At 35.0% G+C, this 72,089-nt stretch overlaps 2 protein-coding genes across 52 annotated transcripts; one reads left to right on the top strand and one right to left on the bottom strand.

Annotated features, from left to right (window-relative positions):
• Positions 1–29,536: 29,536 nt before the first annotated feature.
• Positions 29,537–43,161, top strand: LOC147406176 (LEAF RUST 10 DISEASE-RESISTANCE LOCUS RECEPTOR-LIKE PROTEIN KINASE-like 2.5). Of its 2 annotated transcripts, none has more exons than XM_086434142.1 (3): positions 29,537–30,352; positions 32,633–32,665; positions 41,916–43,161. In XM_086434142.1, the coding sequence occupies exons 1-3, from the start codon at positions 30,037–30,039 to the stop codon at positions 43,022–43,024; spliced, it is 1,458 nt and encodes a 485-aa protein (XP_086290268.1). In that variant the 5' UTR covers positions 29,537–30,036; the 3' UTR covers positions 43,025–43,161. The 2 variants fall into 2 exon arrangements, with proteins under 2 accessions (XP_086290268.1, XP_086290267.1); XM_086434141.1 differs by lacking the exon at positions 29,537–30,352 and adding an exon at positions 31,361–32,365.
• Positions 43,162–43,990: 829 nt separating this feature from the next.
• LOC147406175 (transportin MOS14-like) lies at positions 43,991–65,084 on the bottom strand. 50 transcript variants are annotated; one of them, XM_086434125.1, is made up of 22 exons: positions 62,876–63,396; positions 62,016–62,177; positions 54,833–54,876; positions 54,222–54,720; positions 53,911–54,028; positions 53,686–53,810; positions 53,252–53,325; positions 52,703–53,102; positions 52,247–52,465; positions 51,121–51,243; positions 49,974–50,008; positions 49,504–49,819; positions 49,145–49,283; positions 48,697–49,004; positions 48,346–48,486; positions 47,674–47,775; positions 46,704–46,823; positions 45,544–45,663; positions 45,377–45,469; positions 45,125–45,270; positions 44,490–44,679; positions 43,991–44,321 (listed from the first exon to the last, which is right to left on the bottom strand). In XM_086434125.1, exons 5-8 carry the CDS (start codon positions 53,947–53,949, stop codon positions 52,987–52,989), a joined length of 354 nt encoding a protein of 117 aa, XP_086290251.1. In that variant the 5' UTR covers positions 53,950–54,028; positions 54,222–54,720; positions 54,833–54,876; positions 62,016–62,177; positions 62,876–63,396; the 3' UTR covers positions 43,991–44,321; positions 44,490–44,679; positions 45,125–45,270; positions 45,377–45,469; positions 45,544–45,663; positions 46,704–46,823; positions 47,674–47,775; positions 48,346–48,486; positions 48,697–49,004; positions 49,145–49,283; positions 49,504–49,819; positions 49,974–50,008; positions 51,121–51,243; positions 52,247–52,465; positions 52,703–52,986. The 50 variants fall into 50 exon arrangements, with proteins under 50 accessions (XP_086290251.1, XP_086290253.1, XP_086290248.1 ...); XM_086434127.1 differs by having other exon boundaries at positions 54,610–54,720; positions 62,876–63,395; XM_086434122.1 differs by having other exon boundaries at positions 46,704–46,829; positions 53,911–54,720.
• Positions 65,085–72,089: the final 7,005 nt, after the last annotated feature.

Raw genomic sequence — 72,089 nt, 5'->3', positions numbered from 1 at the left:
TGAAGAATATCAAAGACCCTGACGATCTCGCCCTTGGATTAGGGGCAATGACATTATTTCCTACAGTCCGTCTGCCAGAAAAGTTCACAATGCCAGATATGGATAAATTTGATGGGACTGGATGCCCTAGGACTCACTTAAAAATATATGTCGGTATCATGCAGTCTCAGGGTCTGAGTGAAGAACAGATGGCTCAACTTTTTCAGAGAACCCTTACAGGTCCTGCCTTACGCTGGTTAATGTCACTGGACTCGTCTCGGGTAAGAACGTGGCATGAATTGATGAAGGAGATTATTGGTCGATAGTCATTCAACAAGGATATTGAACTCACAAGAAGAAATCTAGAAACTACTAAACAGAAATCTGGGGAAACTTTCACTGAGTTCATTGCTCGATGGAGAGCTAAAGTAGCTCAATTGTGGGACCGACCTCAAGAGAAGGAACAAGTCAAGATTATCCTTAGGAATCTAACTCTAAATTATGCCAAGTATTTGATGCCTCAGTACCTTCCTACTTTTCAATCCCTCCTTGAGGCTGGAAATCAAGTTGAGGATGCCTATTCTTCGGGACTTTTTGGTAACTCGTCTGAGTCAAAATCCAAACATTTCAAACCTAATGTCAATTCCTTACAAGTGGCCAACACCTCCTTCGCACTATCTCCTCAAGTTACTCTGCCTTCACAAGCCAAGCCTAGGAGACAATTTGCCAATCTTGGAATGTCCCTTAGTATTGCTTATCAAAAATTGATGAAAAAGGGATTGCTAACACCTTTACGACCTAAGCCTTTGCCTAATCCTCTTCCCCCAAACATGGATAATGGGCAATTCTGTGAATTCCATCAGATGCCTGGTCATGTTCTTGACAGGTGTATTACTCTCCGACATGCTATCCAAGACCTTATTGAGCAAGGAAAAGTCACCATACCCACTCCTGCTACTCCCAATGTGAAGACTAACCCTTTGCCTACCTTTCAAAATCAACCCCCTCCTACTCTGAACTTAATATCCATATCCAAACTTGAATCAGTTGACTCAGTTTCCTTTATTCACCCAATTGATTTTAACAGTGCGTTCACTCCAGGCCAGGCATAACTAAAGAACATAAAGATTATTGAAGCAACGGGTTGTCCAGCATATAACATACTTGAATCGAAATATGAAGAGATAGTAAAAGCAGGCAAGTTCAACTCATCCATCGAAGATAACCGAAGTGGCATAGACCCTAGAATTATGTCCCTCCATTCAGAATGATGTCGTTTTTTTTAGTCTTCTTAGTTTTTTAGCTTCAGTTGCGTCAGTTCTTGAGTTTAGTTAGTCATTGTTAATTTTAGACTTTAGTCAGGTATGTCAGTCTATGTTCCTATTTATTCTAATAAATAAAAGAAACTTTTGATTATCTTGTGTGCAATAATGACGTGAATATAAAATCTAACATGAGAAATGACTTAAAGCTCACTAATCAAATTTGATAAATATTGGAATTAAAGAGTACACTCAAGAAGTGCAAATTGGTGATACGTTATCCTCAGGAGAACACGAGAGAATAGTAAACTTACTTGAGAAATTCAACAATGTTTTTGCATGGTCTCATAAGGATATATGGATAGATTACACAAAAATATAGATCAAGATATAAAGCCAAGAGTGATTTCAAAGTCAAGGATTATTAGTCAAAAATGATATATAGCTGAAAGCATCGACAAAGACGCTAAGACTTACAAGTGGATCTACCATGTTTCTCACTCAAAAGAGGAAAGTTTTCATTCATAAGAGAATAAAAGATTTTCTCGAAGTTTTAGAAGAGTTGAATAGTCAGAAATTTCAATCATACTCGATTTCACAATAGAAGACTGAAGAATATTCATTCCCAAAAAAAAAAAAAAAACTTACTCGACAGAGTAATCCAGATATCGAATTACTAAAACTTTGACCAAGTCGAGCAGCATTCATCAAGGGAGGCCTTCTTTGGTCGAATCATTTTCCTGTCTTACTAAGAAAAAGAAAACCTTCTTTAGCCCCTTGCAGCCTCTAAAAACAATCAAATAGCCAGATTTTTTCTAAACCACACCCACCAACCTTGGGAGGGAATATTAGTATGAACTACGTTTTGACCTGATCCCAAAAGAAAAAGAAATATTTTGGGTACGTAGGCAACCTGAGAAGTTACTTCAGGCCCGGTCATACAAAAAAACTATTCTCTTAAGAAAAATGTTATCCAAAAGGAAAATCCCATATTGAAAGGTTTAAAAGAAAAGAATGCCAAACTAGGGGCACTAGAAAAAAAAATCAAAAGAATTGATAAAAAAAAAGAATGCCAAACTAGGGGCATTAGAAAAAAAAGAGTCAAAAGAATTTACAGAAAATAATGACAAAACAAAAGAGAATATTAGACTAGGGGCATTTTGGGAAGTTGAGCCTTTTACCTTTTCTTTCTAAACCATGTCCTAAGCCTACCTATTAAGTCCTCCTGAATGCTTATTGACTCGGTTAAGGTGCAGGGAACCAAGAAGTTGTCGAGTTAGTTATTCAAGATCATCAAGAAAAAAAAGAAACGCCCGCTAAGTCGAAAACCCGAAAAGGCGATTTAGGCAAAATTTAGGGCATAACTATAAAAAAGAAAGCCTGCTAAGTTGAAAACCTGAAAAGGCGACCTAGGCAAAAATCAAGGCATCATCAGAAAAAGAAAAACGACGTCCGCTAGATTGAAAACCTGAAGAGGCGATCTAGGCAAAAATTAGGGCATCATCAAATGGGAGGAAAGGTCCCATCAAGAAGAAAAATTCAGAAGGAAGCTTGTGCAGAAATTAGAAAATGCAGAACCATTCAAGCCACAATATTCATTTTTCAGCCAAGAGCTCACATCCAATGAAGACAATGTTGAAGTCAAAAAAAATAGAAGTCATCTTGAACATTGTAGGATCTTCAAAAGTATGTTTACTTGTTCAAGTGTTCGCTAATGGAAGATGTAGAATCATCGACCACTTTGAAGAGAAAGATATTCTATTCTAATATTTATCAAGATTTTTTAAGTCCAGCTCAAGCATTTCTAAAAAATAATGATCAATTCTTTATTGTACATATGATAATCTTAAGAGTCTTAAATTTAAGAGAATGTCAGTTCTTTTATCTGTCATACATCAGAGTCCGTATTTTTCAAGCGTAATCCATTCCATCAGTCTCGTAGTCAAGTCCAAGTTAAAGTCAACCTTGAAACTAGGGGCATTTTTGAAGGTCATTTTAATTCCAAAGTTTTTATTCTTAATCACATGATAAAAAGAAAATCTTACAAAAGCTTAAAAGTCTAGCGAAGCCCAATGATAATTATGAATCCAGATGCATGATACGCCAATAAAGGCCTGATCTTTTAAACTTTGAGCTCGATTTTGAATCATAGAATATATTAATAGGATTGTTTCAATTCCTATAAATCTAAGCCCGAGAAACGTGACTTAGTAAGTTCGAGCCCGAGAAACGTGACTTAATAAGTTCGAGTCCGAGAAACGAGACTCCAACTTTTTGAATCATAGAATGAATAGGCTTTTTGAAGTGCCTACAAACCTAAGTTCGAGTCCAAGAAACGAGACTCCAACTTTTTGAATCATAGAATGAATAGGCTTTTTGAAGTGCCTATAAACCAAAGTTCGAGTCCGAGAAACGAGACTCCAACTTTTTGAATCATAGAATGAGTGGGCTTTTTGAAATGCCTACAAATCTAAGTTCGAGTCTGAGAAATGAGACTCCAACTTTTTGAATCATAGAATGAATAGGCTTTTTGAAGTGCCTATAAACCTATGTTCGAGTCCGAGAAATGAGACTCCAACTTCTTGAATCATAGAATGAATAGGCTTTTTGAAGTGCCTACAAACTTAAGTTCGAGTCCGAGAAACGAGACTCCAACTTTTTGAATCATAGAAGGAGTAGGTTTTTTGAAGTGCCTACAAACCTAGGTTCGAGTCCGAGAAGGTAGACTCCAACTTTTTGAATCATAGAATGAATAGGCTTTTTGAAGTGCCTACAAACCTTAGCTCGAGTCCGAGAAACGAGACTCCATGTTTAATAGGATTGTTTAAGTTCCTGTAAACCTTAGCCAGAGTCCGAGAAACGAGACTCCAACTTTATTTGAATCATATTGAATTAACAGGGTTGTTTAAGTTCTTAGCCCGAGAAGCTTGGCTACAATAGGCTCAAGTCTGATAAACAGACTCATACTTTTTCGAACTCTAAAAAAGAATTTCAAATAGGATTTAACGAAGTTCCTACATTGTTATGACTCCAATTACTTTATTGTTCAACCTTGCTATGATTGCTTTCATTGCATAAGCACATTTCAATTTTGAATCATTATTGTCAGTGAGCGATGATCTCTGGGACCTGACACATTTTTACTCAGTTTCACATAGTACACATACTCACACTTGCACTTTTTAGTCAAGGAGAATTCTTTAAAATTCAAGGATCTGACACTGTCAGTGAAAGCTCGCGCTTGAGGACCTGACAACATTTTTGTTCGGGGAGAGTTTTACGCTCAAGGATCCGAACACCCCAACGAATTGCTAAATCAGGCTGTAAAATGAACTGTCACTAGCTTTGGCATTCGGATATCGCACTATCTACCAAAATAGATTTGCTATCTAGTTTGCTTCAACCCTCTGCCAAAGAGGGGCATCTGTAGACACCCCATTTTAGCATCCGCCTGATTAATCAACTCGTCAATCCGATCGCAATGATTCCCAATGATGGATGTGTATTCCATTACTTTATTTTGTTACCCGATATGTTTCAGAAATCCAGATGAGGTATCTTGAATTGACAAAACCTTAGAAACCACGCTACGCTAGGAAAATACGACCCCAGAAACATAGAAATCATCATCTTGCAGACCAAAAAGAAGTTTCACGATAAAAATCACTAAAAATTAACCAAATTACCAAAATACCCCTAACCTCAAAACAACCCTAGAGCCTACGTTACGCTTAGGAAAACTCTCTCGAACACATAAAATAACAAATCGGAACCAAATAAATCATTTCGCCAATTTTAACAGAATTCAACAAAATTACGAAAATGCCCCTCATAAAGTTCATGACCATTTCACACAAAAAATTTCATAAATGACACAAACTAATACTTCCATTGAATGCCTTATGAAAAATCGATTCTAAAACATCCTAGAACATTAAAAATCGACTTAAAACGTGAAAAGTCCTCTCCGGGGGTAAAACGATAATTTCACAATTTTCATAATTAAAAATTTTGAAATTAATAAATAAAATATTAAATAATTAAAGTGAAACATTAATGAAATTAATTTTAAATTTTGAATCGAAGAAATCGATCAATCGGATTTTCAAGTAAAATTATTGAGGGTTCCTGAGATATTTCTTTAAGGACCCTTCCATTTGGGGGTGCAAAGAATTAAAGATATTTTAGAGGGGGGTTCTCCCAAAATTTAAAGTCAATCAAGCAAGAATAAGGTCAAAGTATTAAAGTCAATCAAGTGAGACTAAAGTCAAAATTAAAGTCAATTAAGCAAAACTGAAGTCAAGATATTAAAAGTCAATCAATTAAGACTAAAGTCAAAACATTAAAAGTCAATCAAATAAGACCAAAAGTCATAATAGAGTTCTAATTAAATAATAACTCAATCTAATAGAGTTCTAACTTAAAAACAATTCTACCTAAAACAATTCTAATTAAAACACAATTCTACCTAAAACAAGTCTAACTAAAACACAACTCTAATTAAAAGAACTCTAATTAAACACTAACTCTATCCAAATCAACCCCTAAAAACATCTATAAATAGATGTGCTCACACCCTATTTTCGTATCAAATCATAAACCCTAAGAGAAGTAGGTCTAAATGCCCCCCTAGCCTCCCATAAACCCTAGTTTTGGAGTCCCAACTCCTTACCTAACATCCCTCCTTCGATTTTAGCATAAGAAACGCCTAAAAGCCTTCCAAAAACATCCCAAAATCCGCAACAAACTTGAAGAGTTCAGATCCAAAAATAAGGAGATACCTTGCCTCGGAGATCAAAAATCAAATCGGAGACAGAACGAAGCAAGGGAGTACAGTACAAGGAGCTATTTTTTGTCAGATCTGAGGGAACAAAATCCTTGCTATCGGAAAGGTATGAAATTTTTTTATTTTTATTTTTATCTAAGTTTTTAGCAATGTGATTTATTTGGGAAGTTAGTAGAGACCGGCTTTGGCCGGGCTAACACCTTCCAACCCCGTAATGTGATCCCCGGACGTTTTTTCTCTTTCGTAGATTAGTTTACCTTTTTTAGAGTCAGTTTGATTCCTAGACCTTAACAACTAGGTGGCGACTCCCAAACCTCAAGGGTCAAAAGTGGATCCGCGCACCCCGCGGATCGAGGGCGCTTTCAAATTAAGAGGAATTCTCTTCAAATTAGGAGGAATTCTCTACTAAGGCCTAAAATAAATACCGTTAGCCAAATCTAATTTTCCCGAGGATCATAACGAGCCCTTGTCCTCGGGGAAAAATTGTTTTGAATGTTCCTTATCTTTACTAATGAATTTGCATGATTGTTCTTCTTATTTCAGATATCCAAAAAGCATTAAAAAAAAAATAAATATTTCTCAAAAATCAAAAACATCTCAAAAAATAAAAGATAAAAAAAATCTTCCAAAATTACAAAAATTATATATTTTTTTAAAATCAAAAAAAGATTTTTCGAGGGATTTGTTTCAATCAAATGAGTACCTGAATAGAACAAAGTTTGAAAGAGACGAGTATAATTTTGATCTCGAACTCGACTTTGACCTCTTGAGGATCGAAGAGTCTGAAGACGAAATGGAGTACTTACCTAAAGAAATCAAAGACTTGTTAAAACGTCACAAGAAAGGTGTTCAATCAAACATTGAGGATACAGATTAAATTAATCTTGGTACCAAAGATGACTCATGAATCATCAAAATCGAAGCCTTACTAATATAACAACAAAAGGAATAAATGACTGAACTCTTACAGAATTATCAAGACGTATTTGCATAGTCATATAGAGACATGCCCAGGTTAAACACAAATCTTGTCGTCCACAAGCTACCAATTTCTCACAGGAGTAAGTCGATCAAGCAAAAACTAAGAAGATTGATGTTAAAATGGACTCTCAAGGTCAAGGATGAAGTCATGAAGTAATTTCAAGTAGGATTTCTTGTAGTCTCTACGTACCCCGAGTAGCTAGTTAACGTCTTCCTAATATCCAAAAAAGATTGGAAGGTACACATGTGTATTGACTACCAAGACCTGAATAAGGCCAGTCTTAAAGATGATTTCCCATTACCAAACTATAGACACCCCATTTTTGCACTTGCCTGATTAATCAACTCATCAACCCGATCGTAACGGTTTCCAATGATGGATGATTATTTCAATGTTTTATTTGTTACTAAATATGTTTTAGAAATTCAGATGAAGTATCTCAAACTAGCAAAACTGTAAAAATCGCGCTATGCTAGAAAATATAACTCCAAAAACATAAATCGTCATCTTGTAGACAAAAAGAAGCTTTACGATAAAAATCACTAAAAATGATTAAATTACTAAAATACCTCTAACATCAAACCATCCTTAGAGCCTACATTACGCTTAGGAAAATCCTTTCAAACATATAAAATAATAAATCGAAATCAAATAAATCATTTCGTCAATTTTCACAAAATTTCATAAAATTACGAAAATACCCCTCATAAATTTCACGATCATTTCGCACAAAAAATTTCACAAATGACACAAATCAATATTCTCACTGAATTCCTTTAGAAAAATTGATTCCAAAATATCCTGAAACATTGAAAAATGACTTAAAACCCAAGAAGTCCTCTTCAAGGGCAAAACGATAGTTTTATAATTTTAATAATTAAAATTTTTCAAATTAATAATGAAAACATTAATTGATGTAAAGTGAAATCCTAATTAAAATTAAAGTCAATCAAGTGAGACTCAAGTTAAAATCCTAAAGTCAAGTCAATCAAGTGAGACTAAAAGTCAAAACCCTAAAAGAATTCTAATCAAATTATAAAACTATCTAAAGTAATTCTAATTAAATACTAACTCTAATTAAAAGAATTCTAATCAAACTATAAAACTATCTAAAGTAATCCTAATTAAACACTGACTCTATTTGAAATAATTCTAATTAAACACTAGCTCTATCTATAAAATACTTTAAAAAATCTATAAATAAGGGTCCTTACAATCTATTTTCGTATCAAAAAATAAATCCTAGGAAAAGTAGGTAAATGAGCCTCCCTAGCCTCACATAAACCCTAATTTTGAAGTCTTAGCTCCTTACATAACACCCATACCTCAACTTTAGCTCAAAAAATACCTAGAAATCCTTCAAAAACACCTAGAAATTCATAAACACATCCAAAAAATTCAGATCTAAGAAGGAGGTACTTCACCTTGGAGGTCTGAAACAAATCCAATGACAGAATGAAGCGAGGAGTACTGTACAAGGAGCTATTCTATCAAATCTGAGGGAACAAAACCGTTGCATTGGAAAAAGGTGACTATTTTTATTTTATTATTATTATTTAGGTCTTTTTAGCAATGTAGTTTATTTGAAAATTAGTAGAGACCGGTGTTTGTCCGGTGGGATTGGTTCCTAACACCTTCCAACCCCGTAACGTGATCCCCGAACCCGTATTTTTCTTTCGTAGATTAGTATTATTTGTCTTTTAAAGTCAATGTTCGGTTCCTAGACCGTAATAACTAGGTGGTGACTTCCAAACCTTAAAGGTCAAAAGTCGATCCGCGCACCACGCTTATAGAGGGCACTTTCAGTGGTGACTCCACTTGGGATTATTGAGGATCAAACTTAAAAAGTCCCAAGTATGGGAATATTGCCAAATCGACCTAGTTTTTTATTTATTTATTTAGTTTGATTTATTTATTTATTTATTTATTTATTATTTTTATTTTTGTGGCTTGATTGTAGATTGTTTAGTTGGATTTTAGAGATTGTATTTTTATTTTTTATCCAATTAAAGGTCACTTTTTGATGATCCTAAACAATGAAAGATTCAAATTGACATATAAATTGATGATGGAATCATAGTGATTGGGATGAGAGTCATGAATTTTACTTTTTTTTTTTAATTTTGGATGAAAATTTTTTAACACATTACTATGCGAGGTTGGCAAGTTGTGAAAATAAATTATTTGTAAGTGATGCATTAAGAAATAAAAAAAGTGCCTTTTTTAATGTTGTTCGTGATAAGGAGAGAATTCTTAGAAAAAAAATCAGAAAAAATTTTAAACAAAAAGTTTTTTTTTTGGTGTGCCGTTAGGAAAAATCCGTTTCTGTTGTTTTTTGTCTTCTTCTCCACAAAGAAGAGGACGAAAAATAACAAATAGAGAGAGACGTTTCTCTCTCCCTCTCTCTCTCTCTCTTCTTCTTCTTCTCTTAAGGAATCCCTACGATCGAAGTTTATGCTAATATTTTTGTAGAGGTTTCATTAGTATTCGATTGAATTAAAGGAAAGAGAGTTCAATCATTTTTTTTTCCTAAATCTGAGAGGACTCCGTGGCCTGAGTTCGTCTCCAAAGATAAAATGATTCTTCCAACCAGTAGAGAAAGATGGATCGTTCAAGAAACCCACTCTTTCTTCTTTTTCTCCAACACCAAAATCTGAATCGGAATCCATAGATTTTACTTTTTTTTTTTAAATTTTGGATGAAAATTTTTTAACAAATTACTATGTAAGGTTGGCGAGTTGTGAAAATAAATTATTTGTGAGTGATGCATAAAGAAATAAAAAAAAATGCATTTTTTAATGTTGTTCGTGATGAGGAGAGAATTCCAAGAAAAAAAAATCAGAAATTGTTTTTTTTTAAAAGTTTTTTTTTTGGTGTGCCGTTAGCAAAAATCCGTTTCTACAGCTTTTTGTCTTCTTCTCCACAAAGAAGAGGACGAAAAACAACAAAAAGAGAGAGACGTTTCTCTCTCTCTCTCTCTCTCTTCTTCTTCTCTGAAGGAATCCCTACGATCGAATTTTATGCTAATATTTTCGTAGAGGTTTCATTAGTATTCGATTGAATTAAAGGAAAGAGAGTTCAATCATTTTTTTTCCCTAAATCTGAGAGGACTCAGTGGCCTGAGTTCGTCTCGAAGATAAAATGATTCTTCCAACCAATAAAGAAAGATGGATCATTCAAGAAACCCACTCTTTCTTCTTTTTCTCCAACACCAAAATCTGAATCGGAATCCATGGATTTTACTTTTTTTTTTTCATTTTGGATGAAAATTTTTTAACACATTACTATGCGAGGTTGGCGAGTTGTGAAAATAAATTATTTGTGAGTGATGCATTAAGAAAAAAAAAATTGCCTTTTTTAATGTTGTTCGTGATGAGGAGAGAATTCCAAGAAATAAGAAAAAGTTTAAAAAAAAAATTTGGTGTGCCATTAGAAAAAATCCGTTTCTGTTGTTTTTTGTCTTCTTCTCCACAAAGAAGATGACGAAAAATAGCAAACAGATAGAGACGTTTCTCTCTCTCTCTCACTCACTTTCTCTCTCTTCTTCTTCTCTAAAGGAATCCCTACAATTGAAGTTTATGCTAATATTTTCGTAGAGGTTTCATTAGTATTCGATTGAATTAAAGGAAAGAGAGTTCAATCGTTTTTTTTTTTTCCTAAATCTGATAGGACTCAGTGGCCTGAGTTCGGCTCCGAAGATAAAATGATTCTTCCAACCAGTAGAGAAAGATGGATCGTTTAAGAAATCCACTCTTTCTTCTTTTTCTCCAACACCAAAATCTGAATCGGAATCCATGGATTTTACTTTTTTTCTTTTAGTTTTGGATGAAAATTTTTTAAGACATTACTATGCGAGGTTGGCGAGTTGTGAAAATAAATTATTTGTGAGTGATGCATTAAGAAACAAAAAAGTGTCTTTTTTAATGTTGTTCGTGATGAGGAGAGAATTCCAAGAAAAAAAATCAGAAAAAATTTTAAAAAAAAAGTTTTTTTTTTGGTGTGCCGTTAGCAAAAATCCGTTTCTGTTGTTTTTTGTCTTCTTCTCCACAAAGAAGAGGACGAAAAATAGCAAACAGAGAGAGACGTTTCTCTCTCTCTCTCTCTCTCTCTCTCTCTCTCTCTCTCTCTCTCTCTCTTCTTCTTCTCTGAAGGAATCCCTACGATCGAAGTATATGCTAATATTTTCATAGAGGTTTCATTAGTATTCGATTGAATTAAAGGAAAGAGAGTTCAATCGTTTTTTTTTTTCCTAAATCTGAGAGGACTCAGTGGCTTGAATTCGTTTCCGAAGATAAAATGATTCTTCCAACCAGTAGAAAAAGATGGATCATTCAAGAAACCCACTCTTTCTTTTTTTTTCTCCAACACCAAAATCTGAATCGAAATCCATGGATTTTACTTTTTTTTTTTTAATTTTAGATGAAAATTTTTTAACACATTACTATGCGAGGTTGGCGAGTTGTGAAAATAAATTATTTGTGAGTGATGCATTAAGAAACAAAAAAGTACCTTTTTTAATGTTGTTCGTGATGAGGAGAGAATTCCAAGAAAAAAAATCAGAAATTTTTTTTTAAAAAAAGTTTTTTTTTGGGGTGTCGTTAGCAAGAATCCGTTTCTCTTGTTTTTTGTCTTCTTCTCCACAAAGAAGAGGACGAAAAATAGCAACAGGAGAGACGTTTCTCTCTCTCTCTCTCTCTCTCTCTCTCGTCTCTCTCTCTCTCTCTCTCTCTCTCTCTCTCTCTCTCTCTCTCTCTCTCTTCTTCTTCTCGAAGAATCCCTACGATCGAAGTATATGCTAATATTTTCATAGAGGTTTCATTAGTATTCGATTGAATTAAAGGAAAGAGAGTTCAATCGTTTTTTTTTTCCTAAATCTGAGAGGACTCAGTGGCTTGAATTCGTTCCGAAGATAAAATGATTCTTCCAACCAGTAGAAAAAGATGGATCATTCAAGAAACCCACTCTTTCTTTTTTTTTCTCCAACACCAAAATCTGAATCGAATCCATGGATTTTACTTTTTTTTTTTTAATTTTAGATGAAAATTTTTTAACACATTACTATGCGAGGTGGCGAGTTGTGAAAATAAATTATTTGTGAGTGATGCATTAAGAAACAAAAAAGTACCTTTTTTAATGTTTTCGTGATGAGGAGAGAATTCCAAGAAAAAAAATCAGAAATTTTTTTTTAAAAAAAGTTTTTTTTTTGGGGTGTCGTTAGCAAGAATCCGTTTCTCTTTTGTTTTTTGTCTTCTTCTCCACAAAGAAGAGGACGAAAAACAGCAAACAGAGAGAGACGTTTCTCTCTCTCGCTCTCTCTCTGTCTCTCTCTCTTTCTCTCTTTCTCTCTCTTCTTCTTCTCTGAAGGAATCCCTACGATCGAAGTTTATGCTAATATTTTCGTAGAGGTTTCATTAGTATTCGATTGAATTAAAGAAAAAAGAGTTCAATCTTTTTTTTTTTTTCCTAAATCTAAGAGGACTCAGTGGCTTGAGTTTGTCTCCGAAGATAAAATGATTCTTGCAACCAATAGAGAAAGATGGATCGTTCAAGAAACCCATTCTTTCTTCTTTTTCTCCAACACCAAAATCTGAATTGGAATCGTAGCACGTTAAAAAAAACAAAAGAAAAAGAAAATCTGTGTGAGAGAGATCGGTCTATTCGTTTCCGTAATTCGCAAAAGCATTTAGAAGAAAAAAAAACAATGATGCGGAGGTTAGTAAGATTGGTTACACGGGTTCTTCCTCGAAGAAGACTTGAACCTTACAGGGAAGATAAATCTCCGCTTCTCCCAATTCGTCTATTTGGTTCTTCTTTTCCTTTTTCTTCCTCTTCTTCTTTAACAACAAAAACATCAGCATCAGCAGGAACAAGAACCCTCTTTTCTCTGCAAAATCAAAGCATCTCTAATTCAACGATATGGAGTGGTTTGGGAGGACAAAGGAGGAACATGTTTATCCAAGCCCAGTCAACACCCAACAACCTTGTTGATTTATGCAGTCACGTGAAAGGGGGAGTGGAGTTGAAGAGTCCTTTTATTGTGAATTTGAGGTAAGTGAGTTTGTCGAGATCGGATTCTTAAATTCAATGACCCAAACCCATTATCTCAGTAAGTTCTTGCTGGACTTTTTCAATTTCTTTTCTCTGCCATGACCCATTATATGGTTAAAGTAGCTGTTTCGATTCCACTAAACATCACGTCCTAAAACAATGGGGATAAAAAATATATTCCATCAGGTTGGAATTACCTCCTTCACTTATGAGATTAATTATTAATATTTCCTTTATATTTAAATATATTAGAAAAAGGAAGTCTTTTTGTTTTGTTTGGTAAAACGTAATTCAATGTTTTTTATATAAAAAAAAAAACTAAAAGAGTTGAATGTTGGTTGGCAGCAACACAATTAATTTTTTTTTAAATCACTCAATTTCTGTGTTGGCAACAATATAATTTTATTTTTTTAAAGAAACATATATGATTAGGCTAGTCTTACTTGCTCAATAAGATTTCTTTCTTACTAAGAGTCATTGACCTTGCCACGTGGCATCCAAGAGTGATCCAATACCACGTGCATGTGGCAGATGAAATTCTGAGAACCTTTCTATAAAAAAATTTTAAACTAATTTTCATTTTGATTTTTGATTTCGTACTCCTCATTTTCAAAATATTGGATCAAAAAAAAATGTAAATTTTACTTTTGGATCCAAATCTTTCCTTGAAATCTAGAAAGCCGTGGCATTGGATTATCAATCACATTAGCCTAATGACTCTTTGTAAAATTTGGAATCTTAATGTGGTAGTCAAGATAACCTAAGTGCTTATGGAGATGCTTGTTGAGTAATAAATTAAAAAAATTCCAAAAAAAAAAAAAAATTTCATCACTCCTTATCTCAACATCTATCATTATATCCTCAATTTAATATTTTTTGAGAATCTCAATATGTTTAGGGCCACCCAAAGTGATCTTTGATTGAAGTTCAAAAATAAATTTTTTTTTATTTATTATTTTTTGAAAAAATTCTTGCCATCTGATTAATTATTCTTGTGCTATGATTTATGCCCATTTAACATGATATAATCTCTCTAGATATGTTTTGATGTACTTTCTTTGATTTTGATCTCGAAGAACTTTATACACTTCGATTAGTATAAATATGAGATTAATTGTGATGGTTTGATCTGGCCCATGGGCTGATTTTTTTGGAAAAGGCCCTAGGCACACCCCATCATTTTTTGCACACATCACTAGCACGTTTATAGCCAACGTGGTACTAATGCGTAGCCCGATCTTTTCGGAGATGCGATGTCATTCATGAAAACCACAACTCCGGTCACGTACCTTAGGGTATATCAAACTGGGGTATCAATACCGTCTGATCAGGTGACTCTGAAAGGTATATCGATGCACCCAAGCTGGAACAACTTGAGCCTTTGACCTATTGTAAGCCATACAGTCATATGTCCCGTTTACCAACGTAGTACTAGTACGTGGTCGATCCCCCTTGTGGGATGTCAAACCATTTATGAAAACTACAACTCATGACTCGTACCCATAGGTATATCAAAGATGATATAAGTACATCAATTGCACTTCTTAGTCAAAATCAGTGCCTAAGCAAGATTCTGCTCCGATATACTATGGTACTAAGAGGATAGACTACGTCTATTCTAGAAAAGAGGTGATTTAAGAGTGTCTTTGCTCAAGCATTACACGCCACCTCTGATCTGGGGATTAAACTGGCTACTTTTGACTTTAGAGAAGTGAGTTGAAATTTTAGATTATCACAAACACGGTATATCAAACCAAGTCACCACATACCGTCTGATTGAGTACGCTGGAAAGGTATATAGGTGTACTTGGGCAAGGGTGGCCAGATAAAAATGCATTGCACGTAATAAACTTAGAGTCTAGAAACCTCCCCTATAAGTCACGACTCGAACTTATCGTGGGTGTTCTCGGATTATTTATTGAATAGGACCTTGTGAATGATGATATCAGAATGTATGTGAATGATGAGATCAGAATGTATGGTTGTTCTCAAGGATTAAAGTTTTTTGTTTTACCTGATTAAAATGGGTGCACCGACCCAATCTATCTCGATTCAACAATCACAATCATGATAGACCGAACCATTTAAATCAAAATAGAATTTAAATTCTTTGCTAATTCAGGTTTCAATCCATTTTAAAAGAAGAAAAATATTTTTCAGAAGAAGAATATTTTCTAGAAAAAATATTTTCCAAAAAAAAGAAAAGGAAGAAAAATATTTTTCAAAAAAAAATGATTTACAAAAGATCTATTTTTGCATTGAAATATGTTTGTTGGAAGTTGTTATTCAATGAAAACATTATTTGTCAATATTTTTCAAGAGTGCAATAAAATTATTTTCCTTCTGAATAATCATTACATTAATGAATTGTTTAATGGATTGGTGCATAGAATTCAATAAAATCTCAAGGTTCATTTAAAATGTTATTAAGGGGGTAACACTAAAGTTGATTAAATCCATATTCGATTAGGTTTCATGGTTATCATTGCACCTAAGCTCAATCTTCCACCGCCTAGTTAGGGTTAGAAGTCCGATCAGTTAGAATAAACATACCGAGTCAATACTTAGAATGGCTTTAAAATTTCTCAACGTCGCCCAGTTGTCCCCTAAAGATCATAGTGCCTCAGTCTTACCCGTTGTAAGCAATATCTTGAGTTGTAGTCCGTAATCAAGCCCGTTGTGGGTACTTGTCTTGTGGTAATCAAATATTGTGCTTGTGGATCTTTATTGTGCTTGTGGTAATCAAATATTTCAAACCTTCATACAAGGGGCATTTTCTTTCTTCTCTAATATATAGCTTTCCCCTTATACTAGGGGTATTTTTTTTAATTTTTACATGATGTGTTCAATTATCTCCAATGTCATGTTTCCTGTCAAACTAGGGGCATTTTATTTTTAAGGTTGAGCAATGTTAATCCTAAAAGATAAAAGGAATTCCAAGCTTAAGGTTACCCCAAACTTAAGGTTACCCTCTTGATAATAAATTTTGAAAAACCCTTGAGGTTTAAAGAAATTAAAATTTTGATTTTTTAAATTTATAAAATTCTTGAAATAAATATTGAGGTTCAAAGAAAAGCGTTTCTGATCTCATATTTTGGTCAGAGAATAACTCATTTACCTAGAGTAGGAAATAGGCCATTCCCTCTTTCCCAGATTAATTAATGTCTTTCCCATACTTATTCATTCTTTTTCAGAGTTATTTATTCTTCTTCAGATTCATTCTTTCTTTCCCAGATTTATTCATTCTTTTTCATATTCATTGATTCACTCCCAGATTCAATCACTCTTTTCCAGATTCATTTTCAATTATTATTTCTCAAATTTATTCATTCCTTCCCAGTTTTGCTCAGTTGCCACCAAGGGTTTATTTGGATTTTGCTCAGATGTCGCCGAGGGTTATCTTGGATTTTGCTCAGTTGCCGCCAAGGGTTAACTTGAAATTTTCTCAGTTGCCGCCAAGGTTATCTTGGATTTTGCTCATATGCCGCCAAGGGTTAACTTGGATTTTGCTCAATTCATCAAAGGTAATCTTGGATTTTTCTCAGATGCCGCCAAGGGTTATCTTGGATTTTGCTCAATTGTCGTCAAATGTTAACTTGGATTTTGCTCAGATGTCGCCGAGGACTTTCTTGGAATTATGCCCAGATACCGTGAGGGTTTTCTCGGAATTATGCTCAGTTTTATATTCAGTTTATGCCATGATTATGTTCAATTTTTACTTAGTTTCACATAGTACACACACTCACACTTGCACATTTTAGTCAGGGAGAACTCTCTAAAATTCAAGGATCTGACGCCGTCAGTGAGAGCTTGCGCTTGAGGACCAGATAATTTTTAATTCGGGGAGATTTTTATTTTCAAGGATCCGAACATCCTGACGAATTGTTAAATCAGGCTGCAAAATGAACTGTCACTAGCTTTGGCATTCGGATATCGTACTATCTACCAAAATAAATTTGCTATCTAGTTTGCTTCAACCCTCTGTCAAAGAGGGGCATCTGTAGACACCTCATTTTTGCACTCGCCTGATTAATCAACTCATCAACCCGATCGCAACAGTTTCCAATGATGGATAATTATTTCAATACTTTATTTGTTACTAGATATGTTTCAGAAATTCAGATGAAGTATCTCAAACTACTAAAACTGTAGAAACCACGCTACGCTAGAAAAATATAATCCCAAAAACATAAAAATCCTCATTTTGCAGACAAAAAGAAGTTTTACGATAAAACTCACTAAAAAATAATCAAATTATCAAAATACCCCTAACAACAAAACATCCCTAAAGCCTACATTACGCTTAGGAAAATCCTTTCAAATACATAAAACAATAAATCGAAACCAAATAAACCATTTCGTCAATTTTCACAAAATTTGATAAAATTATGAAAATACCCCTCATAAAGTTCACGATCATTTCGCACAAAATTTCACAAATGGCACAAACCAATATTCTTATTGAATTCCTTAAGAAAAATCAATTCCAAAACATCATGGAATATTGAAAAAAGATTTAAAACGCAAAAAGTCATCTCCAAGGGCAAAACGATAATTTTACAATTTTAATAATTAAAAATTCTCAAATTTATAATTAAAACATTAATTGATTTAAAGTGAAATCCTAATTAAAATTAAAGTCAATCAAGTGAGACTCAAGTAAAAATTCTAAAGGCAAGTCAATCGAGTGAAACTAAAAGTCAAAACCCTAAAAGAATTCTAATCAAACTATAAAACTATCTAAAGTAATTCTAATTAAACACTAACTCTATTTAAAAGAATTTTAATCAAACTATAAAACTATCTAAAATAATTCTAATTAAACACTAACTCTATAATTCTAATTAAAAACTAACTCTATCTAAAAAGTACTTTAAAAAAATCTATAAATAAGGGCCCCTACAACCTATTTTCGTATCAAAAAATAAATCCTAGGAAAAGTAGGTCAAGGAACCTCCGGAGCCTCCCATAAACCCTAATTTTGAAGCCCTGACACCCATACTTCAACTTTAACTCAAAAAATACCTAGAAACCCTTCAAAAACACCCACAAATCCATAAACAAATTCAAAAAATTCATAACTAAGAAGGAGGTACTTCGCCTTAAAGGTCTTAAGTGAATCCAGTGACAGAATGAAGTAAGGAATACTGTACAAGGAGCTGTTCTATCAGATCTGAAAGAACAAAATCGTTGCATTCGAAAAAGGTGACTATTTTTATTTTATTATTATTATTTAGGTCTTTTTAGCAATGTAGTTTATTTGAAAATTAGTAGAGACCGGTGTTTGTCCGGTGGGATTGGTTCCTAACACCTTCCAACCCCGTAACGTGATCCCCGGACCCGTATTTCTCTTTCGTAGATTAGTATTATTTACCTTTTAGAGTCAATATTCGGTTCCTAGACCGTAATAACTAGGTGGTGACTTTCAAATCTTAAAGGTCAAAAGCGGATCGGCACACCCCTCAGATCGAGGGCACTTTCACATACATCGACACTCTAGTCGACAGTATAATAGGGCATGGCATGTTCTTGTTCATGGATGATTTCTCATGCTATAACCAAAAAAAATGGTAGAAGAAAACCAAGAAAAACCTGCATTCATCACACCCTATGTTACTTTCCATTATAAATTCATGACATTCGGGTTTAAGAACGTTGGGACAACTTATCAACGTGCGATGACCGCAATATTCCACGCCATGATTCTCAAGGAGATGGAGATTTACGTAGATGACATAATGGCTAAATCCAATATAGAAGAAGACCATCTGGTAAATTTGAAGAAGTTGTTCGACAAGCTAAGGAAGTACAATTTAAGGCTCAACCTAGCAAAATGTGTATTATGGGCAACATCGAACAAGCTACTCGTATTCGTTATCAATAGAAGAGACATCGAGAGAGATTCGGCAAAGACCAAATATATCCTCAAAATGAAGGTACTTGTTTCAAAAAGAGATGTTAGAACTTTTTTGGAGAGAATATAGTACATCAGCCAGTTCATTCCTCAATTCACACCTATCTATGAAGTAGTCTTCAAGCTACTCAGAAAGGATACCCCGAAGAAATGGAACAAGGATTGTCAAGAAACTTTTGACAAAATCAAGCAATATTTGCTCAATCCACTAGTCATGATCCCTCCTACGCCGGGGCGACCTCTACTAATGTACATCTTAGTGCAAGAGACATCAATGGGGTGTGTACTAGGGTAATATGATGAATCAGGGTGAAAGAAAGAAGCCATATATTATCTCAGTAAGAAATTCACCGAGTATGAAGTGAAATATTCAACACTTGAGAAGATTTGTTGTGCATTAGTCTGGGCATCTTAGAGGCTACGTCACTATTTTCTTAGTTACTCGACTATGCTTATTGCCAAGATGGACCCCTTAAAATACCTTTTCGAGAAATCAGCATTAACAAGTCATATTGCAAAATGACAGTTATTATTATCTCAATTTGACGTCACTTATGTCATTCAAAAAGCCATCAAGGGACAAGCCATTATCGATCACTTAGCCGAACATCCTTTACCCGATTATGAGCCATTAAAGACAACCTCCCCGACGAAGCTATATAATCACAGAGATTGAGGATGATGACGAAGAACCAGTCTAGAAAATGTATTTTGATAAAGTAGCAAATCAGAAAGGCAATAGAATAGGGGTAGTTTTGATCAAACCAGATGGGTCCCACGTACCAATTGCCATCAAATTAAAATTCCAATGTTTCAACAACGAGGCAGAATACAAGGCATGCATAGTAGGGTTGAAAGTAACATTAGATCTCGAAGTAGATGAAATTGATGTATTTGGAGATTCAAGCCTAGTAGTCTATCAGACGACTGGAGAATGGAAGACTTGAGAGTAGAGATTGATCCCTTACCACGAGTATCTCGAAGAATTAAGCTTAAGCTTCAACATGATTTCATTCACGTACATGTCGAGAACTAATAACCAATTCGTAGATGCACTAGTTACACTCGCTTCCATGATCAGCATCTCGGAAGACTTAGTCATCGACCCCATCGAGATCAGAATTCAAAATGAACCGACCTATTGTCTACCTGTCAAAGTAGAAGAATCCGAAGAACAGCCATGATACTACCTCGAAAATCGAACCTTCCCATCAAATGCAACGCTAAATGATCAAAGAACGATTCAGAAATTAGTAGGCCAATTCTTCTTGAGCAACGATATTCTGTACAAGAAATCACATCATAAAGTCCTACTCTGATGCGTAGTAGAGGTAGAAGCAAAAAAGACTAATCAAGATTGTGCATAGTAGAGTTTGCGAACCCCACATGAACGGTCACATGTTAGTTAAGAAGATTATGAAGATGAGATATTACTGAACAACAATGAAAAGTGATTACTATCAACATGTTCGAAAATGCCATCTATACCAGATTTATGCCAACAAGATCAATGCTCAACCTTTAGAGCTACATAACATGACCACCCTTTGGCCCTTCTCTCTTTGGGGTATGGATGTCTTCGGACAAATCTCACCGAAAGTTGCAAATGGGCACCGCTTCATCCTAATCGCTCTCGATTACTTCACCAAATGGGTAAAAATGGCATCCTATGCTAATGTCACGAAGAGCATCATCCTAGAGTTTGTAAAAAACAACATCATTTGTCGATATGGGCTTCTTAGCAAAATAGTAATTGATAACGCCAAGAACTTTAAAAACAAGGACATGATAAAGATGTGCGAAGACTTCCAGATCACTCATCACAACTTAGTACCTTACAGACCCAATATGAATAAAGTCGTCGAGGCAGCCAACAAGAATATTAAAAGAATTATTGAAAAGATGGCTATTGCATACAAGGATTGGCACGACATGTTGCCTTTTGCACTTCACGCCTATCAAACCTCGTTCAGAACTTTGACTAGGACAATGCCTTACTCACTAATATACGGAATGGAAGCAGTCTTTCCCGTAGAAGTCGAGATCCTCTCCCTCTTAATTTTAAAAGAAGTAGAGTTGGATGAAACTGAATGGATTTAAGCTCGGTTCGATCAACTAAATTTGATAAAAGAAAAGTACCTTGCAGCCATTTGCCATAAATAGATCTATCAGCGATGAATAGCTAGTGCCTACAATAAAAAATTCAAACCTAAAAAGTTCTCACCAGAACTACTCCAAGAAGTACTAGCCTCGTCGGATCGACTACCGAAAGAAGAACTAACCATAGAAGAAAAGTCGGGCCTCCACAAAGGTCGACTAGGCCTACCAGACTCTATCACTGCACCAAACCCCAAAGCAAATTGAGTCCTGATCCTAGGTCTCACCTCCTCATCCTCATCAGAAGAATGTCTCGCTACTCTAGATCGTCGGTCTCTACTCATCTGCAAGCCACAGTTTGCAGGATCAATAGTATGAAACCCTATGACCCTATATCCTGGTGCAACCAATCCTATCCACCTACCTATTTCTACCCATCTCGAACTACACCTAAGAAAACCCAGTAGACCCATATGCCAAACCCATGAAAACCAAACCACTCAACTTGACCATAAATCCATTTATCCAACCACTTAACCTACTTTTCCAAAAGTCAAACCAACGTCTATTTACCTACCTAAACCTACGATTTTCAACCCCAACCCCAAGTTCTACCTATCCAAGCCATTTCGCCCGACACATCCTGAGTACGATACTAACACTCATCATTCTATGCCTATCAAACCACAAAACCGGTCCATCTCAACCATTCCATCTCACCAAAACCTTTATATTCAATCAGTCAATCCTTCGCTAGACCCATGAAGCCCCTGTTTACTTGCCTAAAAACTGTTCAAGCTAACACAATTCCCCTTCCTACCTAATCATGCCCATCTATGTCCATCCCCCACATACCCACTGGTTCTAATGTAAACAGCACAAACAAGAAAGTTCAGAATGCTAAAGTAGGATAGAAGCATAAGAAAGTGCAAAAGAAAACGTTAAGTGAAAAAGCACCAAAGGCACCCACAGTGCTTGAACCAATTCGATCCAACCAACACCTGCCTCCTAGTCTTAAACACACTTCGTAGCTCGCTCAAATCTCCTAAGTTGCCCTAAAACAACTCGCAAATCCCAAACCAATCAGTCCCAAAATCCTTCCCCTAAACCATCCCATCCACTCAAATTCCTTCACTAAAAATCCCCTCTAAAACAACCTTATACCGCCATCAAACCATCTGAATTTTCCTCACTCAAACCTTCTCAAAATAGTCGCAAATCCACACTTGAAACAATCCCAAGGTACTATCTCAAAACCACCCCAAACCACTCCAAATCTCAACCCCAAAACAACCTTCCACCCGCCTAAAAATAGCTTTTAAAACCACCCTACTCACAAAACTCTCATCCTGACCCACCATACAAATCCAAACTAGAATATCTATCCACCCTACCCGATCAATTTTCTTCTAAAAACACTCAACTCACCAAATCAATCTCTCCAATGCATCCAGACCCCGTCCAAACACCTATGAAATAGCCCAATCCAAATGACAAGTCCACTAACCCTATCATCCAGTCTCAAACACAACCACCTACACAATCTCAACCCCAAGTTCGCCAACCACCATCACTACCCACTACTACCAACGGTCAATTCTCTGAACACCACCATCCAATCAATGGTCTTAATCATCCACAAACCAATCCCCCTACACCCCCACCATCATTCAAAATTCACAAACTAGCAGTTCGTACAAAAGCCACATACACCCGTCACATAATAAAACAAAAACACCATAAGAAATACAAAAAGAAAAAATAAATAAATAAAAATAACCAAAAAAAAAATAAACAATAGGGGAGACAGTTTATATTATTTTTTATCATGAAAACATTCAAAAATAAAATCACTCACCTCAATCTATTAAAACTGCTTAGAGTTTCCAAAATACACCGAGGTCACTCCAAATTCGATCAAAAGGACGATTACAAGTCTAAAAAGAAAATAAATTAATTAAGAAGAATTTCTAAGATCAAAATCAAGAAACCAAAAGAAAATGAAACTACCTCAATGCCCTAGTTGTCTTGACGGTAAATAGATCACTCCACAAGTGCAAAATCAAAGAGAAACAAAAGAAATGGAAAAAAGGGGAAATAAATCGCAAAACCAAAGAGTAAAACCAAAGAAGAATAGAGAAAGTGAGAAAGTAAGAAGGTGTGCAAACCTTAAGCGTTCAAAATTTATACTAGTCTGTGTTACCAGTACAGATGAAGAAAACTTCGTTGCATCTGTACTCCAATCATGGATGAGATAAAAAAAATGATATCCGTTCTTCAAGAATGGATGAACCTGAGCCAAATGCCATTCGTGTTTCAATCACGAATTAGTCAGTAATAATAAATAAATTAAAAATAAAAAATCAATCAATCAATCAATCAATCAATCAAAAAATCAAAAAGAAAAAAAAATTAAAAATCAAAAAATCAAAAAAAGAAAAAAAGAAAAAAATTAAATTAAAAATAAATAATTAAATAAAAACTAAAAAATCAAAAACCTTTTTGAGTTGTACTCAACTTCGATTTGTCAAAACACGACTGAAGAAACACTCGAATTTTAAAACTCATCAAAATTTTATCGAATCTGAGATCTCAAACGTGCTTCATGCCATCAAAATTAAGGAATTAATAAGGTAAAACTCTGTCAGACCCCATGCTTGAGTAGCCATTTTCTACAAAAGTCATCAATTCAATTGATATTTCAAAATCGTATTTTTACAAAATTTTCTGGCCCGTACAAATTAGGGTTTAATATATTCTTTGCAGTTCTTTAATCACAATTCCTGCAAAGAATGACAGTTGTAACACCCCAATTTGAACGGGCCCCACTGGAAAAAAGTACTAAAATTCAAATTTTCTAAATAATTTGCCAACCAGCCTAAAAAGCCCAATTCGTTGGAACGTGGCATTTTTGATCGATTTGAAGGTTCCTAAAACCCCCTAAAGGACTAAGGGACCCACAATAAAGACTTGGTGTATCCCCATCTTCACTACTTTTCACCGTTCCACCCTCAAAGTCGAAAATGCCCCAAGCATGTTTAAGGCCCACAAACCCTCAACTCCCCCAAAATCATCTCTCACCCTGTCCAACCTAACTTAAACTTAATCCCACATCACTTGAACCCTAAAACACACCCACCCTCAAATTCATTCTAAAATAATCCTAACCAATTCCAACAACCTAAAATCATTCCAATAACCCAAGCCCAAATCATTTCAAATCCACATCCATAATCCATAACTCTAACCCACAAACAATTATCCTCATGAATCAATCACCCTTTGATCATCAAATGAGACATATGTCATCACCCCAACTCATTTCCCTCGTCCAACTACCTACCCCCATCACTTTTATCTAAAAATTATCTCAACCCATACCCCCAACATCCTAATCCATCACTTTTCTCTAACATACTACCAACCCATATCACAACCCACACCCCCATGTCATAAACCTAACCTCACAGTTCTCTAACACAACCAACCACCCACATCACAACCCACACTTCCCTTCATCATTCACCCTCAATCCATTCTCACAAGTTATCCTTACACTTTTTCCCTCCAATCAACTCATCTAATCACCTCACCTCCCCATCCCTTTTTGACACATTTTATCATCTCCTTAACCCTTCCAAAATCTAATCAACTAATCCCTTACACAACCCACTCTCCTAACCTAAACACCACTCCCCTTCAACCTACCTGACACTCAATCAACAAACTACTCCTTCACACCCCCATTCTCTTAAATCAAACACCCATCATCTCACCTCACTAAACACTCCACCCAAATGGGTTGGGGAGGATCCAAATCATTTGGATTAAAAATTATCCATTTACCTTTATTACACAACTACCCTCATCCCAACTTTAAATTTCACACCCTACTTTCAAATCCCATGCCATTCTCTACGATTTTATTTCTTCACCCCATTATATCCCTAAAATAATCTCTAAACACCTATAAATACCCCCCTCACCTTCTAAAATGGCACAAAGTCTTAGACTAAAAAGAAAAATCTTCTCTTAACTCTCTTCTACTCTACTCTCATACTCTCATATATTTCTAAAAAAATATTCTCCTAATTCTACTAAGAACTCAAAGAGGACTTTAAGACTTCAAAGTAGGTCAAAAGAACACCCAATTTTCTCTCTCCCCTCTCCGTATCCCTCTTCTACTATCCCCTTCACTTCTTTAATTTTTATTTTTAGAAAGACTTAAGTTGTGAAGTTCCCCTCCCTTATCTCTTGTAGATCGAACTTCAATTCGGTTGAAAGTATAGGGGTTGTAACTACTTTCAAAACAAAACCTTTTTAATCCTTCAAAGTGTTTTGAGGCAATCGGTATACGGGTACTTCTCAACCCATGAGAATGGACCCCTAACCATTAGCCAACACTCTTCAAACATGTGTTGTTCCTAAGGCTAATATTTACAAGGATCATCTCCTTCAATGAAGTAATCCTTATAAGCTAAGCCGATAGTTAATCCCTACTTAGGGTACAAATCATCAACATGTGGCACTTTTATTTCATTTTCATTTTCATTCAAAATGATTAAGTTATGTTGAGATTACCACCACTTGGTGGAGAAAAAAGGGTGTCTAGCACCTTTTATTTTCTCTAACCGAACTGCTTTCCCGATCTTAGGTTGATTAGTACCTTATCCGAATGAGAGTCACTAAAATGACCTAACAACAGTATTTCGAAAAAAATACATTTCGGGTGGTCATTCACATCCTCTTATAAAATGAATGGTGGCGACTCCAAACCTTTGTAAAAGTGATATTTGAAAATTAAAATTCACGTATCTACAGAGTCAATAGGGCCAAATCATGGAAATACAAATGAGTTGAGTTAACTTTTGGCCAAGCATTAAGTTAACTAGACAAATTCTAAAACTATGCTCAAAATCAAGGTTTTATGCAATGGTGGAATTCATTTTTAAAGGATTCTCTTTTTTCATGATCACTTTTTCAAGTAATTCATATTTCCTTTGAAATGAATTTCCAATAATTACATATATCATAAATAAAAAAATAATCCCAAGTGGTTGCTCAATGGCAATTTTGAACCGATAAGCATTGAAAATCCATAGGTTGTGAGTTTGACCTACTATGAGCATTAATTCTTTTAGGCCACCAGTGAGGGTGCACCCTCACTTACTTGGTGCATGTGATGTGCAGATGTTGCACGAGCCAGGGGAAGGGACCCATACACCGTAGCCCAAGCTCTGGTTCTTCTAATCCCGATCATTAAAAAAAGGAATAATGCAGAAGTAACCTCAGCCTAGAACTTCATGATGAGTGTCTCGAAACACTCAATTATACGTATATTTTCCAAATTTATCTTGATTTTTGTCCCTATTTCTTCGTATTAATGAAATAATCATGATAAGCCTCAAAACACCATGTAAGGTTAATTATGTATAAATAAATTCATTTATTAGATAAATCTAATTACGTGTGTTTCTTGTGCAGAAAATGAACATTTTGAAATCAAATTCTCAAGGCAAAAGCATTTGGGCCCACTTTGAAATGCCCTAATCCTTAACTCATGTTCTCCTTTTTTGTATTTTTATGCAAAGAAAAGTGGAGGCTACGTTTAGACTCTTCTACATACATTTTTCTCTATAAATAGAGTCTCAATCTCTAGAGAAAAGGTCCCTCTTGGTTCTCTTATCCAAGACTCGTTTAATCTAAGGGTCTTAGCCTATTCTCTTATTTTTTATATTTTTATTTTCTAGTTATTTTCTTTTGGCAAATAGTCTTGTAAGAAGTAGAAAAAGAAGAAGTTGTAAGTTTCTCCATGAAATGAAGAAAAGTTCTTTCATTTCTTATCTTCTCTCTCTTGCAATGACATTAGGCTAAGCTCCCCTCCATTGGAGAGTAGAAAAGCCTAGAGTAAGTTCTTTTGTTGTTTCTAATTTCATGCCTTTCTTTTATTTAAAATGCTTATGAATTTTCTTTAAAATTTCTTGTACCTTTTATTCTTAATATAGATTCTTTTTGCTTAGATTAGATCAAGATAAAGTATGCTTAAACTAGATAATTGGTAGTATGAAGTTTTCAAATAATTCTACTTTGTTTATGCTCCCTCATTTGATTTCATTTGCAAAACTTTCCGATCTAAAGAGCTAACACCAAGCCCTTACGATTAAGTTATAAAAATGCTAGAGACTAGGAATTGCTCATCAACATGTTCTAGGTAGATCCACCTCCAATGATGTTTTAATTTCATAATTTTACTTACTTTTAACATTATTTACTTTAGTTCATTTTCTAGCAATTTTACATCTTCTTATAAGTTCAAAAATACAAAGAAAAACAATTTTAATTCCTTTTAGTTAATTTGAATTTTATCCTCTTAGCTTAACTCTATTCCTCCTTTCTCTTGGGTTCGATCCCTACTTGCCCCACAAGTAAGGTAAAAATAAGATTAATATTAACTCCAGTGAGAAGAATAACGATAGTCCCATCACTTCATATTGCACTTCTTAACATGAAAGTGCAAGGCAACCATAGATGCTTTTCCTCAAAATACATATGAAAAATCATCTATGATTCCTATCCAAGTACGATATAAGGTTCCAGCTTGAAGTCACTCCAGCTAGACTCAAAACAAAACAAAAAAAACATCTAAAGAAAATTAATAAAAAGGGAAATTTGTTTCCCAAGTTTCATGTACTTTCATAAGACTTATTAGTTGTGATTGCTATAATAACTCCTTTTCAAACAAATAGAGCGGAGTTCCACTCTCCAAAGTCTATTAATTATTTCAATCTAAATGAGTAAAATCCCATTTGAATTACACACTGCATTTTTTTTAGCCACCAGAACTATCGAATCTTGAAAAATCATCAGATCCTCTATTTTGTTTTATTGAAAAATATATCATTATTTTTATTTCAAGATGTATAACTTAATAATTTTTAACCAAGTTAGATGACATATCTTGTTCGAGATGATTTGAGTCATCCAAGACAGCTCAATCTTGTCCATGAACAAGACGAGATGAGATGTCAAAACGAGTTTTGATACCATGAAACTTGGAACCAAACCGACTAAAAAATAGAACTTGAACCCAAATTGAACCGGGAGCAGATCCTCTATTGTACGTTTCCCTTAGGATAAATTACACTTTGACCCCTCTATAATTTGGCATAATTCCATGTTGACCTCCTAACGTTTGCATAATTGCACTTACCTCCCTTATATTTGTCTTAGGGGCTCATTTACAACCCCCCCACCCTCCCTAACCAAACATTTAAAAACTGATTTGTGTTTTTATAAAGATCATTTTACTCTTTTTAAATTTTATTTTTCTTTTAAACAAAAATATCCCTGTGAAAAAATCAGTTCATATGTAAAATTGAGAATGCTTAGATGGGAGCATTTTTAATTATCACTTTAAACATATTTTTTAATAAAAAAATAAAAATAAATGGATAAAATGGTAAATAACATTTGAATTTTAACACCATTAGTGAAATGGGAGCTAAGTGCAGTTATCAAACTATAGGGGGTTAAAGAGTAATTTACCATTTTCCTTGGAGGTGTGATTTCCTAACTTGAGTATTTTCACTCGGTCTAACGTGGCAAGGGTATAGACCTATTCATCGGTTTTTCAGGATGCTTCGGCACACACAAGAAACTGATCAACAGTTCTACGCCCTCATCACGTCAAACCGAGTGAAAATCCTCGAGTTAGAAAATCATTAGCCCGTTATGGTTCCCTATAGTGACTTCTAAGCAATAGAGGTTGAAAATCTAACACGTCAGCCTTAAAAGAATTATGGTGTAGATCAGATTTAAAAAAAACTAAAAACAAAAAAGACAATTTTTTTAAGCTTGATGAAGGTTTGGAAGATGGGTATAGTGCCATTCATGAACTCCAATTTTTTTAAGTCTTGATGAATGCATGTGGTCTTGGTACATAGTTGGGTACATGGTTGGCGTGGCATGGTCACAGAATCATAGATTGTTTTCATCGAGATATATAAGAAAAAGATGTGCGATTCTGTGCCCTTGCCATGCAGCCTTGTACCCAACTGCGTACCAAGACCATGGATTCATCATTGTTCCTTTTTTTTTTTTTTTTTTTTTTTTTTTATTTCTTTCCAACGAATGAGATTTTAAGTATCTATGACATGATTCTCTCTAAACCATTAAATGCCACTACAGGGAACTGTAGGTATAACGTATTACAATAGAACCCGAGCTTGATGTGAGAAAATTTTGAAATATCAAGTTGGGGCAGCTCCATTTCACATCTTGCCTTGAGGTTGGAAAATTCCTATGTCAACATGTGCATTTGACGGGGACTGCGAATTCTTTAACCTTTGCGTTGTTTGAAAATTCTACAAGCCGTCTTACTCATTCAAAATTAATTTACTATTAATCTTTTTGTCTTCCCTTCTTTGCTTGGAATTTTGTGTTCATCACAAACCTCTCCTTGAGAGTTTTCTTCTTTAGTGATTTTTCTTCAGAATGAATCTCAACTTCATCCCATCTTCCTTCCTCTACCTGATCTTGATCATTGTGGTGATCGATCACCCGCTATCATTATGTCAAGATGATCCAAGTTACACTAATTGCTCTCGATCATTCCAATGTGACAATATACAGCGTTTAATCAATTATCCATTTTGGGGGAATGGAAGAGCGGAATACTGCGGCCGATCAGGTTTCGAGCTCAAGTGCCAAGATAATATTACTCCTCAAATTAAGATTATGGATGAAACATACCTCGTTTTGTCAATCAATCCAGATGAGCAGATTATGAGAATCGCTAGACTTGATTTATGGGACGATGTTTGTCCTTCTTGATTCGAGAACACTACACTGAACATCAATCAATTTCAATATGTTCTAGGTGTGGTGAACCTTACCTTGTTATACGGTTGCCCTCCCCTTCCCAATATGCCAACTTCTCAATTTACTTGCCCAATAAGCGGTAACAATAATGATAGTGTTTACATTGATCCCTCTGGCTTATAATATCCCACCAACAACATGTAGTATTAGAATCGAAGTTGCAGTTCTTCAAACAGCTTCTCAGAGCCTGAGTGGAGGAGCTGTATCCAATCTTCCCCAAGTTTTGAAGGAAGGTTTTGATGTGAGATATGTAGGAGGTGATGTCATACTCTGTAAGCAATGCACGGATTCGGGTGGGCAATGCGGTTTCAACTCCTCATCAAATCGATTTACATGCTTTTGTCGCAATGGGCCTAATCAAGAGAGTTGTTCTGATTCTAATTCAACAGCTGGAGGAGGAGGAGGTATGTCTATATTTCCTTTTGTTCATTTAATTTCCGAACTCCTAATCCATTTCGGCTTTGATCATCACTTACCCATCACCATAATTATGATACCAAGACTTTTAACACATTGGATTAGTTTGGATGAACTTAGAGAACACCATGTGAGTTTGCAAATGTAAATTCCCATTAATCCCCAAAACATGTTCATACCAGTCATCAGTTTCAACACAGGTTGGATTGGATCTTGGATCTGTTTTGTATTATTTTTTTTAACCGATATGAAAAAGCAATAACTTTTAATTTATTTATTTAATAACAAGAGGGAAAAAGCAATTATTTTTAAAATCTAGGCATATTATTAGGGACCTCAGAATTCTTATTTATGACGTGTGGAGAATGGATATTCAATAAGTCAAGAATTGAATTATTCAAGGAAAATAGACTAAGGCCTAAAAGTCTGCATGTTTGGTTCCACCATTCTCAGGTTTCAATGAATAACGTGTTTCATCTTTGCACCTTCTTCTACTCCTTTCATAATCTCAATTTTCTCTTCTGTTGTTGTTATTGTTGCTGACTTTAAGAGTACAAAAATTTATGTTTCTGGAGGACTAGCAAAGAGTAATTTCAGTTTTTCTTTTATTTTGGATCACAAAAAATCTTATGGGTTCTTCTATAGGGTTTAATAAAAATTATAAAAAAGACTAATGATTTTAGAACTCAACCTGACATATGGACTAAAAAAAACTCACTGCCGTGTCATGTTCAGAGAACCGTAGATTCTTTTGCCCAAGATACACAACTGCACCTCAGGGTACACAACTGCAGATGACAAGTTGATTGTGTATCCCTAGGGATAGAATCTATGGTTCTTTTCTCATGCCACGTAGGTGAGTTTTGAATCGAATTCAAAAATCAGCACTTAAAAAAAAAAAAAAAAAAAAAGAAAGGGAAAAAGAAAGATTGAAAATGTCTTTTAAGTCTTCTATACATCTTTAAGTTGAGTTTTGTAGCTTGTGAAGACTGGAGGTGTGGAGGAAACTTCCTCCCTGAACAAGTATTTAAAGAGGGGCCCATCTCTGCATTCTTTCCACAAGTATTTTGTGATCAGTCTTCCAAGTCAACCGAATGTGTCAACTCTGCAAAGTTTGATTGTGAATAACATTGTTAAGGACTTATTTTCATTCAGATCAACATAGAATAAACCTTAAACAGAGTGAGAAGTTTTGTGAACTCTGGTGTGAGCTCTTCTGAGTTTGTTAGAAGTGTTCTATTTTGAGATGGGTTCTGCTGTTTTAGCACCCTCTACCTTTGTTGTCGTCTCTTTCCTTCTCTCTCTGTTTTCTCTTGGCTCATTACAAGCATTAACAACATGTTCTTTCAACTGCTCGTCCTTGGGCCAAATTGATTTTCCTTTCTCTAACACCAGCAATCCAAATTGTGGGTTGTGCACCATGGATTGTACCGATAATAAACCTAAAATCCAATTCAAGAAGAAAGGAAAATGGTACAATGTTGAACAGATGGATCACGATAACAGGACAATCGAAATTTATGATCCTGAATTCGAAAATACCTTGGTATCCAGTTATTGTCATTTGCTCGACAATTTCACAGCAAAAGAGTCTCCCCTTTCCTTCGAAGTTATAAGCCGCAGATTTTACTTTGTTAAATGCAAGCGTGAGGGTTCTCCTACTTCTCTTTCCGAATCCTTCCCATGGTCTCAAAATTTCAAGGATTGCAAAGAATATGACATCTTCTTCAATTGGCTTACAAGTGAGATTATTCCAATTATACCTTATTATCTTTCCAATCGCTGTTCTGTTGTTCAACTTCCTGTTAAAAAGGAGTTTGAGAATTGGTTTAAGCCATTAGAGAAACTTAAGGATCTGTTGACCGATAAGTTCTCTCTGTTGTGGTATATTCCCCAAGACTGTTATCATTGTAATTGGAAACAAGGAGGTCAGTGTGTTGGTGATGACAAAGGAAAATTCAGATGTGAAGATGCTAACGATGGTAAAGAAATGAAACAAGGTTATTTCCCCCTTTTAAATTTCGAATTATTATGAGTTAAGCTTCTTATCTCAATTTCTATTGTTCTGCATACCCCTGGAAAACCAACAGAGGCTTGAACCAAGCGGTTCATCTACACGGGGATGGTTGGTACAATAGAGATAAGCTTCAAGTTTTAGTCTTTCTTTATGATCATTTTCAAAATTGTGCAGACAAGTATAGGTTTCATTACATTGTGTATTCTTAGCTAAGCCTCTGAACTAATTACATGATGATTTTATGTTGCAGGCGGGTACAACTTGGGATTGAAGATTGGTATAGGTATGAATATGATATCATTCCTAAAATTTCTCTTGCCTCAATTTCTTTAATTTTCTTCTATATTGATGGGATACAATATTATTGTGTTCAAATTTATACACAATTGATTAGATTTTGCTCTGAAACAAGTCCCTTAACTTTATTTTCAAGATTAAGAAATAATTTGAAAGTATAGATTGCTATGATTCACTTATTCTATTTGATATACTACATACTTTATTTTTTACTTTTTAAATTGCTAGTACAATTATTATAATGAGAGAAGGCCGAGTTGAAGTGGTTTGACTCCAAATTTTGAATCTCACAAATGCCTCCACCTTTACATTTAAACTTAATATAATTGGGTCACTTTGGATGACACAAAGAAAATTGTAATCCCATGACCTTATATTCCAACTTTGATTAGTTTTCAAAATTACAATATACCTTTTTTCTTTTTACTATGTATGTAATCTTAATACCTCTTTAATTTATATTTTAAATTACAAATAAACTCTCTTAAAACATGTGCGCTTGCACATGCCAACTTCTAGTCTATATAATAAAACAACATGTTGTCTCCCCTATCTCAATCTTTATCCCCATACAGAATATATCTTGAGGAAAACTTCAACTTTATTATCCCCTTTTCTAATAATACTTTCTATTTTATTGTCTTCCCCCTTTCTAAAAATATCCCTTCAACTTTATATATTTTCTTTCTTCCTTCTACCCCACTTTCCAATAATACTATTCAACTTTATTGTTTTCCCGCTTCTTCTCATTTTTTCTAATAATACCCCTCCAAGTTTTTTTTTTTTCCTCTTTGAGTCCCTTAACCCTAAAGTGCAAACACTAGTTAGTTAATAAAAAAAATATATAAAGAGACTAATAAAGATCCTAAATCTCCTATCAAGGTTATATTCATGACCCCAACTTGAGTGTAGCATTCCCAAGTGAACAGCGTTTTTGTAGATTGAATGTTAACTAAGGCTTAAATGTCTGATTTTATCAAAAATCTGAGTAATCCAAATCCAAATTTAGTGGGTTTGGTTCCTTCAAGTATATTCGAATTAAAAATGAGTCAGATATGGGTTGATGTCCCTTGACCCAAGTCAGATCTGGTTCAAATAGGGATCCATCCCTATATTCGCTTAGATTCAAATGACATATTATTGTATAAGTTATATTTTTATATTTTTTTAAGCTATCTTTCATCAAACAAAAAGTGTTGGGCATAATGATCTAGCCCTCTCTTCAAAAAGGGAGAGATCATGAGTTCAAGTCACCTTTTGATCACACCTTTAGTGATTTTTCTAGAAATGATTTGAACGATTTGAAATTACAAGACTTGACCGACCTGAATCAATCAATTTAGTCGGATCAGGATCTGGATAAAAGTTTAATGAAAGGAAAAAAATGCTTGGATCCGAATAAAAAATTTGAATATGGATATGGATATACTCATATCCGGTTTGAACCTGCTTCATTTTAAGCCCTAGTGTTAACCTTTTCTCAGGCACCACCCCACCAATCAATTCTTTCTTCTTAGTAGGTCAACTAGGTAGTAAGACCTTTTTGTAGCACAACATTATTGTTGATACTTGTTTTCCTTTGCTGTTTGATGGATTTCCTTGATCCAAGAATCCTATGAATCTTATGCTGGATGTAAATTCTGTATTGTGTTTAGAATAATGTTGAAGTGACCTTAAGATTGGACCTCACATCACACACCTAACGTGATAGTGTATAGGAACCATGCATAGATGCTTTTCCTCGAGAAACGAGTGAAGAAGCATCTATGGTTTCTGTCCAATTTCACGTCAAGATGTGCAATATGAGGTCCAATCTTGACGTCACACCAGCACGACTCTTCTATTTATCTCCTAATCCTCTATATGACATCAGCTCATTTAAACTTCACCATCATGCTTTGGAAGCTGATAACACTAACTTTTTCGAATCTTCATAGAGATCACATCAACATTAAACTTTGTTGGATGATAATCACTAATGCTTCGAGAAGCTCTAGAGAATGGGGCAATTTCATTGAGTCCCACATTGAATGAAAGGCTAGGAAAAGGTCACATGACATAGTTCCTTAGCTACTTGGTGGATTAACCATGCATGTCTCTTGCACTTGTGACACATTCGAATTATGTGATATATAACCAAAAGTAATTACTACAATCATCACCAGCATGAATTTTTACAAGCATACACGTTAGGCTTCCCTAACTCTAGGGCTGCTTAGTATCTCCCCCTCCCATCAAATGGATTTCTGGTACAAAATTTCTTCTAACTTGGATCACCTAATGAGTTTTATAATTATAATTCAAAATTAAAGATCGCTTTCTGGTAAAAACTTGGAATACTGTGTAGGATTCCACCAGTGTGCATTGACTATTTCTCGAAAGTATTATACATTGGGAAATCAACTAGTAGGGAAATAATAGGCTTGAGGGCCTCAACAACTACTCTCACTAGAGCTGTTGGAACATAGTAAAAAGTCTGGTTCAGGGCATGACTGTTGTTAATAGATCCCTCAGTAGTGTTGGGATTTCTTGGATTGCTTTCTAGGCATTGTTATAATCCTTTTTTTCCTTTGGATTTGAAGTTATCAGTCTTAGTGCAGACCAGCATGCTTTAAGTGCTAAGCTTTTATCAGATTGAAAGAATGCGTGACAATTATCCCTTTGTAATTTTATAGAAACTTTAAACTTTTCGTATGTTGATGAATTCACCTTTTCTTATGCAAATATTATTGTTGGGAAAGGAAAAGATAAGATTCCAGATTGTATTGTCAAAATTATCTTGAGTATATTCATAATCTTAGTTCAGCTCTTTTAGAGAACCTATGAATGTGGATCCCTGGATCTACAAGATTTATATGGCTCGAATAAGCCTACGTCCATCTCACAATCTTCTTTGTCTATTGAACACTTATTATTAATAATTTTCAAGTAAATCACTACTAGGATTCTACCCAATAGCCTAGATCCAAAATAACAATCGAACCTAGTTTTTTGTGTTCAATATGTGAATTTTATGTTTTTCACAAAATGTATAATACAATTGTTATTTTCAGAAGTATATTTTTAAATGCAAAAAATAAAAAATAACTTATTCGAGGATTAACTTCTATGATACTATAATTTTGCCTATGTTAAATATAAATTCCTAAAAACTTTTCTCTCATTGATTATGTTCCGCCTTTGCACTAAATAACTTAAACATATATAAATGTCTTGATTGCACCCAAGAAAACTTAGGGAAGAAGGTTCTCACTTTTTAGCCTATTGTTTCTTGAGTTATATCCTTGGACAATGAGGCTATATAACATTCTTCTTCTCAATTTAATTTTTGTATTAACTTTGTAACGGAATAGTTCCCATCTCGAACACCCGAGTGTTGAATAGATGCTTTATCACATCTACTTTTACATGGTACAATACATTTTTGTTGATTGTCACACACACATGAATGTCTGGCTGGCCTTCCCATTGGTGTGATTATACACAACACATTTGCCTGATTTGTTGAATTCAAATGTCACCTCTTATCTTACAATGTTTTTCAGTTATCTCGGTGCTTACTGAGGTATATATGAGACTCCCACAATTAAAAAAGGGAAAAAAAATATGAATCTCATAAATGCCCCCACCTTTACATTTAAACTTGATATAACAAGAGTTGTTTTGCTCAAAAGCATCAATAAATAAATAAAAAACAAAAAAATTTGTTCAAAACCAAGAAATTTACAATCTCAAGACCTTATAACAATGTTGGTTAGTTTTCAAAATTACAAAATATCATTTTTTTTACCATCTGTGTAGTCATCAAAGACCCTTTAATTTCTATTTTAAATTACAAATAAGCTCTCTTAAAACATGTGCTTTTGCACATGCCACCTTCTAGTGTAAATAATGAAACAACATGTTGTCCCCAAGTCCCCACCGTCTCAACCTTTATTCCCCATAAAATAATGTATCTCAAGGAAAACCTCAACTTTAATATCCCCCCTTTTCAATAATACCTCAAAATTTATTGTCTTTCCTCTTCTACCCCTTCCCCAAAAATATCCCTTCAACTTTATATATTACCTTGCCCTCTATCCCCCTTTTCTAATAATACCTGTTCAACTTTATTGTTGTTCTTTTTCTTCTCATTTTTTTCTTAAGAATATCCTTCCAATTTTATTTTCTTGCCTCTTTTACCTCCTTAATCCCAAGAGGCAAAACTAGTTAGTTAATAAAAAAAATTCAACAAGACTAATAAAGATCTTAAATCACCTATGAAGGTTATATTCATGCCTCGAACTTTTTAGTTTAGCATTTCCAGGTAAACAGAGTTTTTGTAAATTGGGTGTTAATCTTTTCTCAGGCACAACCCTACCCGTCAATTCTTTCTTCTTAGTAGCACAACTAGGTAGTAAAACCTTTTAGTAGCATAATGATATTATTGACCCTTGTGTTCCTCTGTTGCTTGATGGATTTCCCACGTCAAGATCCTGTGAATCTTATGTTGTTGTAAATTCCGTAATGTGGTTAATTTCCCAATCTTCTAGATCACATCGACTTCTTCAACTTCACCATTATACTTTGCAAGCTGATGATTGTTAAGAAAACATGTGCAATTGAAACAAGAAAACCAATTGAAAAACCAAACACAAGATGCAATCACACAAAGATTTTACATGGTTCCCACTAAATTAAGGTACGCCCATGAATCACACCGATTCCATTATGAAGAAAAACTCATAGTTACAAAACCTTTCACTAAAAACGAGAAATATACCTAGGAAATCTAACTAGGGTTTTACATAATACTAATGAAATTATGAAAATACCCTTGAGAAATTTTCTTTCAAAGGTTTTGCTAACCCCCCCCCCCCCCTCAAACCTCCCAACGAGCTCGACCAACATGAAGGAGTAGCTTGATTTACAATACCTCCTTGTTGACCAATACTATCAGGTTCCACAAATCATAACAATCTCCCACTTGGAGATTGATCAAGAGTATCTCCCAATAACACATGTTGCACCTGATAAGTAACGCCTCCATAACAAACTCAGTGTGAATCATCATTGTCTTCTATGCTTGAAGATCAATAGAAGTTGAACAGGTCTTCAACTTCTCAATAGTAATTACATTGGTAAACATATCTGCAGGTTCACACTTGTGTGAATCTTTTCCAAAATAACCACTGCATCCTCCATAATTGAATGTATAAAGCGATACCTGATGTCAATATGCTTCATCCTTGAAAAAAATGTTGAGTTCTTCACTAGGTGAATTTTACTCTGACTATCACTGTGCAACTTACAATCATCTGGCACCTTACCCAATTCCTTCAAAAGAGATTGAAGCCATTTCATTTTCTTTCACGCTTTTGTAGCTACAACATATTTTTCATTTGTAGTCGAGAGAGTAATTATCTTCTATAACCTTCAAACACAACTCACTATTGCACTACCCAATGTAAAGACATAATTTGTAGTGTTCTTTCTACCATATAGGTCTCTTGCCAAGTCAGAATCAACATATTCCTGCAAATTGATCTTTGCTCCGCCATAACATAAATATAGATCTGTGGTACCCCTTAAATATCACATAATCCATTACATAGCCATTCAATTCTCTTTGCATGGATTATTCATATATATACTCACAACTCCCACTGCTTGTGCAATGTTTGGTCTGACACAGACCATGGCATACATAAGGATACAATTGCTGAAGCATATGGTACTTTTGACATGTATTCTTGCTTCTCATCTGCAGTGGCTTTTACCTTCTTGAAAGCACAAAATGACTTGTTAGAAGTGTGCTCACTGGTTTAGCATGATCCATGATGAACCTCTTTAGTAGTCCTTCAATATATTGTGCCTGAGATAACCACAATCTTCTTTTTTCCTATCTCTGTTGATTCGCATACCAAGGATTTATTTTGATGCAGTTAAATCCTTCATAGAAAACTCTTAAGATAGTTATTCTTTTTGCCTTATTATTCCAGTTATGTTTGATCTTACAACAAGTATATCATCTACATACAAGAGAAGAATGATGTAAGAGTCACCAAACTTCTTGAAATAACAACAGTGATCAACATTACACCTTGCATACCCATTACCAGACATAAAATTATCAAATTTGACGTACCACCATCTAGGTGCCTGTTTCAACTTATATAAACTCTTCTTCAGCTTACATACTAGTTCTTCCTTTCTTAGTGCCTCATATCCTTGTGATTTCTTCATGTAAATATCTTCATTCAAGTTACTATGAAGAAAAGTTTTCTTCACAACTAGTTGTTCTAGATGTAAGTCTTCTACTGCAACAATACTCAAAACAGATCTGATGGTACACAACTCCATAATAGGAGAAAAAATCTATGTATAATCAATACTGCCTTTTGCTAAAATCCCTTCTCAATCAATTTGGCCTTATATCTCTTGGTCTGATAATGTTCTTCTTTTAGCTTGTAAACCCACTTATTATGCAAAGTCTTTTGGTCCTAGGGTAGCTCAACCAAATCCCAAGTTTGGTTCGTGAATAATGAGTCCATCTCATCATCCATTGCCTTCTCCCACTTAACATTAGTCTCAACCTGCATAGCTTCATCATAACATTCTGGTTCACCATTGTCAACAGTAGTAAATAATGTATAGAAGAAATTTACCAAACTAGAGTCTTTCCTTGTGTAGCTCTAGTAGATTTTCTAAGTTCAAGTAAATGAACCTCAGTAAAAGGGTCTTCAATTTTGCCCTATCTATTTTCATCCACCAACCTAAACACATCCCTAGATGGTGCATCACCAAACTCAACCTATCATCCCTTGAATTTGTATGAGCTTATACTCCTTTCACATTCTTCATATACATTGCATTTTCATTAAATATGACATTCTTACTTCTAATGACTTTTCGATTTTCAAGATCCCAAAATCAATAGTCAAATTCATCAATGCCATACCTAACGAAAATACACTTCTTAGACTTAGAATTTAACTTGCTTCTTTCATCAAAATAAATGTGGACATAAGAGGTACAACAACAAAAATTTTAAATGAGATAAATTTCCTTTTTTTCCTGCACAGGCTTTTTCTGGCAGACCAAACTTCAAAAGAACTAAAGGTCCTCTGTTGATCAAGTATGCAGTAGTGTTCACAGCATATACCCAAAATGACTTAGGCAACCCAGCATGTATCCTCATACTCCTAACATGCTCTACAATAGTTCAGTTCATGCGTTCTGCGATGCCATTCTCTTAAAGCTTTTTAGGAATAGTTTTTTGTCTTCTAATCCCAATCTATGCACATCAGTCTTCAAACTCACCACTGCAATACTCTCCACCATTTTTTGACTTCAAATACTTCAACTTCAACCTAGTTTCATTCTTAACCAAGACTTTCCATTGTTTGAACACACCAAATACATCAAACTTGTGCTTCAAAAAATAAATCCAGAGCTTTACTGTGTTGTCATCAATGAAGGTGACAAAATAATGAGAACCACCAAAAGAAGAAACTTTGGCTGGCCCCTACACATCAGTGTGAACTAATTTCAAGTTCTTTGATATTGGAATCCTTCCAACATTTGAGAAACTAACATTCTTCTATTTTCCAAAGATGCAGTCTTCACAAAAGTATAAGCTCATCTCCTTTAGCCTAGATAATTTATCCTCAGAGTACATTACCCATGTGTCCAAGCCTACGATGTTAAGTATTAGCATCCTCACCTACAGAAGCCACTATTATAGAACTATAGGTCCTAGATGTAACATAAAGAGTCCCTTCTTTCTTGTCACGAGCTACCACCATAACCCTTTGGTCATCCTCCAGGACTCACCTAAGAACGTGGTGAGTATCCCCAACTCTGCAAGTTGCCCTACTAAAATCAGGTTCCTCTTAAACTGTGGAACATGTCTCTCATTTTTCAACTGTAAAGACATCCCATTCGACAGATTTATTTGCACATTGCCCATATCAACAATGTTGCAAGGCTTATTGTCCCCGAGATATACTCTATCAAAATCACCTTGTACATAGCTCTGTAGAATGTCTCTATGGAAAGTGGCATGGAATGATGCTTTAGAATCTACTACCCATATGTCATCGTGTGTGGCAATTGATAAGATCAAAACATCAGAATCGCTACTATCAGAAAGGTTAAGAAATTATTTACCCTATTAATTTTTTATCTCTACGGGTTTCTTTGTAGCTTTACAGTCTCTTTTGAAGTGACCCTTCTTCTCAAAATTCCAGTAACCATCTCCTTTTGACTATGGTGTTTTGGACTTGCCCCCTTTTCGAACTTGATCCCTATGTCCATCTCACAATCTTTTTTATATATTGGGCATTTACTATTGAAATTTTTTTTTAAAGAAATCACTCCTAGGATTCAACCCAATGGCCTAGACCCAAGTAAACAAAATGCAAAATAAAATTGTTATTTTCAAAAGGAAATATTTAAATGGAAAAAAAACACAAGAAAACAAAATGTATTTGTTGCAAGATGAATCGAAATATAGAACTACTATGATACTATAATTCTGCATTATGTTGCATCTAAATTACTAAAACTTTTGTATGATTGATTATGTTCTTACTTTGCACTAAATAAGTTAAACATATACAAATTTCTTGATTGCACTTGAGAAAATTTAGGGAAGAAAGTTTTCACTTGGTAGCCTATTATTTTTTGAGCTATATCCATGGACAAATGAGCTATATAACATTCCTCCTCTCAATTTAATTTTTTGAGTTAACTTGATAACCAAATAGTTCCATTCCCGAACACCTGAGAGATGAATCTATGTTATTCCCTCTACTTTTACATGGTACAACACACTATACCCGTTACATACACATAAATGTCTGACCTTCCCATTGCTATGATTACATACAACACATTTTCCTGATTTGTTGAATGTAAATGTCACCTCTTATCTTACAATGTTTTTTAGTTATCTCAGTGCTTAAGGAGGTATATATGAGACTCTCTCAATTGAAAAAGGGAGAAAAAAATATGGGTTCCCTCCTTATACCTTCACCCAATCAATGAAACAGTCTCTAGCTTGTAGACCCTATTGTCAAGTTGAAAACTTACTCCTTCGTCTTGCACACTCTTCAGGCACATACCTATGAATGCTTGGCCCACCTGTTAGTACACCTATACCAAAATATCAAGATATTTGGTGGGTTTTTCATACTTGGCTCCATAAAACACATTATTCTCATCATCTCCTCTCTTTGTGTACGTGTGTGTAGGTACAGGGCTAGCATCAATATTTGTTACAGGAATGGTGATTATTTTCTGTTGTTTAAGAAGAAGATACTCTTCAAACGATTCAATGATCTTTTGGAAAAAGAAATCAGAGAATGATAAAAATGTTGAGGAATTCTTAAAAAAACATGGAGACTTGGTTGTAAAAAGGTACAACTATTCAGATGTCAAGAAAATAACTTTCTCCTTCAAAGAAAAATTAGGCCAAGGAGGTTATGGTGGCGTGTTCAAAGGAGAGCTACTTGATGGTCGTGTGGTGGCGGTGAAGGTGTTGAGTGAAACAAAAGGTAATGGAGAAGAATTTATTAATGAGGTTGCAAGTATTAGTAGGACTTCCCATGTTAATATTGTGACTTTAATTGGATTTTGTGTTGAGGGTCCCAAAAGAGCTCTTATCTATGAGTTCATGACCAATGGATCTCTTGAAAAATTCATATATGATGAAAAACCAGCAAAAACACATCCACATCTTGGATGGGAGACGTTATACAAAATCGTAGTCGGCATTGCTCGGGGACTGGAATACTTGCATCGTGGTTGTAACACTCGGATATTACATTTTGACATAAAACCTCATAACATTCTCCTAGACCAAGACTTCTGTCCCAAGATTTCTGATTTCGGACTTGCTAAACTATGTCTTGTGAAAGAAAGCATCATATCAATGACAGGTGCTAGAGGAACTGCAGGGTATATAGCACCAGAACTATTTTCTAGAAACTTCGGAGGAGTCTCACATAAGTCAGATGTATATAGTTATGGGATGATGGTGCTTGAAATGGCTGGAGGAAGAAAGAACTTTGATGGAGGAGTAGCTAATAGTAGTGAAATATATTTTCCACATTGGATCTACAAGCATCTCAATCAATGTGGGGATTTAAGTCTGCCTGGAGTTGCAACCATGGAAGAAAATGAAATTACAAGGAAGATGGTTTTAGTAGGTTTGTGGTGCATTCAGATCGACCCATTGAATCGACCTTCGATGAGTAGAGTATTGGAAATGCTAGAAGGAAATCTTGAATCATTACAAATTCCACCAAAACCTTTCCTATCTTCTCCTTCAAGGGAACTTGAAGGTTCTTCCACCATATGAAAGCCACTATAACATGTAGCTATAGATAAATTCATTTTTTTATTGGTGAACAATGCATGCTATAACGTGTATGAATTTGCAGTTGACCAATTTTTATGATGTTCTTTTCAAGTAAGGAATCCTTATTAGATGCTCCATTACATGAGTTTTTTTTTGTGAAGAAAATTAAGTTTTAGACTTCAGATTTGCATTAGATGAGAATCTTATCCTCTATTCATTGTTCTAGTAAGACGAAAGACTTTTATTTATTCATTCTTCATATTTTTATTCCAACAGACAGCAAGTAAATAACTTGTTCGAGATGGAAACCAAGTTTTGGTCATATACATATGATATTCTCTAGTTAAGGTTGGGGAGAAAAAGTTCGACCCAAGAATAGTTAGTAGATATTTATATGGCTATGCGGAAAAGTCCAGGAGATTTAGATTTTATTTTCCCTTACACATACCTACCATGTTTTTCAAGAAATGCTAGGTTTCTTAAATGTGACAATGTTAATATGAGCAAACATCCTTGAATGATGAAGTCCAAGAAAGTATGGACTTCGGTCATTTCACCCATAAGAAAATAAATTTTTTTAATTATTATTGGTAGCATTACAACAAATATGACAATTAGGAACGGTTTATAACCGTTCCTATTCTAGTATGAAAGACGTCACTTTAACCGACTGGAAGCCGTTCTAGATCTCAGGATTTGGAACGAGTTTAACCCGTTCCAAAACTTAGATTTTAGAACGATTTAAACCCATTCCAAATCTGCATTTATATAATATAAAAAAAAACATCTTAAACATTGATTTAAAATCCGATATCTATAAAAGTAATGTCCTAAGTCTGAACTTTAGGCATTGGTTACAAACAGATATCTAAAGTGGTCATAAATCGATATCTAGGCTTTAAAAAAGATTTTTAATTTTTAATTTTTTTTTATGCACCTATTACCTGCAGTCAAAATAGACCCAAATAGAAAACATGGAGGTTCTCTATCACATTAATTTATACACAAAAAGAGTAACAATGAGTCATAGGTACAAAATTCGATTCATGGGACTCAAAGCTCCCTGAATAATCTCTTGAACTCTTCTATTGCGATGGCAAACATTCAATAGCTCTTCAACTGAAACTGTTAGAGTAGAAATATTGCCCCGTATGCCGCCTTGGATCCTTGCTGAAATCTTGATCGCTCCACCTCAGTCACGGCTATTGATGGAATCAATAAAACGATCTCCTTGGCCCATTCCAATGCATTTATCCCATATGCCCTCACTAGAGATTGCAGTGCAGTGCACATGTTACTTGACGGGAAAAAAAAAAAAAAGGCTCACTTACCATAAATGGAGACGAGTCAAAAGCTGATTTTCAACAAGAACAATTTCCAAACCGTGGAAATCATTTTGACATATTTAGCCTTATCAAGAGCCGATAGATAGAAAGAACAATAACTTGTGCTCAAGAGTACTTACCACTTCCAATCGAGAACTTGGGAGTGCCCCAGTTAATGAGGCTACCAAGATCCTGGTGATGCTTGCACCTCGAGGAATTACCACATTATCCCTGATAGATTTGTACTGCTCTCCTCAATTAGCGTTTGCAAGATCAAAGACATCGGATAAGAATGTCAATATGGAATTACAGGCCTCTCTGAAAGCAAGACTGAAAATAGAAGGTAAGTTGGATGGGAAAAACGCCAATATTTGGCCAAAATAATTGCGAAGAATATATTTATCCATGTCAGTACAACTTCCTTATTGAAAACTAATGGGTCTCTTCTTGCTTATAGCATAGAGAATCAACTAGATTGATATCTGATCCCTCACTGTAGGTGTGCCTACTTTTGGGTAGAGGGCTATCTAAGCTCCTCAATGCTACACTCCTAAATTCTCGAAGAATGCACAACATTGTCTCATGTTTTGGTTGGTTGGAACATCATATTTATATAAAAAGCACAAGAGCAGGCAAACTCAAGGCGCCAAGACAACTGTATTAGTTCAAGTCCGTTGACTACATGACCACAATTGTTTACGACTTCAGTTTATACTGAATTACAATGCAATACTAGAATATATTCTCTTCAAAACATAAAAAGAAAATAGAATACCTATGTTGTATTGTGATCCCAATCATTGCACAATCAATTAAGGGTGGGAATATGGCAGAAGGGACAAATAAGTGAGGACAATAGCGGACACATCTTGATGCCAACAAAAAATAATCATCTGCTATGTTCAGTCTGACCGTGAAATCCTACAATAAGGGTAGCACTAAAATCAGTACCCATTTGTATGTTTCACCAGTAAAAGGTGTTGTCAAATTAGCCATTGAAGTCATAAAGGAGCAAAGGAGGACACACCTGAATTGTTGTTAGAAGATGTGTTGTATGGCTAAAAAGTGCTTCAATTAAACTTCTGAGTTAGTTTGTGTAAGATGGGTCAAAACCAAATATCTACAGGGCAAGAGCACAAGTGATTACACAAGCAATCAAAAGATATTGGGCATGTATAAGTAATAAACACAGACCTTTATTACTTCACTTGAGAGATACAGGAAGCATGGCTGATGGTGTTGTTGATATAGGTCTTGTATCTCCTCCAACATCGCTTCTATTATGATTCCCATGAACTTTTCGGAAGTTTTCTCCTTAAAGAACATCAATTGTTTGTTGTTAGAGTAACCGAATACAGAAGTCACTGCCAAGTATTTTTCTTCACTCTCTTGGAAAATATGCAGATATAAAATAATATAAGAATTTAATGGAATGATAAATGATTCACATAGATGACAATAATAACAAACTAAGTTGAACCAAACATTTGGCTGAACTAGATCAAATACTGAGTCAACCAGTATCTGAAACCAAATTTTGCTAAATTTATTGTATTGATTGTGAGTGAACTGGACTGGATCACATATGAGGAGTTGATGTACAATGAAACATATCCCCTCCAATGTTCCTCCTATAGAACCTCAAACAGAACTTTTGAATGTCGAAATTCTAGTGGGAGGTTCCCTACTGGGGGATTGTGTGGAAGGGGGGTCCTTGCCACATACATCACTAAGCATCACAAGAATGGAGGAGAACAACTTCCATAATGGTATCACCCAAAACATTCTATTCAATCTTTCGGGTCAATGTTTAATTCCATTTTTAGTTAAAACAGGAATGTCACTACAACAAATATGGAAATTAGAAACAGTTTATAACCGTTCCTAAGACAGTCTGAAACGGTTTCCAGACCATTTTTAATCGAGGCGTCGTTAATGAGTTTAAACGGCTGGAAGCCGTTCTATATTTCAGGATTTGGAACGGTTAAAACCACTCCAGATATCCGAATTTGGAACTGCTTAAAACCGTTCCAAATCGCGTTTTCATATTTTAACACAATAACTCAAAAAGATTTGAGACGTCGGAATTTATAGAACTGATATCCTACGTCTGATACTTTAGACATCGGTTACAAACCGATATGTAAAATTGTCATAAATTGATATCTAAAATTTCTTTTTTTTTCTACTTGCCTATTACCCACAGTCAAAATAGACTCAAATAGAGAACATCGAGGTTCTCTATCACATTAATTTATACACAAAAAGAGTTGCAATGAGTCATAATTTACAAATTCAAAATTACAATGCATCGATAAACCATTCACAATCGTTACACAAACACAAGTGCTTACAAGGAAGCAATGCCATCACTCCCATCCCTCCCTATCTTCTTTAAAATCTCCATAATGCCCGCAGCTACCAATAAAAGAATTCTTTCGTGTCACCACATTGCATACTCTTACGATGAACTTCTACAACTTCAAAAGAGTGTTTGAAGCAAGTGTCATGATCAACCAAAGAACCAAGGACTATAAAGTGAGAAATCTTCATGTTCATTGTTTAGCTCCAAAGGCAGTCCAATTAGAAGCATAAATAAATTGAATACAAATAAAAATACCTAAGATAAAGGACCCAAAGTCTGTGTTGACCAACAAAAAATCAAATTTTAATTGATGTGATCATTTTTTCAACATTACCAAGTGAGGACACATTCTTGCAGGAGCAAACAATCATTTGATATGCCAAACCTAAGAAATCTTCTAGTTCAAAAAATTGCACTTCAAAAATGACTGCAACGTATAATGATGTTGCATATGTGTGTGCGTGGGTATTCTAGAATATAGATTGTTTTACAAGTCATCAACTACAAGAATTGTTCATGGTTTAGCATTGCAGAGCACAACTGTGATACTTCTACACCACTCACTCGATTATTACCACAAGTACAATTTTTAGTTTGTACAAGCAATTCATCATTATTCTATATATAATTTTTAAATAAACTACTTTTACAATTTTTAGTTTGTACAATTTTTAAATAAACTCGGGATACACAAATGTAAGTACTTATGGGGATGTACAATTGTGTATCCCAAGGAAAATCTACACAATTAGGTACACGGTTGACGTGGCAAGCGCACAGAACCATAGATCATTTTCATTGGGATACACATGAAAAAATGTGCAGTTCTATGCCCTTGCCACGTCAGCCGCTTACCAAGAACGCATGCATTCATATTATTCTATATATATATTATCTATATATATCTATATTTATATATATAGAGAGAGAGCGAGAGAGAGAGAGAGAGAGAGAGAGACCTCTTAGAACACATTTGTTTGTAGATCCAAAAGTTCAGGATCTACAACTTTAACTTCATTTTTAGCATCAGCAAAGATAGGAACCTCAAGTTGAGTAGGGTTCTGGATAAATATGCAAATATCAACACCTAAAATCTGATACGATAATACACACAAAAAAACAAAAGCAAGAGGAGAATAATGCAGCATGCATCAACATGAAAAAAAGGACTTCTCTTGAATCCCTTTTGATATTGTTTTCTTTAAGCCCAAAAAAAAAAGAGTAAAAAGTTTAGTAATCGATCATGGTATCTAAAATTTCATTTTTGAAATATATAGCATTCGATATTTTAGTACAAAAGAACAGTTTGACATAATAGAAATGAACACATTTGCAAAAATATTACTCCAATAGGTGATACACCAATGGAAAGTCGTTTGAGATGGTCTGGTTACGTGTAACAAAGACCGAAAGCAGATTATATTCGAATGAACAAAAGACATGGCCTGCTGACCCTTTTTTGGTAGGTCTTTGATGATGATGATGATGATGATGATGAGCTCTAACACAAGTAGCCCTTCTTGTGATTTGTTTAAAATCATATTGGTTCATAAAAAAAATCAATAATGCAAATTAATATGATTATTTTGACAGTTGCTTCAACTCAATGTGATAAGGTTTATGATTCTAACCACGCAACGGACTAGAGCCCAATTGATACCACGGAAGAATGGGTGCTGCTTAACTTCATTTGCTCCTTCACGTGAGCCCAATCTGTTTTTAGGATCTCTGTGTAACAACCGGTACATTAACTGCCTTCCATGGAGACTTACCTGAACAAATACCAAATTTCATTTGAATTCTACACTTGTGATTTCTAAAATGAGTAACAGAATTTCAAAAAAAAAAGTCATGAACTATTATAGATTTTTATACTAATGCAACTCTATCACATTGCAGACATCAAAAATATGGACTGATGATCTTGAACTATAAGAAATCATGTACATACAAGAAGAGTGGTTAGTGGGTTGGCAACTAACCGGTGAGAAAGGGTACCATTTAGTGAAACAAATTTAAAATTCAGAAATATTGATTATGCATAGGTTGGCATTGCTGAAAAAATATCAGAGTAGATTAGTGGCTTGCCGACATCGCTTTCCCAAAATCGGATAAGCCACTCTCACTCCATCTGCTCGACATCCAATGGATAGTTTCTCTTAGCCACATTCAGGTTATCTTTAAAGGGAATATAATGCTTCCTCTTCAACTTAGACTTGTAGTCCTTCCATTTTACGTTGAAGCATTCAAGTATCCAATCCTTCAAGGTGATGTCCACTTCAAATACATCCTACATCACATTTATAAAGAATAGGAATGAAGATTCTAATATAAAGAATTAACCTTAATAATTATAATACTTCAAGCAAGTTATGTTTATGCTACCCAGACAATCTCACACATCAAGCTAAAGAACCATGGTTTACGTACCACAGTGCCCAAGAATTGGCCTAACTCACGGGCCACGTCGCCAATAAGCTTACATCAACTCTTATCTTTAGGGTCTGTCGATCTATGTTCCACAAAGACTCGAGGTGTGTATGTCCTCGTTTACATTTTTTCTGGAACCCTGTAAAATAATGCATAAGAGATGAACTAAAGTCTCTGTTACGTAACATGCATGACCATAAATAATAAAATGCTTTTAGATGTTTAATGTTATTCCAAATGCTACCAATATTTCCTTAATATATTGCCATTATCAAAAAAATATATATATATTGCCATTATGATGGCACATATTTCCCACCAACAAAAACAAAAATGAGAACATAAAGAAAATGACCTACTGGATGAGGAACCTGATGCCTGATGATGATGTGGTTGCTGCTGTAATTCAGAAATGCTGCTACTTTGTGAGCCCAACTTCTGTTGATGGAAATCTGGAATACTATTTCGCAAATTAAGTTGTTGTCTTATATCTTGGACACTATTTTGTCTCAATAGCGACTGTTGCTGCAGTATTGGTGTTTGTTGTTGGTGCAAAGATTATTGAGACTGTTGATGTCTGGCAAATGGTGTCAATTGTTGAACGGAAGGCTGTTGGGTCTGTTGAGAAGTGCGAGATCTAACACGTCTCATAATATTCCACATTCTTCACCAAACCTATATGATGCTAGAAAGGGGAAAATAATTTATTATATGAAAGATACAATAACAACAATAATAACCATAAAACAAATGTAATTATTCATATTAACACAAGGAAGTTAATATAAATCACAAAGAAAAAAAAAGGTGATGTCAAGATGATACGAACCAATACTGATTTCATTAAGCCCAGGGAACCAAATCCTGTATCCACCAACAGACATTGAGGGAATATAAGTTGAAGATATGAAAAAGTAAAGAAAAGACGAAACTCTATATTGTGAAGTGGAAATACTGTAGACCAAATAAATTCTGCAGTTTGTGTTTGAGAAGATTTATAGTTATGTGCAAAGTAGAGAGAAGAAGAGGCTCTTTCAAGCCGTGTTTGAGAAGCCCAAAATGCCAATACTTTTCATACACATGCATAATAATATGATATTTTAACCTATAAAAAAATGATACAATAATTTTTTAAATAAGATAAGGAAGAAACATATGAAAAGTAAACACCCTAACTTAGTAAAAGTATATTTCTAATAAAAAGTCATTGCTCTGTATAATAACTCAATAAATTACCATATGGAAGATGGATAGTGCCAACCCTCTTTCAAGCACAAAGAAGTACCACAAACAGGTTGAATGAAACCACATCACCATATTTTGAGGTCGAAACCATCCACAATTTGGCCAAAACAGAATGAAACTCAAAAGCCATTACCAACACCTCTATCAATCAAAACAAACAAAACAGGATGATTCAATTTTCCTGTAATGCGAACTCTACATTTCCGGTAGTCCATCCTAGATACTTCTATACAAAATCTACAACATTCCAGATAAAAATCAAAGTTTTTTCTCTTAGTGGTACATGTTTGAGTGGGAATCATACTATTGTTTTTCTATTCCTAGTAATCAAACGAAACTTCTATGAAGTTTCAAGAATGTTAGCCCCAACTGGTTGCAATCATAAAGTACAGAAACTATCCAATCACAATGAATGATACCAACTGAATAGCTAACCAACCAACCAATTGACGAATCAGTAATCAGAGACATGGGTAACATACATCGGTGAGGAAAAAAATATATATAAAGCTCAATTGGTAACAAGAAACAAAGCTCAAACATCATCTAAAATATGATCTACCCATATTTTTTTGCAAGTGACACTTCCAAAACAACACTTGATGTCTATGAGTCAGCAACATGATTCAACCCTTAATATGATGGGCTCTACTTTAGCTCTACTTCAACATGTATAAAAAACAGACCTTTTAGATGGCTTTGCAAGATTATAAAAGTATAAGATCTTATACCTGATTTCAATTTTATAGTAGACTGTCACTGGTGATTTGTCACTAGATCAGCCATCTTCCAAATAGGATCCTCCAAGAGAAAGCACATGCCTCAAAGTAGCCTTTAATCTCCTTGCTTATCACCTATAGAAGAAGGTGATGATGTTAAGAAATTTCGACTTGTACATGAGATTAGCAAAGAAAACATGAAAACATATATATATATATACACGAAAAGAAGAGCCATGATATAAAAATTTTCTTGAGTAAGCAATTCGTTCAGAATAATGTGTAGGATGAGCAGATTGCACATTGTCACATTGCTCAGAGTATCTAAGCTACTTCTTTAATAAATGGAAGCAGTACCAGATGGTGCAGTCCGACAACCTGCAGCAAATATAGTGAGATCAAATTCCTTGCTTCCATTCAAGTTCTGCTTTTAAGCGCACTCTCGGCGTGTGCCTCTAGGTCTACTGTGCCATGCCCATACCCACTTGCCCAATTGAGGGCTGAGTAAGAGAAAGAGAAAATAAAAATAAAAAATGAATTGAGATAGTGAAAGACACTAAGACACGTGAATCATTATAAATTGTATTGCCACAACGTGGCTCATGTGTCCATCAATCAAAGAGTTCAAGACCTTTGACACGGCTTGGGTACACACAATGGACACTGAATTTACTCCAATATCAGATGATCCACATTTAGATTGAAGGACCATCTCATAACAGTGGAAGATATTTCACGTCTTAATGAACAAAAAGTATTAAAATATGAAGCTCTCCAAGGATTCCCTAGAAAACATATCTCTAGAAAAAAATAAAAAAAGGTTTACTAATATCTAGATGATTAGTACAGATCCCTAGGAAATCTGTTTTGATGGAAGGCCTCTCTACTGTGGGATGATCTGAAAAGTCCAACTAAAATGATGGGACATTTCATAGAATCTTACATAAAACTGATAATATGAACTAACCCTACAAAGGGAAGGTCAAGAAAAATTGCTAAAGTAGAATCAGAGACTTAAAAAGGCTAAAAAGTTTCTTTTTTTTCTTAAATAATAATATAATGAAGAAAAAAAAAAAATAACAAAACAAACATAGAAGAAGAGATAAAGAGAGAATTAAAGGGTATATGACATTTCTACCTTGAAAAACTTAGATTCTTCAATGTATCCTAATGTATTTAGCTTGCAAAGATCATTTGGCAGAGAGTATTTAGCTTGCAATGATTCACGTGGGGTTCCAAGAGTTATAAATCCCCAAATCCAAGAGGACTGCATGCCCTCTAGGCCTACTATGGCATGCCACCCAGATCTATTGAGCTGGAATTCTGTGTTGGAAAACCAATTGATAGGGTTGGTTTTCTGAGTTGCCAAGCAAGCAAGAGATTAGCAAAAACCCTAAGTAAGAAACAAAAAAATATTCTTAAAAGATCAAACAAGACATTAAACCCTACATCGATCGGAATTCCACCTAAGAAATGCAACGATCTCAACCGAAAACTAGCAAATCAAATCAGATCTAACTAAGAATCGATAATAGGGTCCAAAATCATAAAAATGATAGATCGAAAAGAAAATTAAAAGAAAGCAAGATCTCACCTGAGAGACGAGGAGATTTTGACGATCTGAACCTTAGGTTTCGTAGATCTTAGATGAAGAACCGATCGACATTGAGGGACGAATGGATTTTCGCAGATCACCTTCCCTTTCCTCTCGATCTTGCTCCCTCGATCAACTATTTCTGTCTTCCGTCTTTCATTCTCGTTAGAATGAGAGAATGAGGACGATTTCAGGATTTCTTCAGTCTGGTTCGGGTTAAAACCAACGGGTCGAGATTTCGAAACGGCTCCTCACACAGAAAAACGGTTTAAAATCATTTCTTATTAGAAACGGCCAAAATCCGTTTCATCCTCCTGTTCCAAAATAGCCATTTTTTTGTAGTGTGTGCCACCGAAAAACTCCAAACCAGCAGAAAATTCTGAACATGCATATGCAACTTCTGAGTTTTGACAAACAAACATTATCAAAATAAATAAATCAATAACTTTGGCCTAATTTCCTAAATTATTATCAAAAAAACAACTTATATAAAGTATAAAACATAAAACTCAAGCTTTGAGAAGTTGATGGTAATTTGTTGTAAATTACCCATAGTTCCAAGCGAGAAAAGAATGTTAGTGAATGTTTCTATGGGTTGTTCAACTTCAGTGAAAACATCTCCCCTGCAATTTTGACATGGAAGATTGCCGATTAGGTTGGCTGAAATTCGATGATGTCAAGGCCAATACTTGCTACTTAGTGAGAAACAGGAATAGCAACAGGATAATCTTTGGCTATATTATTCTATTATAATAATCATTCTATTTGATAATAGTTTATTATTTATTCGTTCGCTCCATCGTCTAACTTTGAAAAACTATTTAAGAAAAAAAAAAAAAAAGAGCTTACAGTCAATTGTCAAAACCCATCTCCCATTCAAGATGGCCATAAGAACTTTCAATGTCCTGTTGAAAGCTTTCAGGCATGTACAGAAGGGAGCATATTATTCCCCAAGTAAAGATTTTAACAATGAGATTGTATACCTTATAATCCAGATAGGAGGGTGCTTGGAAATCATTGCTAAGCCAAGGGGAGATTGTACATCTACCTCATAATACAGTTGTTTACTAACTTTGCGAACGCCAGATGGGTCCTCAATCTTGCAAATCTGCAGGAATCAATGTTTAGAATGTGAGACTAAAATAAGTAATTTATTTTCTTCACTTTTCCCATCCCAAAACTCTAAGAAAAGTTCTAAAGCACTTAACCTCAATTGCAAAAATCATTTTGTATCCCAATGAGTCCATTGTTTCTTCATGTTAGAATGTGTGACTAAAATAAGCAATCTATTTTCTTCACTTTTCCTAGCCCAAAACTCCATTCAAGCTGCTTGATGAAAGTAAGGGTTCATCATGATATTTATTATATGTAGGAACCAGAATAAAAATTTGCATAGAAAATTATGGTATGCAACTGAAAACATAGCAAACTGGGTCTAAAAGCCCATCTAACCTCCCAACCCCTTCACATATCAATTATGAGCTTAAAAGCCCAATGATATCCCAACCCATTGACATACCTACTCATGAAAGAGTGTTTGGACCGGTTTCGTAGATGAGAAAGCTTCAACACATTTAATATGTAGCAATTAGTCAACTAAGTCCTGTCAAACCAAGCTATGGTTTTAAACCCTACTCCCGCCAATTTGGATAGAAAACATCCTTACTCCCACTCTTCAGTAGAAAACTCCAAACTTATTGAACCGTTGCAACTTGAACTTCCTCTTGACACTAACACTCACTTCAAAACTCCAAACTTTTGAATATTATGTTCAGTATACTTTATAGACTAAACATAATATTCAAGAAAAATTTATAATATAAAAATGTAATTTATTTTCTGGTAGGCCAAGAACTCCAGCTCTAGACTTGGGGACCTACAAATCAGATTGCAAATTTGCGAGCTACCTTGTTAAGTGAAATCTATTTTCATTTGGATGCAGACATGTAGGTTGGATACCATGGAAATCAGATAAGTTATCTTATAAAAAGTTTGTACTGCTTGAAGGAAGGAATTGCCTGCAAAAAGAAAAATAAAAGGTAAAAAATGCGGGAAGAAGAGTGCATTACAAACTTCAACGGAAATACAATAGGAGAAAGTCAATCAATAGTCAAGAGTTGATGCTCCTACAATTTATTTCATGCCAGTTGCAGATCATTACAAAAAGGAGTTGCCTGTAACATTGTTACAAAAAAAAAAAAAACATAATATTAAAAGTCCCTATTGGTGAAAGATTTTTAGGAAAAAATAAAATAAACCAATAAAGCACCATGCCCTTTGATAAATTCAATATAGAACATAACATCAGTAAGAATAGTATCACTTATTATAAATCATTATTAACAATAAAAATTTGAACCCAAAGAAAAGTTAGATCAATGCAAGCTTCTTAAGTACTGTACATGACACATTAAATGACTTCAAAATCTCACAAACACGCATAAATGATTATATGGAACTCAAAATTGAGGAAACAAAAATATTTTGAACTACCCATGGCTCAAAATCATAAATCTTATAAATCCATTAAGTCATTCTCATTAAATTAAAGAAATTGACATCCCAAAACCAATTGGGTATGATTGGAAACATCAATCAAGTAGTTACATGGGCTAATTTAATTGTCGTTTGGCTCAAAAAGAGAACAAAAGATGAACTACCCATTACTTAAAATAAAAGTATCTAATCAATCCATTGAGCCATTCACATTAAATTAGGGAAATTGACATCACCTGTAACGGAAACCAATTGGGTCTGATTGGAAAGTTGGATAAAGTAGTGACAAGGATTAATCTTATAGTTGTTTGGCACCAAAATGAGAGAATAAAAGATGAACTACTCATCACTCAAAATTAGGAAATCTTACCAATCCATTGAGCCATTCACCTAAAATTAAGGAGATTGACATTACCTGATACCAGAAACTAATTGGATCTGATTGGAAACTTGGAAAAGTAATTACATGGGCCTCCAATACCCCAAGTGTTGAGATAAAAAAAAGCTTCTTACCACAAACAAATCTCAACCCATTTAAACACTTTGTTTCTCTTCATCATTCTTCTTTGTGTTTGCAGTTGGGGGTGGTTCTTGATGATTCAAGTCTCTTGAAATGATGAGAAAGACAAAAGGAGACGTGAGATTTGCTTCTAATTTGAGTGCTTTTGAAGAAAACAGAATCTACAACATTCAATCATCTAACCGAGGCTTAAATTTGACTTTTACAAACTGAAATCTATATAAAACCAATGGATTTTGTTATCATATGAAAGGAGGTTTGTTAAACCAAAATGTGTAAACAATAATAGCTTCTAGGGTATTTTAGTTATTTTAACACATAATACAACACATTGAGATAAATCATGACAAATATATTCTAACATGTAGATGACTTTTGTTCCCACAATTAACTATACTGCCTCTTCGATACATTCTGATATGTATCGATATTTAATACCATGTTTCCAGCCCATGTTCTGTCTTGTGAAGTAAAAAAAAATTGAATACAAACGCATAGTTCACAAACTTTGAACTAAAAGTCAACAAACTGAGAATTTCAGAAAAATATACTAGTCTTTCAAGGATAATATATTGCTTCCAAATGTGCTACTCTCAATTCCTAGATTTATCCATGTATTGTAAGCATATGAACTCATACATAGAAGCACTCACATATCAGTGTATATGTATGACTTAGGTGCTGTTTGTTAAACTGAAAAAAATAAGTGCTGAATAGCATTAAGCGCTGAAACTTATAAGCGCTGAATTTAAGTGCTGAATAGCATTAAGCGCTGAAACTTATAAGCGCTGAATTTAAGTGCTGAAAAAGTTGTTTGTTTAGATGTTGAATCATGTTCGTTACACATTGCTAAAGCTGGTAAATTGTCTTTGTTACCCTTACAATCATATTATACATTGTTTGCATGTTTTAAATGCTTATTTATTATTAAACACAATAAAATATATTATTTCTTATAAAATTAAAATACAATTCATTTTTAAATAATAAATAATACTCAAATCTTCAATTTATAAATAATAATTTATATTTATAAAAGTTCAAAATTTTCAAATTAAAAATAATAATGTCATACAAGTCACCAAATTTGAAATCAACATTAAAAGAACTTAATTTTAAATGAATAATTTTCGATGGAAATGAAGGATGTGTAATTATAAAAGCACTCTATGAATTAATAAGGGCAACCCACACCATAGCCAATTTTTTTTGTTTTATATGGGTTAAAGTTTTTGGAATGAGCAAATTTTTAGTGAGGATGGTCTATATGGTCTACAGATCATCCTCACTAAAAATCAATCTATTTTGAAACTTCTAACTCGTCAAAAATAGTTTTTTTTTTTAAAAGGACGATTTACGATTCTTGAACTTGTGTTGATAGGGTTAGAAGTTTCAGGATGTGCTGATTTTAGGTGAGGATAATCTCCTTATCGTAGAGATCATCCTCATCAAAAATCAACTTATTTCAAAACTTTAACCCATATAAGACAAAATAATTTAGCCATGGTGTGAGTATATTAATTTGTGGGGTGCTTATATACTTATGACAAGATCATTCTCACAAAAAATCAATTCATTCCAAAACTTTTAACCCATATAAGACAAAATAATTTAGCCATGGTGTGGGTTTATTAATTTGTGGGGTGTTTATATACTTATCCATGGGATATAAGAGATAATATCATTTTAAGAATAAGGGCATACTTGTCCATGCTAAAAAAACAAAGGGCATACTTGTCTGTGTCGAAAAAAGCGAAGTGCTTACCACTTCAGCACTTTTTTCAACATCAAAATAATGCTGAATTCATACCCACATTAATGATTTATCCATGGGATATAAGAGATAATATCCTTTTAAGAATAAGGGCATATTTGTCCATGCTAAAAAAAACAAAGGGCGTGGCATTAATGATAGAACCAAAAGGACTTCAGTTAAGTCAATGCTTCAAATGTACAAACCACACATCGTGAATTTACAGGAAACGAAAATGAGTCAGGTGAATAAAGTTGTCTTACGTCTGGGGCAATCAAAACATGGGGTGGAAATATCTAGCGGCTAATAGGACAGTAGGGGGAATCTGGGTTCTTTGGGACAAGAAGGTGATCAAGGTTGATGATTATTTAGTGGGAGCATTCTCTGTGTCAGTCCTATGCAGGTGTGTAGGGAAGGAAGACAGTTGGGTATTCTCGGGCGTGTATGGGCCTACCAAAGAGTGGGAGCGTAAACAATTCTGGGAGGAGATAGATGATGTGAGTGCTTATTGGAATCGTCCATGGTGTTTGGGTGGGAATTTTAATGTTATCAGGTTTGCTTGTGAGAAACAAGGAGGTTCGCGGTTAACAACAAAGATGAGAAGATTTGGGGAATTTGTAAACAGGAACAACTTGGTGGATATTCCTCTTCAGGGTAGAAGCTTCACCTGGTCCAACCATCATGATGTGCCCACCCTTAACAGATTAGACAGGTTCCTCGTCTCAGATGACTAGGCATTGTTGTTCGGTCAAATTTCTTAGACGGCCATTCCAAACCCGGTCTCTGATCATTATCCTATACAGTTGGAAGTAGGGTCATTTCGCAGAGGCCCTATCCCATTTCGTTTTGAAGTTATGTGGTTGAAGCACCAAAATTTCAAGGAGCTAGTAACAGAATGGTGGAGGAGTTTGTTTTTACAGGTACAGCAGGGGAGGTGTTTAGAAAGAAGTTGAAGGCTCTAAAGGAAGTGCTAAAAAAATGGAACAAAAAATCTTTTGGAAGGGTGGATATGTAGAAAAAAGAGGCCTAGTAAGAATTGAAGAGTTGGATAGAATTGAGGAGCTGAATCAGATCTCGACAAGCGACAGGTTAATGAGAATTAGCCTTCGGGAAAAATACCAGCGGATGGCTCTTATGGAGGAGATTAGTTGGAAACAGAAAGCCAGAATTAGGTGGCTTAAAGAAGGAGATGATAACACTAAAATTTTCCATTGCATGGCTAATGCCCGTAATAGGAACAATCGCATCACAAGAATAAATGTGAACGGGGAGAGGTTGGAAAGGGAAGAGGAGATTGCCAAGGGGATTGTAGAGTTCTATGCGAAATTGTATACTGATGATATGTGTATCAGACCAAAACCAGAGCTGCTTCAATTTAATAGAGTTTCTGAGCCACAACGTGATTGGTTGGAAAGACCCGTGGAAGAAGATGAGATCTAGGAGACTATCTCAAGCATGAAGAATGATAAAGCCCCTAGGCCGGATGGTTTTCCCGTGGAGTTTTATAAAACTTGCTAAGAGATCATTAAGTGTGATTTTACTGCAGTAATTGAGGAATTCTTTAGAGATGGAGTGCTTGATCTCGATTCTAATTGCACCTTCATTGCTTTAATTCCTAAAGTGGGGGGAACAGAATATGTCAAAGATTTGAGACCTATCAGTTTGGTGAACACTAGTTACAAAATTATCACAAGTATCCTTGCTAAAAGATTCAAAGGCGTCATCCAAGGACTTATAGGGTGAAATCAAAGTGCGTTCATCAAAGGGAGACAGATTTTGAATGGGGTTCTAATAGCAAATGAGTGTATTGACTCTAAAATGAGATCTGGCAAAGCGGGGGTGGTTTGTAAGGTGGACCTTGCAAAGGCTTATGATCACATCAACTAGTAGTTCTTGGAATACATGCTTGTTAGAATGGGCTTTGGAAAGAGATGGATCTCCTGGGTTATGGCGTGCGTCTCTTCACCGTCCTTCTCGATCTTGGTGAATGGAACGCCCCATGGTTTCTTTAGGAGTACTAGAGGCCTCAGGCAAGGGGATCCTCTATCCCCCTTCTTGTTTATTATTATGGCAAGAAGCGCTTGGAAAGATGATAGATAGGGGTGGCAAATGGCTATCTGTCGGGATTTAAGGTAGGACAAGACACTATTTCTATTTCATACCTTCAATTTGCAGATGATACACTAGTCTTCTTAGATGACTCTATTGATCAAACAAGGAGATTAGGAGGTTTATTATGTTGCTTTGAAGCAGTGTCAAGCATCCCGGTAAACACGAGAAAAAGCAAGATATTCCCGTTAGGCGTGGTTAGATGCGTCACTCTTCTTGTGGCGTCGTTGGGATGGAAAGTGGGTAGTCTACCTTCCTCTTATCTAGGGATTCCGTTGGGGGCTCCATATAGGAAGGTGGCGATATGGGACCCGATAGTAGAAAAAATAGAAAGGAAACTAGCGGCGTAGCAAGCTAACTATCTCTCCAAGGGGGGTAAACTAACTTTGATTATAAGTGTATTGTCTAGTATTCCAGTCTATTTTCTCTCTTTACTCTCTTTGCCCCGAAGTGTGGAAACAAGGATAGATAAGTTGTTTCGTAATTTTTTATGGCATGACAGAAAGGGGAGTAGGAAGCACCATTTAGTGAATTGGAAACAGGTGTGTTCATCCAAAAAGCAAGGCGGCCTAGGTATTAGGAGACTCAGGGAGATGAGCATGGCTTTGAAAGGGAAATGGCTTTGGAAGTTTGGGACCGATGGGAATAATTTGTGAAGACAAGTTGTAGAAAGCAAATACGAATCGAGTCAGACAGGTTGGGAAAGCGGACCAACTAGGCAGCCCCATGGTTGCGGGATGTGGAAAGGCATCATAAAGGTCTTCCCCTTATTCAAAATGAGAATAAAATTCAAAGTGGGCCAAGGCAACCGAGTAAGATTTTGGGAAGATATTTGGTGTGGCAACCGGCCCCTTATGGAGGTATTTCCACATTTGTATTCTATATCCTCAAAAAAAGGGTGTCCAATCACATCAATTCGACGTCTCAAGGGTGGAGAATGGGCATGGGATTTTGGGTTTAGGAGAGGACTCGATGAATTGGAATTTGAAGAAGTTGGTAGATTAGTTGATGGCACTTCACGTATCATTTTACATACGGGTAGAGAAGATGTGAGAGTATGGATGGGTAGCAGGATGGAAGATTCTCGATTTGCTCATTTTATCATTCTTTGTGCTATAATGGAGATGTTTCCTTTCCACACATCAATTTGGGGGCCAAAAGTGCCAAGTAAAGTTGCTTTTTTCACATGGACGGCATCTTTAGGAAGGATTCAAACAATGGACTTTTTGATGCGGCGTGGGATGTGTGGGGCAAGTTGTTGTGTGCTTTGTATGGATAATGGAGAATCATCGAACCACCTACTTCTACATTGTAAATTTGCGCATGGTGTTTGGACTCACTTCTTTAAGTTATTTGGAGTAATAACTTGTTTACCGAAAAAAGTAAAGGACCTCTTCACGTGTTGGTCATCAATTGATTTCTCGTTTGGTGGAGCGATGAGGTTGTTATGGAGCATTACATCATTCGCAATTTGTTGGGGGGTGTGGATTGAGAGAAATAGGCGTATTTTTTAGGGAAAACAAGAAGATTGTACGGCAACAATTATGTCCTTCTTGAGTCTTATCTTTTATTGGTCCAAAGTCTATAAGGAGTTTAGGGAGATCTTCTTTAAAGATTTTATCTTCAATTGGGATGGGATTCGATGTATTTCTAGTGAGTAGCGTCATATCTGTAAGGTTTTGCTAGGTTGGTCACCTCGACTGGCCTAGTGTTGTTATTAATGAAATGCTATTTATCAAAAAAAATAATAATAATAATGCTGAATCTTTGTCACTTATTTTCAGAAATAAACACTGAAAACATAGAGTAAGCAAACGCGCTATTTTGATAAAAAGTGCTGAATTTAATTTTTTTCAGCAATAAGCACTGAAAAATAGCGCAAACAAACACTGCCTTAATAGTTTATTCATTTAAACACGTATCTTAAAGCGCAACTAGGACGCATCATCAATCGTAATAAAAATGGCTTGAAGAAATGAACTATTCAAATCAGAACGAACAAAAGGGCACGCAGTCTGAAAATTCCCAAATCACTACAATACAAGAACAAAAGACCAAGAGTTCAATTTTGAACTTCTAGAGAGAGAAATAGGCTAAAAGAACAAAAAAAAATAAAAAGAGAGACAAAAGCCACATCATGACTTTCACAATTATCAACAACAAAGAACAAATTCCTCATAAGTTAAGTTATGGCTCTGATCCAATACAATGCAGTTAGGTGGGGATAATTTAAGTTATAGTCCGGTAGTTCGTAACTATTTGGAGGTGTTTGTTTGGTTCCTTTTTTATTTTTGCTCACTTTGTTCTTCTTTGGGGTTTTAGGTCACCACGACCGCTCCCGTTAATAAAAAAAATTATAAATAATAAAAAATCCTTATTAAAGAGTCTTTCAAACCAAATTGTAGTCGAGTTAAGCAACAGTTTGAATAGGATACCTGTGATAAGAATAGTCAGGTCTTTGCTACATCCTGTAGCAGAAGATGAGAACAAGCCTCCTCCTTCCACTGCCAATAACATCAGTTCTACTCACCTGGGAACCGTAAAAGAAGAAATTTCTTTATCATGCTCTTTCCTTCCTTCAACCAAAGCCACCAATCCTTCACCCAAGTGTAACTCACAGTTAAGTACAAGCAAAAGAGAGAATAATTAAAAAATGCCAAAATGTTTAAATTTATGGACAGTAGCACACCTAAGTCATTAGAATTGAGTTTCTTAAAAATTAAATGGAAATAAAAGAATTCATGTCAGCAATATGACAATATCTGAGAGTACTGATTTAGAAGGATTTTCAAAAGATCATGGAAAATAAAAGTATAGTAGCAGGGATTAGAAAACATAAATGAAAATGTCAAATGTCACCAATTCTTAAATCCAGGGGTATGCCCTTTATCATTGTAATATTTTCAAGTCAATAGTAAATCATTTCTTTCTTAGAAAAAATTAAAGAAAGTGTAAAATGTCACCAATCAAACATGGGGTTGGAGATCAAACTTTACTTCTGTCAAAGAAAACATCAACTTCTAGTCCAAACCCTTCTCATTAAAGTTCAAGAACAGAAACTACCCAAAAATTACATGTAATTTAAATAAAAGAAGAAGAAAAAGAAGAAGATCAAGAAGAAGAAGAAGAAGAAGAGGCCCATAACACCTTTTCATTCCTTCAAATTTTATTTAATCTTCAAGGAGGGATGGGCATGGCTTTAGGAAAGAACCCAAAAAAGTAATCAAAATTTGGAGATTAAAAATGCAACAAAAAAAAAACTAAATGAAAGATATTCACAATTAGATAACCGTACCTTGAACATTGTTAAAAATCCTCAAATAGAACTTTGAAATCTCATAACGAAACCAATCCGAGAAAAGCTCTGTAACGAAACCCTAGAAAAAGTTTCCTCTACACTCATGCACTGAGACTAATCCGAATGAAGATGGAGCTTCGTAGGGTTTGAGGATTTCAGAGATCGAAGAACACTTGATGGAAATTGAAGATGTGAGGAATCGAAGAGGGAGCTTCGTTAGGGTTTGAAAAATAGAGATCTAATCAGAGAAATCGAAGATCATTTGATGAAAATCGAAGATGGAGCTTCAACAGGGTCTGAGAGACAAAGATCATTGTGAGAAATCAAATAACATGATGGAAATCGAGATGGAGCTTCGTTTGGGTTTCCGTCGCACTGTTCGTTCCTGGTCGAATGTGAGACCTGAAAGGTTTCTCGAGAGGTTTTTTACCTAAAATCGATATTCACATATGGTCATCTGTTTTGTTTGGAAAAGTTGTATGTAAAATTGTTGATGCTGAATTAAGTTGTTGAAGTTGAGAGAAAATTGTTGTTGTTGCTAAAATAACTTGCTAAATTGAATATATTATTTGGTAACATATTATTTAATTGTGCTATTAAGGTGTTAAATTATTTGATAACCCGTTGTTTAGAATTTGTTGGATGAAATTAAAAATAATATAAAAAATAAATTATTTATCTTATATAAGTACTAATATGTTAATAATAAATATAAACATAAGATTTAATATTAAAAAATAAAAAATAAAGAATGAATTCATTAAACTTATATTAGATTTTTTAATCATCCTAGTCAAGAAAATCCAAAACATCATCAAAATTATAAAAGAAAAAAGAAACACAAAGGAGGAAATTTACAACAAAAAAAATGACCATCCAAAAAAGTCTGAATCAAGAAATCAGAGAAAAACCTATCAAATTATTGAATTATAATTTTATAATATCTTATTCGAGAAGATCCAAACAACCATCAAAGGGGTCGTAGATAATAATATGACTATGATTATACTAGAGAACCACTAACTTATTACATCCACTTTCTTAAATTATTTATCACGCCCCAATTAAAGATTAATACACGTTTCAAACATTACAAAGGTTAAGCTCAAATTATAATCTCAACATTAAAAAACATTATAACACTTGTTGAATTGTTGTTTACAAATATGATTAGGCTCTTAAAATCCTAAACCCAAAAATTAGAAATCTAACCCAAAAAAAAAAAAAAAAAGTGAATTTATATTGGCACCCCAACTTTTACTTATTTTAAACCATTCAGACATTTTTAACTCTTTGTGCACCTATGCTGATACCCAAACACAAACCCATTTTACTAATCAAATACTAATGATAGAAATACCAAAAAAGAAAAAATTATTTCTTTTTTATCTTAATATTTTTGGGTTTTCATCTCAAATCTAGATTAGTTTTAGTCCAATTTTTAGAATTCTTGGAGTGTTAGATCAGGTATTTTTTTTTGAGGGTCTTATATATAGTCAACAAAAATAAGAAAAAATTCAATAAAATTACCTAGAGCTACTACCCTTCAACTGGTGAACATGGGCATCCACTTTTTTGAAATCTACACTTTGTTGATCTCTATACAAGAAAATAAATAAAGAGAAGTAAAACAGTTGGGTATCTTTTCTTCAAGTTTATCTTCAATTTTTTTAAAATAAAATTAAAAAACCCAAACATAATAATCCAAGAAAAAGAGAATAAACAAAAGAGAGAGAGAAAAAAAAAAGAAAAAAAAAAAGGGAGCTTGAATCCTTACAGAGCTCTAGTCAACTCATTTAAAAGTTTCTCAGAATCTTTAAAGAAGAGAAACACAACTTCAAATACAAATTCTGGGTTGCTCTCATCTTGCAGTTGTTGAAGTTGGGTAAACTGGTCATCCAGAAAACCCTTCTCACCCCCACCATCACCATCACCATCACCAACACCAACCAACCCATCAGACCACTCGAATTCAAAGTTTTGTCTTCGCTCATCTTTTAGGTTTATTTGAAATTTAATATCACTTTGGGTTGGGGAAAGAAAAAAAAAAGAGGAATAAAAGATAGATACTTACCTGGTTGCAGAGATGAAAATGGAAGCGAGCTTCTTGATTGTAAGATGAGAGAGAGAGAGATGGCGCCAATACTCTATTTTTGCGGAAACGTGCAGAGGCTCGTTGAAGTGTTGATTGTCGAGGGATTCGACTAATTTTTCAAAATCAATCGACAACCAAAAGGAGTTGTGAACGGTTCCAAACACTCGAGTTGAAAAAAACGGAATGTGTTCAACGGATTTTTACCTTCGCACGGCTGTTCCAAACAGAGTAATCGTGGGAGAAACGGCTTTAACCCGTTTTCGATTAGAAAGGGTTACAAGCCATTTTAAAATTATGTTCCTAATTAGACATTTTCTCGTAGTGTAAGACAGTTTTTAACGAGTTCAGTAACTTGATGCTACCGGGACTTGAGTTAGTTACTATCTTGCAAGGAAAGAAAAATAGAAATTCGGAAAGGACGCACAAAAGTCAGTTTAAGTGTTAAAATTTGACATGAATGCTTCACCCATTTAAAAGATCTTCAAAAAGAACTCATGGTATCAACTGAACATTAATATCTAACCCTCTCCTACTCTCCTCTTAATTTGTAACTTTAAGATCTCTAACTAGAAGCTACACATTTAAAATAGAAACCCAGAGCACAGTTTTAATTTGTGTTTGGTTTCACATAAATTAAACAATGCCTTTACTCTAGTAATAGTTGGCTAGATCTCTCATGATGTAATACTTACTAAAGATACCCACAGGTACTACACGAGTAGTAATGCTTGGAACGTAAACTTCATCGAGTGAAGGTCATTGAAAGTAGGGAATCTTATTGGACTGAGGTTGAATGGAGAAGCTCAATGCTTGTATTTCTCTAAACTAAACTAAGTATATCTAAGAGTCAATATTGAAAAAGAGCTATCATATATAGTTTCTTGAATTATTAGTTTGGTCTTTCAATAAGATATAATTAATGTTGTTTTAGTTCCATCAGCACTAAACTAATAACCATCCTACCTATTGCAGTCTCATCTAATCAGATTTTTTTAAACATATTTTAGAAGTTTTTGGAAGAAAATTGATTCATATAAGTAAAATCATGGAAACAATATTATATCATCAATTATGAAAGTAAAAAAATTAACCTAATCTTAAGAACTGAGGAGATAAATTCTTAAGTAAAATCCAGAGGAGATAACCTAACCTTTGCTTGATTTTGGTATTAAACCCAGAGGAGACAAATTGTAGGAAAAAAATAGAAAATTAACCTTTTAGTTGGGAAATGGAGTGTGAGATTCGGGCGTGAGCATGTGAGAAAGAGATTTACAGGTCTAAAATCGGGAGAAGAAGGTTAGAGAAATAGCTTGTTGGGGGCTCCACCAATGACCTTAGAGACAAAGAACAGAGTGATTCTATATTCAGATCCTTCAACTGGCTTAACAAATCTGGCTTTGAGTTAGCTATGAGATCTTGAACCTTGATCCTCACTATTCAAATTCATAGAAAAAATTAAAATCGTATCCAAGTAAATAAGGGTTAAAACCAATTTAGAGAACGTAGAGCACGTGGAATCATAAACCCTAGATCTCATCTTCAATAACCTCAACGGCATTATGGATCCACCAACCTGAGAAACCAAGAAATCACTTTAAGGCTCCAGTTCACCCTAGATTTTATCTCCATAATGACTTTCTCTTCACTCCATCATTTTCAGTGTTAGAGAGATCAAGAGATTAGAGACAGAGAGAGAGAGAGGAATCGGATATAGAAAGAGAGAGAGAGATATGAGATCGAAGGAGACATAGAGATCTTATAGTTTATCACAATCGAGAGAGAGAGAGAGGGGGGGAGTTTATCACAATCGGGAGAGTTTCTCACAATTGAGAGAGAGATAGAGAGACAAAGAAAAAGAGAGTGTGTGACTCACAATCGATCGAGAGAGTGAGAGAGGGGAAACAAATCACATGGAGACTAAGAGAGTGAGGTTGAGAACTCAAAATTTGTGGCCCCATGCCGTCAAATTTGGGCTTTTAAATTTCGATGGTCGAAGTCCAACTATTTTTGTTTCCAATTTTTACGATTTTCACATAGTGAATCTGTTAAACCCCAAATTTTCAATTCATATGAAGAAAATAAATAGTAGAATTTTAAGAAAATCTTAAAAGTGGGACTTAGGTATGAAACTTTATGATGTTTCTGATCATTTTTAATTAAATCTGACCTCACCATTGGATTCAAAATGATCGAAAAACATACTTTAGCTTGTAAGCACGCTCAAATGCGAGTCTGAATATAAAAGTTGCAAAATCCTTGATTATCGAGTTGGACTAGGCTAAAATAGTGACTTTTTGCTAGAGTATAAATTATTAAGATTTGATTATACCATTGGATTCGTAACGAAAAATTATAGAACATGGACTATTTAATTATCATTTTTGGAGCACAAAAAGTCAAATTATTGTCAAAAACGAAAATGACGTCAATTTTAGGGGTCACCTCAGGCCAAAAATATAAACATTTGATAAAGACATAATTTGTAGAAATTGACTGTATCATTAGATTTGGAATGAAAAATTAGGCGAAATAGAGTATTCATTCGTCACTTTTGGAGTCCGGATTAGTTTTGGAATAATTCTGGATATTTAGTTTGCATTTTTGACTCTTTCTCCCAAGTGGCTTCTTTAACATTGTGGTGTCTCCACAATACTTTGACTAGAGGGATAAACTTAGATCTGAGTTGCTTTACTCTCCTATCAAGTATTTGTATCGCACCTTCCTCGTAAGACACATCTTCGTCTACCTCTAACTCCCGCAAATCAACCACATGTGAAGGATCTGGCAAATACTTCTTCAGCATAGACACATCGAACACGTTGTGAACCTGCTCAAGCTTTGGTGGTAGAATCAATCTATAAGCTACTGGTCCTATCCGTTCAACTATTTCAAATGGTCCCACAAAACGTGGCTTTAATTTACCCTTCATACCAAATCTGGAGATTCCTCTTCTGGACGATGAAAGCGCCCTAGATCCGCGGGGTGAGCGGATCAGCTTTTGACCCTTGAGGTTTGGGAGTCGCCACCTAGTTATTACGGTCTAGGAACCAATCAATGACTCTAAACGGATAAATGACTAATCTAGAATAGAAAAAATGGAATTCGGGGATCATGTTACGGGGTTGGAAGGTGTTAGGCACCAACCCTGCCCGGCCAAAGCTGGTCTCTACTAATTTTCCAAATAAGTTACATTGCTAAAAAAAACCTAGATAATAATAAAATAAAAAATAAGAAGTTATACCTTTCCGATAGCAAAGACTTTGTTCCCTCAGATCCGACAAAAATTGCTCCTTGTACCGTACTTCTTGCTTCGTTCTGTCTCCGGATTTGATTTCCGATCTCCTAGGCAAGGTATCTCTTCTTTCTTGGATCTGAATTCTTCGAGTTCGTTAATGGATTTTGGGGTGTTCTTGAAGGGCTTTTAGATGTTTCTTAGGCTAAAATCGAAGAAGGGATGTTAGGTAAGGAGTTGGGGCTCCAAAACTAGGGTTTATGGGAGGCTAGGGGGGCTTTTAGACCTACTTCTCTTAGGGTTTATGATTTGATACGAAAATAGGGTGTGAGCACCCCTATTTATAGATTTTTTTAGAGGTTGATTTTGATGGAGTTAGTGTTTAATTAGAGTTCTTTTAATTAGAATTGTGTTTTAGTTAGACTTGTTTTAGGTAGAGTTGTGTTTTAATTAGAATTGTTTTTGGTGGAGTTGTGTTTTAGTTAGAACTCTATTAGATTGAGTTATTATTTAATTAGAACTCTATTATGACTTTTGGTCTTATTTTATTGACTTTTAATATTTTGACTTTAGTCTTAATTGATTGACTTTTAATATCTTGACTTTAGTCTTGCTTAATTGACTTTAATACCTTGACCTTAGTCTTGCTTAATTGACTTTAAATTTTTGGAGAACCCCCCTCTATTATATCTTTAATTTTTTGGACCCCCAAATGGAGGGGTCCTTAAAGAAATATCTTACGAACCCTCAACAATTTTTCATGAGAGTCCGATTGATCGATTTTTTTAGTTCAAAATTTTAAATTAATTTCATTAATGTTTCACTTTAATTATTTAATATTTTATTTATTAATTTCGAAATTTTTAATTATGAAAATTGTGAAATTACCATTTTGCCCCTAGAGAGGACTTTTCACGTTTTAAGTCGGTTTTTAATGTTCTAGGATGTTTTAGAATCGATTTTTCGTAAGGAATTCAATGGAAATATTAGTTTGTGTCATTTATGAAAATTTTTGTGTGAAATGGTCATGAACTTTATGAGGGGTATTTTCGTAATTTTGTCAAATTTTGTGAAAATTGACGAAATGATTTATTTGGTTTCAATTTGTTATTTTATATGTTTGAATGGGTTTTTCTAATCGTAACGTAGGCTCTAGGGTTATTTTGAAGTTAGGGGTATTTTGGTAATTGGTAATTTTTTAGTATTTTTATCGTGAAACTTCTTTTTGGGTCTGCAAGTGTATTTTCCTAGCGTAGCGTGGTTTCTAAGATTTTGTCAGTTCGAGATACCTCATCTGGATTTCTGAAACACATCTGGTAACAAAATAAAGCAATGGAATACACATCCATCATTGGGAATCATTGCGATCGGGTTGACGAGTTGATTAATCAGGCGAGTGCAAAAATAGGGTGTCTACAGGCGATACTTTCAAAAATACTTTATCCCCAACTTGGAATTCCAAAGATCTGCGCTGCTTGTCTGCATAGTTTTTCTATCTACTCTGAGCGATTTTTAATCTGTCTCGTATGATGCGTACTGCCTCAGTAGTTTCCTCAACAATCTCGGGTCCCAACACTGTGGCATCTCCTATCTCTGCCCAACATATTGGTGATCGACACGGCCTATCGTATAAAGCTTCAAATGGTGCCATGCCGATACTAACTTGAAAACTATTATTGTATGAGAATTCTACCAAAGGTAAATGACGCTTCCAACCTCCTCCAAAATCTAAAACACATGCCCGCAGCATGTCTTCTAAAAGTTGAATAACTCGCTCAGACTGTCCATCAAACTGTGGATGAAAAGCCGTACTGAAGTTCAACTGAATACCCATGGCTTTGTGTAGACTCTCCCAGAATCGAGAAGTAAATCTAGGATCCTTGTTTGACACAATAGAAACTGGCACTCCATGCAGTCGAACTATCTCAATTATGTATATCTGGCTCAGTCTATCAACGCCAAATGAGACTCGAATTAGAATGAAGTGTGCCGATTTCGTCAATCAGTCAACAATCACCCATATGGCGTCTGACCCATCAATGGCTCTCGGTAGCCCTACTACAAAATCCATAGTCACATGTTCCCATTTCCATTCTGTTATGGGTAATGGTTGGAGTAACCCTGCGGGATTTCGATGTTCGGCTTTGACCTGTTGACATGTCAGGCATCTACTTACATATTCTGCGATTACCTTCTTCATACCCGGAAATCAGAAATTTCTTCGTAGATCTCTATACATCTTCGTACCTCCTGGGTGAATAGAATATCGAGAATGGTGTGCCTCACCCAATATATCAAATCTCAACTGTGAGTCCTGAGGTATCCACATCCTGCCTCTGAATCTGAGAACCTCATCTGATCCTTTCGACCAATCTAGGTCAATTAGGTCCCTAGCTCTCAGCTCATATTCTTCCACATCTTCATCTACTTTCTGGACTTCCCTAACTCCTGCTATCAGCTCATTTTCAATCCTCAATGTACTCAGATATATGTGCAGTCTATACCTTTCTCTCGGAGTCTCAAACACGGTTTATGTGACTTTTTCAAGCAACTGCCATTCTTTTATCATCATATAAGCTACAGTGTTTCGGCTTAACGCGTCGGCAACTACATTGGCCTTTCCCGGGTGATACCCAATGGTAAAGTTGTAATCCTTGAGGTATTCCATCCAACGTCGTTGTCTCATATTTAATTCTCACTGTGAAAATATGTACTTGAGACTCTTATGATCGGAGAATACTTCAAACTTTTCTCCATATAAATAATGTCTCCAAATGCGTAGTGCGAACACTATCGCAACCAACTCAAGATCATGAACATGATAGTTCTTCTCATGATTTTTCAATTTTCTAGACGCGTATGCCACAACCTTTCCAAATTGCATTAGTACAGCTCCCAAACCAATCCTGGATGCATCGGTAAAGATCGTTAAGCCCTCACCTGGAATCAGAGATACTAGAATTGGAGCAATCGTCAATCTTGTCTTCAACTCCTGAAATGCAGTTTCGCAATTGTCATCCCACTCAAACCGAACATTTTTCTGAGTTAGTTTCGTCAACGGTGCTGCAAGAGTAGATAATCCCTTAATAAATCTTCTATAATATCCTGCCATATCGAGGAAACTTCTGATATCTGTCACTATCTTTGGTTGTTTCCACGATAGTACGGCTTCAACTTTGGAAGGGTCTACTGCTATCCCTTTACTTGACACTACGTGTCCTAAAAATTTCACTTTATAAAGCTAGAATTCACACTTGCTAAGCTTGGCGTATATCTTATGCTCCCGTAACAACTGTACTATGATTCTGAGGTGGCTTTCATGGTCCTCCCTTGACTTGGAATAGATCAAGATGTCATCTATGAATACAATGACAAATCGATCGAGATGTTCCCAAAATACCCAGTGCATGAGATCCATAAATGTTGCCGGTGCATTCGTTAGACCAAAAGGCATCACTAGATACTCAAAATATCCTAGCCTGGTCTGAAAAGCAGTCTTCGGAATGTCCGCCTCCCGGATTCTCAACTGGTGGTACCCGGATAGCAAATCAATATTAGAGAAGTACTGGGCACCCTGTAGTTGATCAAACAGATCATCGATACGCGGAAGAGGGTATTTATTCTTAATGGTCACTTGATTTAGCTTACGATAGTCGATGCATAATCGAAGCGACCCATCTTTCTTCTTGACAAACAAAACCGATGCTCCCTAGGGTGAGGAACTCGGTTGAATAAACCCCAAGCTCATAAGTTCATCAATCTGCATTTTCAACTCTCAGATTTCTACCGGAGCCATTCGGTATGGAGAAATAGAAATAGGCCATGTGCCTGACATCAAGTCAATCGAGAATTCTATCTCTCGACATGGCGGCAAACTCAGTAAT

Source organism: Akebia trifoliata, chromosome 3 (assembly GCF_017979445.1).
Source record: "Akebia trifoliata isolate Shusen 1 chromosome 3, ASM1797944v1, whole genome shotgun sequence".
NCBI lineage: Eukaryota > Viridiplantae > Streptophyta > Magnoliopsida > Ranunculales > Lardizabalaceae > Akebia > Akebia trifoliata.
Note: the sequence above shows the minus strand (reverse complement) of the source record. Positions and strands in the feature narration are given on the sequence as shown.

What these genes read in the sequence shown, in the direction of transcription:
- LOC147406176 (XM_086434141.1), top strand. Translation starts at nt 31,612, where the DNA reads ATGGGTTCTGCTGTTTTAGCACCCTCTACCTTTGTTGTCGTCTCTTTC. An exon ending in TGGTAAAGAAATGAAACAAG is followed by an intron (nt 32,366 to 32,632) that starts GTTATTTCCCCC and finishes TTTATGTTGCAG; the next exon opens with GCGGGTACAACTTGGGATTG. An exon ending in GGGATTGAAGATTGGTATAG is followed by an intron (nt 32,666 to 41,915) that starts GTATGAATATGA and finishes ACGTGTGTGTAG; the next exon opens with GTACAGGGCTAGCATCAATA.
- LOC147406175 (XM_086434103.1), bottom strand. Translation starts at nt 48,462, where the DNA reads ATGTACCGGTTGTTACACAGAGATCCTAAAAACAGATTGGGCTCACGT. An exon ending in GGGCTCTAGTCCGTTGCGTG is followed by an intron (nt 45,664 to 48,345) that starts GTTAGAATCATA and finishes ATGTTCTTTAAG; the next exon opens with GAGAAAACTTCCGAAAAGTT. An exon ending in GGGATCACAATACAACATAG is followed by an intron (nt 44,680 to 45,124) that starts GTATTCTATTTT and finishes TTCTATTTTCAG; the next exon opens with TCTTGCTTTCAGAGAGGCCT.